The sequence below is a fragment of the Styela clava genome, chromosome 1 (genome assembly GCF_964204865.1).
Source record: "Styela clava chromosome 1, kaStyClav1.hap1.2, whole genome shotgun sequence".
NCBI classification, from domain to species: domain Eukaryota; kingdom Metazoa; phylum Chordata; class Ascidiacea; order Stolidobranchia; family Styelidae; genus Styela; species Styela clava.
In genome coordinates this window covers 25,787,567-25,859,058 of record NC_135250.1, presented here as the reverse complement: position 1 = coordinate 25,859,058, position 71,492 = coordinate 25,787,567, and the positions used below count along the sequence as shown (strand labels likewise).

At 36.2% G+C, this 71,492-nt stretch overlaps 8 protein-coding genes and 1 long non-coding RNA gene across 10 annotated transcripts in view; 4 read left to right on the top strand and 5 right to left on the bottom strand.

The window, feature by feature from the left end:
• LOC144422878 (uncharacterized) overlaps positions 1-2,667 on the bottom strand; it is a 21,316-nt gene extending 18,649 nt beyond the window's left edge. For both annotated transcript variants that reach the window (XM_078112811.1, XM_078112816.1), the window contains exons 1-5: positions 2,563-2,667; positions 1,926-2,186; positions 1,229-1,516; positions 629-712; positions 155-196 (exon numbers count right to left, since the gene is read on the bottom strand). In XM_078112811.1, the coding sequence (XP_077968937.1) occupies positions 155-196; positions 629-712; positions 1,229-1,516; positions 1,926-2,186; positions 2,563-2,569 (682 nt within the window). In that variant the 5' untranslated portion in view covers positions 2,570-2,667. The remainder of the gene's footprint in view (positions 1-154; positions 197-628; positions 713-1,228; positions 1,517-1,925; positions 2,187-2,562) is intronic.
• Positions 2,668-23,241: 20,574 nt separating this feature from the next.
• LOC120335147 (alpha-methylacyl-CoA racemase-like) lies at positions 23,242-32,022 on the top strand. The gene is made up of 10 exons (XM_078112804.1): positions 23,242-23,475; positions 23,574-23,758; positions 24,349-24,452; positions 25,023-25,166; positions 25,775-25,846; positions 27,042-27,130; positions 27,815-27,998; positions 29,759-29,884; positions 30,702-30,765; positions 31,320-32,022. The coding sequence occupies exons 1-10, from the start codon at positions 23,443-23,445 to the stop codon at positions 31,531-31,533; spliced, it is 1,215 nt and encodes a 404-aa protein (XP_077968930.1). The 5' UTR covers positions 23,242-23,442; the 3' UTR covers positions 31,534-32,022.
• Positions 32,023-33,387: 1,365 nt separating this feature from the next.
• LOC144425287 (ER membrane protein complex subunit 6-like) lies at positions 33,388-33,732 on the bottom strand. Its single transcript, XM_078114870.1, has one exon. The coding sequence runs from the start codon at positions 33,730-33,732 to the stop codon at positions 33,388-33,390; it is 345 nt and encodes a 114-aa protein (XP_077970996.1).
• Positions 33,733-33,780: 48 nt separating this feature from the next.
• Positions 33,781-36,949, bottom strand: LOC120335157 (carnosine N-methyltransferase-like). Its single transcript, XM_039402652.2, has one exon. It carries the CDS (start codon positions 36,874-36,876, stop codon positions 35,752-35,754), a length of 1,125 nt encoding a protein of 374 aa, XP_039258586.2. The 5' UTR covers positions 36,877-36,949; the 3' UTR covers positions 33,781-35,751.
• Positions 36,950-38,865: 1,916 nt separating this feature from the next.
• On the top strand, positions 38,866-52,622 carry LOC120335140 (uncharacterized). The gene is made up of 8 exons (XM_039402635.2): positions 38,866-39,028; positions 40,195-40,331; positions 41,176-41,300; positions 43,226-43,605; positions 44,649-45,259; positions 47,495-47,687; positions 48,460-49,261; positions 49,998-52,622. Exons 1-8 carry the CDS (start codon positions 38,875-38,877, stop codon positions 50,830-50,832), a joined length of 3,237 nt encoding a protein of 1,078 aa, XP_039258569.2. The 5' UTR covers positions 38,866-38,874; the 3' UTR covers positions 50,833-52,622.
• A 1,956-nt stretch (positions 52,623-54,578) lies between these two features.
• On the bottom strand, positions 54,579-57,404 carry LOC120335162 (uncharacterized). The gene is made up of 4 exons (XM_039402656.2): positions 57,289-57,404; positions 56,861-56,938; positions 56,065-56,102; positions 54,579-55,057 (listed from the first exon to the last, which is right to left on the bottom strand). Exons 1-4 carry the CDS (start codon positions 57,387-57,389, stop codon positions 54,843-54,845), a joined length of 432 nt encoding a protein of 143 aa, XP_039258590.2. The 5' UTR covers positions 57,390-57,404; the 3' UTR covers positions 54,579-54,842.
• Positions 57,405-58,428: 1,024 nt separating this feature from the next.
• Positions 58,429-60,004, top strand: LOC120335092 (uncharacterized). The gene is made up of 2 exons (XM_039402591.2): positions 58,429-59,232; positions 59,699-60,004. The coding sequence occupies exons 1-2, from the start codon at positions 58,490-58,492 to the stop codon at positions 59,991-59,993; spliced, it is 1,038 nt and encodes a 345-aa protein (XP_039258525.2). The 5' UTR covers positions 58,429-58,489; the 3' UTR covers positions 59,994-60,004.
• Positions 60,005-63,956: 3,952 nt separating this feature from the next.
• LOC144422152 (uncharacterized) lies at positions 63,957-65,659 on the top strand. The gene is made up of 3 exons (XR_013475162.1): positions 63,957-64,175; positions 64,995-65,162; positions 65,530-65,659. It is a non-coding gene; the product is annotated as an uncharacterized LOC144422152 (long non-coding RNA).
• A 2,849-nt stretch (positions 65,660-68,508) lies between these two features.
• Positions 68,509-71,224, bottom strand: LOC120335163 (uncharacterized). The gene is made up of 4 exons (XM_039402657.2): positions 71,009-71,224; positions 70,579-70,656; positions 69,993-70,033; positions 68,509-68,977 (listed from the first exon to the last, which is right to left on the bottom strand). Exons 2-4 carry the CDS (start codon positions 70,644-70,646, stop codon positions 68,763-68,765), a joined length of 324 nt encoding a protein of 107 aa, XP_039258591.2. The 5' UTR covers positions 70,647-70,656; positions 71,009-71,224; the 3' UTR covers positions 68,509-68,762.
• Positions 71,225-71,492: the final 268 nt, after the last annotated feature.

Here is a 71,492-nt window from a genome sequence, read left to right as displayed (position 1 = left end):
TCATTGGACGTTCGGTTCCCATATTTGACCTGGCGGAAAGCGAATCATATAGCATTAGCAGGAGTGCATACCAAATTAACTATTCTGGGGCCATATTTTGAACACGGGTCATGATTTACATTACGTTTGGTCACAGAAATATAGGTTATCTTACCGAAGTCCGATGAGCGATCTGATAAAGCGTCAATTACAGTTTCTGCAAAAAAAGAGAATATATGAAAAAATTAATGAAATAATTTTATATAAACTCGGAGTTCTGGCGTTTCAGTGAACAGCACATGCTTGTAATTTAGTAGAAATTAGGTATTGTAAAATAAAAGTTAGTATATATGTAGCATATAAAATACTACTTTCTAATCAGCCTACTTGTAACCGAACGCATTCCTTTGATTATGCGATCGAAAGCAGAATATAGGCATATTTCGCAAATATATAAGACAGACATATAAAAGTGCTTATTTATCACGGTTATTAATCACTACTTCAATTACGTTACTTAATTAATATGTTACTTCAATGAATCATATTTTAAAATTGAATGTATTTGTAACTGATTATAGAATCACTCAAGCTTCAGGACTGTACATTAACTTATATTTCAATTATATATATGGCGTAAATCACTCACGTTGAATAGTTGATTGACTTAGGTCAAGTGTTCCTTCAAGGCCACGGATATTAAATACAGGTGGCACTTGGCCATAGCCCGGTGCTGAAATAGAAACGTATCGTTCCGGTATCAAGTTCTTTTTTCGTCATGGGCCACACGGCACACTAGTTCACATATGGATCGGCCATATTTAAAGACTCAAATTATTGCTAGTTTTTTTAAAAATATTTTGAACGTATGAATATCTTAATAAGTATTTAAGAGATTTTATAGTATCTCTGTAGTAAACTTTTAAAGTATTTTTTCTCTTTGGGCAATCGATAGAACTTCTGTAGTTGTATTTAAAGGCGCTATGTATAAGTATTTGTAATGAACAACTGTGTCTACATCACACAATACCCTGTAGCAACCTGGATACGTCTCGTTGCGCGTCAAATGTCACCCCGTGACGTTAGTCGTGGCTGTTTACTTGCTCTTTGTAATTTTTGGTGATGCAACATTGAGCATATGTTTGTTGTTCATTCAATCTGATATTATATTAAGACCTTTGTTAAACCGTATCTGACGTGTTTCGTTTCGTTTACAGGGGCGTACTAACAGTATACAACAGTTTCTCACCTCGTCCTCCGGTATGAATAGAGTTGCTGGTGCTCGCGAGACACTGCTCGTAATCGTCATACACAGCTGTCACGGTTATCTGATACTTAGTTTCGGATTTGAGAAACTTCATAGTAGTTGACAACTTTTCGGCCTTTTGTTCTCTGTTCGGCCCGCCGTTGCATATGGCACGAACGCGGTAGTATAGCAGCCCAGTCGTTGATAAGGGCTGATCGAATGAGACATCGATCCATCGATTCGGAGTCTTGCCCAATTTCAATTTCACGTCCCTGGCAACACGTACGCCACCTGCACATACGAAAGGAATCAAATTAAACAAAAACTTCGTGAATTGCGCTCATGATGCCTAAAATGCAATTTATGTTTTATTTCGTTGTACTATTGCCATTGGGAACAGGTTCCCTAATAACAAGCAACTTGTGAAGGAAGAATAAGGCTATGGGTAAACAACAACAAGTTACATTTTGCTGCCTCACTGAACTATGAACAATTCCATTTCTATTTTTCTATCATGAATTTTATTTAGAAATAAGCATGTGCATTTTACGTTGCGAGGTTTTCTTGAATAAACGTAATAAGTTACTACATTCTCGAGTAAACAATTGAGTTGATGTGGAATACCCTGACCTAGTCTTCATTTTTAAACCGTTCTGGTTCGACGTGAGATCTGTAAACTTAGAAATAAGAAGATTCTTACCCAGGGTAAATTTCTTTTCGATTTCATCACAAATTTTGCCATCCTCGTGGGGAATAATTATTCTTACAAAGTAAGTTCTTCCAATAAATAGATTGTTCAAGTCTACAGCAATGTTCTGAGGATCGTCAAAATCGTTAAGTACTTCGACACCATCACCAGTCAGAGTTAACTGGTACGTGTGCCGATTCGTGCACGTATTCGGGATTCCGGTGAACACAACCTTTTTGTCCTTGTCAATGACAGTATGGGTGAAGTTATCACCTGAAGTGAAATATAAACAATCAATTAAAAAGCAAGCGGGCTTATTCAAACTTTGAACGCAAATAAATAAACTGAAAATTATGTGGCAGCAGGGTATTTTCACTGCATTTTTGATAGGGATCGACTGAATCCACATAGCGGAAAAGGCCAGTAGTCAGCGCTGGCACAATTTTTCACAAAACTAACGAAATTTTGAGTAACACAGCGTGTTCCGGGATCTCAAGGAAAATATAAAATCTAAAAAACTTTTATTTTAACTAATGAAAGATTTGAAATCAATCGGTACAATGAAAACAATTTTTCGTTATTAACAAAAAACAACACGAAGAAAGACGTTTAAACAAAAAGATCAACTTTGTATCATAAAGTTACGTACCATCCATTTTAAATCTTCCGATGAAAGAGGTCAATGAGTTGTTTTTGCAGCAAATACATAAAATGATTTTTTATTTAGCTTATCGATATATTTTCGTCTTCTGAAAAAACTTCATTTTTACTTCTCAAAATTTCTCACCATAATATTAAAGTACAACAAATGAAGAAAAGTTGACTTACATTTTGAGTTAAAATATTGGAATGGCAAAGACTTTGTTATGCATACGTTAACATTGGACCGAAATTCGAGTTTTAGGAAATTTTCCGAAGCAAAAGTTTTGGTTTCGACTTTAAAAACAGAACAAACAAGTAAAATGAAACAAAAATGAAAATCCAACAAATTAATTTACGATAAAAATGGCGGTAAATAAAAAATGAATAAAAGTAAATAGAGAATAGAATTGATAAAAACAGCGCTTATATTATATTATAGAGCGCGAAACGAAAAAAATCGTTGACTTGTGACGTCAGAGGCTCGATGCAGACCAATAAGACCACAAACAACTAAAATTACTTAATCTTAATCGAGCATTCGGGCGTCACAAATTTGTGGAAGTTATACTATGTCTCTGTCTTCCTTGTCGGCAACCAACTTGCTCAATTTTAAGCACGTTGCACTGGAACTCATGAGAAATTAGGCCGTATTTTTGTGCCGGATCGAATAAGCCAGCTGTTATAAGGGCTATAATGAAGCCGAGGGCAGATTTGATCTAAATGAATATCAGAATATATTGTGAAAAAACGATGTATTTGTACAAATTTCAACACAACTCGAACGTTGCACCGTTTTTGATAATTTTATCTTCGAAGTTGTACAATGACGCCGAAACAATGGTGCAATGTCATTTTGTCATGCAACACAGCTTGGAGCTGAGCAGTTTGGCATTTTAAAGCTTGGCAGACGAAATATGTCCACTTGAAAAAAGAAATGACCCTTGCAGCGAAGTTGAGTCGGCCGGTTATTTCGTCGAATTAGATTACTACCATCTGTGACATAATGAACGCCATTGTCGAATATAAACCATAATCATTAGAATAACCAAAACTTATTTCCAACGCAACTTAGCGTGAGTACACTTGGCTTCTGAGACAATTTATTGCACTATAAATTTGATATATGACTATGATATCAACGTGTTCTGCTATAAGATTCTCATAAACGCGATTGATAAAATTTCTCTACTGAAAATTTTAGTGGAAATCTAGCGGGTGTCTCAATGGGCGTGTGCAAAATTCCCATAAGGCCTTGATAGATGACCAAAAATCAATTGTTCCCAAATGGCGCCCATTGCCCAATAGTTGTTTTGGTAATATACTGTTAGAACTGAACTAGAAATATATACAGTTTATAGCTCTGTGGATGATGGTCACCAGAATACATATCTTTATTATCTCTGAAGTTTTACAAAGTTGAAATATTTTGTATTAGTTGTTTGTAACCCTATATGCCTTTATTTGTGGTCTTTTGTGCACGGCACATAAAATTTCGTATTATTGTTCATATTTTAAAATGAATCACGCAAAAACAAATATCAGTACCATGTGACATTTCTCCGTATACGTTTTAACCTCTTTGTCCTCACAAACTCTTTCACAAAGGTAATACTGGGAATCTGTTCTCGGTATCACAGAGTTGCGCACTCATATGCACAGGTTAATAAATATTTATATTTTATAATATCGTTGAATCAAACAGATATCAAAAACGGTCAATATTTTACACCCACTGGCCAGGATTTGGTTGGCGGCTTTGCAACAATAGGGTGAAAAATACACGGTTACGTAACATTTTGATATTTGCGTAAAATGTAACATTCCAGTTATAGACTATAATTCAGGCATGACGAACCTTTTTCAATGAATAGGCCAAAAACAAAAATTCGTGGAAAAGAAGACTACGGGTCATAAATTTTCAATCAACGAAAAATTTGATTTTGCCGCAAGTCATATCATTTTGAGTGGTATTATGTGATATTGAGCTCACACATGCATAGCTTACACTTATTTATACCAAGGCCGAGGCGATATTTGATACTCGATTTAATGAAATTCATACGCGGAAACATGGATTTATATGAATATTAACCATCGACAAACGTTTATAATGCTACTCAAATGCTCTGAGATTATAGTTTTCGATCGGCTTCAACATCGATAAAACTACCACCGTACTGTTCCAATCGTTATGCATGCAACAAAAGAATAAACTGTGAGGTTCTCGCTTAACTTCAAATATATTATACCGCCCTCTTTTATTCAAGCCCTTTTGAAAATTAGCCACTGTAAAAATAGAAGTCGCGAGAAATAACAGTTTATTTTCATTTCTGATCAATGAAAATACATTTTAGAGATGATTTGTGATTTGGCGGGCCAAAGGCGGGTCAGTGGTTCTCCATTGCTGTTAATGAGTAAAATACTTCGTTCAACATTTTAGCGATAACAGGAAACTCCACTAGTTTCTGAAACTTTGTATGATATAAATATTTGGCTGTTGTAGTTTTGTCAAGTTTTTACTTGGCGACTGGTACTATGGCAAATATTTAGCAAAAGATAATTACGCAAAAGATAATAATTGCTATGATAACAAACAGCATTCAACCATGTCTAAATCGGTGATGAGCCGCGAAAAAGTGTTGTATCTGCAGATGGTCAAAATATGAATGACGGCTCATCGTAAAAGCGACTCGAATAATGATTGAGTAATATTTTTAATATGACGTACTTTCACTTTTTTATATTGGGCAAGTGGTCCCAGCAGTAAAACCGTTAGACTTGTCTCTGCTGACATCATAGGTTGCACATCTCCGACGAGTCAAATGCCGGACCCATCAGCCATCATCCTACCCTGTGACCAATTGTCTAAGTAACAATTGGGTGGGCAATGCACAACCGCAAAAATTTCAGTCCTTTTACAAACAATGTTAGATATAAATAATTGCTTATAGAGGGTCTGGTTTGTAGTGATAAACAAAAGCAAGCATCTCATAAATAAACATAAATTAAATTGTGGGTAAGTAACAGAAAAAGTTTGAAATTGGAATTTTTAAAAGGTGTTCTGTCTCGAATTGTTGTTTCATTTTTTTTCTGATGTATTGGTAAAAATATTGCAAATTAAGGGTCCAACATTACGTTGTTGAATTTAAGCTGAGTCAGACTGTTGGGCGATAATTAGAAACAACTATGCGAACTCTGAAATCCGAAAATATTCTTATGAAGATTTATGAAAGGACATAAATTGAATTTACCATGAAAGTGCTAACGATAACACAACACGTACCACGCGTTTTTTCTTTACTGAGAAGAAACATCTTATTGCGCAAGAAACTAAGAACTGTAGTGGGAGACATATGTGTTTGTCTTTTGTAAACCTTTAACACACTAGAATGTGCGACTCGAAGCAAGCCCACATATCATAATAAAATGTCATAGCAATTCCTCCTATCTACTTACAGAAAAACATTCTGAGATAATTTTTAAGGTATTTCTACTTTTTTTAGTACTTGCGTTCAAATAACTCATCATAACTAACTAATTATTTTAGCCCTAGATTTGAATTTGATAGATCTTTCGGATCCTTTGTAGAAACCCCCGGCAAAATGCCAAGTTTTAAAATAATAAATGGTCAATTATCCAATTATGGATACGTTCCGGGTTAGGGAGGATTTGGATTTCCAGCGCAATCTGTATATTAATTTGTTGTTCAGCGAAAAAATTACAATATAAAAAGTGTTACACGGTTGAAATTACTGAGTCCTAACTAATTTACTGACATTACTTCCGCATTTCACCTATAACTGTATAACGTCTCTGAGTCCTTTAACTGATATAAGACCTAGTATTTTCGTACAAAAAATGAAAGATTTCAGCCCTTCAAAACATAGTAGTAGGCTAGTAGCAATGGTTCTAGTGAAGACCTATGCTTGATCTTGAACCATAAGCCAGCGCTAAACTCGTATATGTGCTTCCGTGATGAAACTATATATGTTCTAAAATCTAACTTGACGATTCCCTCCTTCTCCATCTGCAAATTTCACTTCTTTGATATTCTCGATTCAAAGCTCAGAGTCAGGATTAAAGTTCCTCTTTCTTAGAACAGAACTTGGAGTTCTGTCTCCGCCTGGTGGTTATTATATTTGCGAATTCGCCCAGGTTGCGGTCCGGGTTTGTTGAATCTGCGAGAAGGCAGATGTGGATCCATCTAGTCCAGGGTAACGAGGTATTTATTGTAACGACATGGACATATACATCGTTTTGCTATTATTTTGTTGTTAGAATTATTGTTGTTATGAAAAAATCGTCTTTCTCGTTAACTACCTGACCAATTGCTTTGGAATTTGCAGTTGTTAAATATCGTCTTTTTTGTTGGAAGGGTATCACTTTTATTGGACACGCAGTGGACCTATGGATCGCTTCGGTATTTTTTTTGTTGTTGTTGTTCTTTGACATAGTTTAGAAAAGACCGCTTTTCTCTTTGATTATTCGACCAATTACTTTGAACTTTTCATTGGTTAAAGATTGATTATTTTGCCAGAAGGCTATTACTTTTTTATTCCAAAATATTCTCCCATGAGATCTAATAGTTCATCCAAAATTACGCTGTATTACTTTTCAAGTATGGGAACACGGTCCTTAGTCTGCCAAGCGTGACGACTGATTCTGAAAATTCTTGCTACTGGAAACTCGGAAGTTTTTGAGATACCGGTAATGCTAAAGGTAAGGTAAACTACTGCAGTACTACTTCGTTTGGTGTCAGTATTTTTGTAAACTGTGGTATCTGCTGTTATAATACCTAGTAAATCGAATCAGTTGCTATTTCAATTCACGTTAAAACGGAATCGTCACGGGACCTGGAAAATCCGTGTACCGGTCTTTTTGTCCCACAAACGAGACAGGCACTGGCACTGGTGAGTTACGGTACCGTGCTGCATATGATTATCGAGGAATCGATATATATACCCTGGTAATGGAGAAGTGACTCGGATCACTTGGTATTTCAATTCATGTTGAAATTGAATGGAGAAGAATAGATCATTGCCACAGTACATGGAAGAGCTATGACAGTCCAAGTACCGTTATTCGTACCCCGATTCAGGTGCTGGTAAGTTAACGTATATGATTTTGAAACGTTTTTTATGGGAAATGTTTGACTTCGGTACCTGATCCTGTAATACAGAAGTGATTCAGATCACGCGATATTTCAATTGATGTTTAAACATAATCAAGAAGAATGAATCATTGTCACGGTACGTAAAAAAGCTATGACAGTCCCTGTACCGTCACGGTACCCCGATACAGGTACTGGTAAGTTACCGCATATGATTCTGGGTAATTGCTCTGCGTGTTCATATATTTGAGCATTGCTCTCTTGATGAAGACGTAATGGACCTATGGATCGCTTTGTTAATATTATTATTACCGGTATGCTGTTGTTATTATTCCTATTGTTCTTTGTCACATAAAATACCGCTTTTCTCTTTGATTACTGGACCAATCGCTTTAAAATGTTCAGTGCTGGAAAATTGAATTTTTCGCTAGAAGGCTATTACTTTTATTTATGTGGAATATTCCGGTGAGCTCTATGAGATTCGTTTTTTGTGTGCTATGACGTCATCAAAATTTACCACCGTGTAGCGGTTCCTCGAACGCATATCAGCGGATCACGTGCTCACCGAACGTCGGTGATTCTCGTGTTTGACAATAGTCTGAATTGAAATTTTTTTTACGGGGACGGTAAACTGTGGACCAGGAAAAGCTATGATTTTTGAACGTCGGTGATTTCCGTGTTTAGCTAAAGTCGGAATTCACCTTGAAACGGAATCGTCACAGAATCATGAAAATCCGGTACCGGCCTATCTGTATCACAAACGTATGGCCTTACAGGTACTGGTAAGTTAGGTACCGTACTGTAGGCGTACCACATATGAATATCGGGGACTCGATATTTTTTATTTTTCCCTGGTAATCGAGAAGTGACTCGGATCATTTGGTATTTCAATTCATGTTCAAATTGAATGAAAAGTATAGATCATTGCAACAAGACATGGAAAAGCTATGGCAGTCCAGATGATGGTAAACAATAAATACAAACATTCGATATATGAAATGAGTAAATATATATATATATATATGCTGTATGTTAGTGAATGGTGGACTCGAAAAATGTAGTAGAAATGTATCACCAGCATGACAAAAGATTACAGTAGAAGTAGTAGAATTACATATTAAAGCCAGTGATCAAATATACTATATGTAAACAGAACACAAGAGAAATTTCTAGTTGATCTCTAGGGCAACATTAATACTAAAAAGAAAATAATACTAACATGATGAGCAACAACGAAATAGCAAATGATTGAGTTGAGAAACTTATCCTTTAAATGCCATGTCAAGCTAAGTGTATGCCAATGTGAAAATGAGCTAAGTAGGAAATTCAGTCCTTAAGCCTATTTTTTTATTTATTCAAAAAGATGCAGCATTATTTAGTCATGCTAGTTTCAAATCAGAAAATAGATAAATCACAAATTTTGCTTCGACTGAATGCAGAACTTAATACAAGATAGGATAGATAGGCCAATATGCTTTTGTATTCAGTAACAATAATAATCATAATTCTTTTAATGGCAAACAATTGCATTGCATAGGTGAGATTTGACAAGCTAGTGATTTTATTGTCATAAGACATGAATAGAAGGAGTGATATTGGCAAATGAATTGTGGTATGTACAAGAGAATTACAGATCAGATTTATCAGGGAACGTTAAGATATGATGACTTGAAATGGTCATTATTTATGTTACATGCCATAAGACAATATAACAATGCAAAAAAAATTTTTGTCCCAATATCAATAGTTGATATTATATGCGAGCATAGATGATAAAGTATCATAGTACAACACTATATTGGAAAATATATACACTTGAGTAGATAATAAACAAAAAATATAATTTATAGGGAAATGACATTTAACAATGTAGTACGGTCAATATCTTATAAATATGAAAGATGGGGTATTGGAACACCAAATTGGTGAAGATATATAGGCTGTTTGTACACACTTTATTACTGAAATGATTGAATAAACAGTATGACAATAAGAATATAATAATTCCTTAATACATCATGAGAAAAAATAGAATTAGCACTGTACTAAACTAACATTTGATGTAAGTGAAGTATTAATGACATAAGCTAGTTCTGATAGATTGAGCTACACTGATATACAACTAGATGTTGAAAATATAATGCACCACAGATGAAAAAATACATGTTTCAATTATTATTCTGAAACTAATTAGCAAAAGTTGGATTTTTTTTATGTCTGATGAAACATCGCCCCAGACCTGAACATCATAATATTTTAAGGAATTCTTCCCAACATCAGTGGAAACTTGTGGCGTGAAATATGATCTAATTTTCTTGGATCTGGTACCATACTTATGCACATCTTTTAGATGTGTAAAATAGTCCTTAAAGGCAGGGGGAAGAAGACCATTTTTATGTCGATGCATAAATTTTGCAATTTTCAGGGTTATGCATGTCTGGAATCTGCAAAATTTTATTCTGGCAGAAAAGTTGGAGGTTGGTTGTAGTTATACGACGCTTTTCTGATAATGATATGCACCTAAGTATTTTATTCTGTAAAACTTGAATTGGCTGTGATGAAGACTTGGCCGCTGATCCCCAACTAAGAATTCCACATTACAATCGGGAGTGGAATGAACTAAAATAAACTACTTTGGGCGTTTTAAAATTCAATATGCGCCTTAGTCTATAAAAAATACCAACGGTTTGCGATAACTTCTTAGCAAGTTGACTAATATTCGGTTTCCAGCTTAGATTATCATCGATCGTGACCCCCAAATATTTTATACTCAGGGATTCCATCGATCTGGAACCCAAAATATAGACGACTGGAAAAATTTCTGCATTTTGAGCAGAAATAGCTGGCTTTCCTATGACCTCCAAGTTAATGTCACGATTACAGACGTCACAGTGTGCGAAGCATTCACCCTTGAAGCTTCGTTTAACTTTATATTCTTTCTCGTACTCATCACGAAAAACGTTCTTACATTTGCTCATATTTAAATTTAGGCTAAAATAACCACCACCACGACAAAACCTAAGAATCGCCACACTAACAATGCTTCATGCCTATCTGTGCCTTGCTTCTTTGTGTTCCAAATAAGATTGTGTCGCTTTTATGATGCCACAATAAAGCTTTGGCGATAAAACAAACAACACAAAGCTTCCTTTATGAAGTCCAAATAAGACAAAATAAGGACGCAAGCTAAAAATAAGAACAAATCTTAGAAATAAGGACGGTATGGAATTCCTGTTTATACTATTGGTTCGATCAATCATTTCACTGCCTAATGAGTGTTTGAAGTGGGTAATATCTTTTCTCCTATTGCAGAAGAGCATAAATTTTGTTTTAGAGTCATTTAAAGAAAATTTGTTTGCCTTTAGCCAAATATCAACATTTTGTAGTCAAGAATTCACTGCAGTTTCAAGTTCTGACAAAGGTGAGGCTGAACTTAAACAGAGACGTATCATCTGCAAATAGTGTTGAATAAAAGGAAGACGCAGCTGGTAAATCATTAATATGACATAAAAATACCAGAGGACCGATTGTAGAACCCTGTGAAACTCCGCATTTGATAAAGTCCCTTTCAGACTCTGAACAAATTGCTGTGGCCGCTTAGATATGGCACCCATGAGCAGTTTGGTTTGTTAGAAATTTAGACACTCTTCATCTTGTAATGTATGCCTTTGCCTTATCAGTAATTTACCAACCATGGCTGTAATGAAAGATCAATGCTGTTCTACTTCTTATTCAATCAGCCAGTCATGTTTGACTGCTGTATATGACTGGTCACTTGGAGATGAATATATTGATCCTAATAATGTTGTCAAAAAACTGATGTCAAATTGCATGGCTAGTTTCAATATTCCCCATTTTAATGTTAGAAGTTTACAAAAAAAATAGTCCACAAATTGAATATCTTCAAGGTCCAAGCAAAATATTACCTGATGTAATAGGTGTTTCTGAGACCTAACTGGGACAGGCCTCACCTGATGTATCCATTGCTGGTTATAATTTTATTCGTAAAGACTCTTGCACTAAAGCGGGAGGTGTTGGTATATATATATTAGAATGCATCACATTTCTTATACGAGATGATCTTAGTTTAAATTCAAGTGGATGCGAAGATCTATGGATTGAAATTAATAAAGCTGGTTCAACCCAAAATGCAAAAAATATTATTGTAGCAGTTGTATTTAGGCACCCATCGAATAAATTTGATGATTTTCTTGATAAACTTGGTAAATCCCTGAATTCAATAAGCGCTAGTTGTGTCTGTGCCTTTATAGTTGGTGACTTTAATATTGATTTGCTGAAATATCAAATAGATAATAATGTAAACTAGTATGTTGATAGTATACATTCTTGTGGTTTTTTATGTGACATTAATAAACCCACAAGAGTTAATAATTCATCAGCTACATCATTAAATCATTTTTATTTTAATAAGTTAGAATACAAAACGAATACCAGTATTATAAAATATGACATCTTAGATTATTTCCCTCTCCTGGCTCATATACACCTCATATACATGCAAGAAGTCACAAATCAAAACACTAAGACGTGAATATAGTAATTTTAATGCTGATAATTTTAGAGTCCACTTAAGTCTTGTAGTTGATAAAGACGTTTCAATATTCAATGATATGAACAAAAAATTCAACTCAGTTATAAATACGATCAAATATGTGGTTGACCAGCATACCAGCCTATTTCGTAAAAAATAGTATACTGAAGCTGAAACCATGGATTTCCAAGGGTCTTCACAGGTCGTATATAAAAAAAAAGTACAGTAATGTTGCAGAAATAGATCTCAGTTAAAAGTAGGAGAATACAAGAAGTTTCGGCACAACTTATCTAGGGCTCTTACTAAGGCTAAACAGGATTATTGCAAAACAGTCCTTTCTCGCTACCAAAAAGATTTTGCAAAAGCGTGGATTCAAATTCGTGAAATAATTGGCACTTCATCAAAGAAAAACAAATTACCATCTTATCTTATAGTGAATGGCAATAAAATTGATGATGGGAATGCAAATTTGTAGCGCTTTCAACCAACACTTCATAGAAATTGGTCCTAAAACTTGCTTCACAAATAAGTCCAGTTGCAACAGAGATAGGCTTGCACGTAATTTACAGATTTACGGAATTATTTCGAGTTACGGAAGGGAAGTTACGAATTACGTAAAGTCGAAATTATTGGTCGAGCGCTTTCGCGATTGAAACGAGCTCTCTTCAAAGCAGTCAATTCCGTCGATTGTAAAAAGTAAAAGTTCAAAAAGTAGAAGAAGTTAGAGCTTCGGTATTTGCAGCCGTTTTTTCACTTTTCTCTCTCTTGCCAATACGTCACCGTGATAATTAATTTCCGACGGGATGACGGGATTTCCCGCGATCCGGTAAAAATCAGCAATATGACGACGGAAGAGAAATTGCGTAATCAACCAACGCAACTTCGTCTTTTCGGCATCGGTAAAGCGATTGAGACGGCAGAGAAACAACAATATGACGGGATTACCCGCGATCCGGTAAAAATCCTTTGGGGACCGTTGACGGTCCGCGGACCGGCGGTTGGGAACCACTGTTTTAGAATACTTGAATCGAATCCAGAATCCTATTCTATTTTTATAGTTACCCGTATTTAAATAGTGGGATTTCTCCACCACAATGCATGATTGAAATTTAAAAAAAAAAGCTAAATTGTAGCCTAAATGTTTAATGTATAACTATCTTTGTGCAGTATTTAATTGAAAATGTCCTGATCATTGGATTTATTTAACCAAGGCAACGAGATTTAAGAATTTCGACGATCGTTTTTTTGTTTTTACCAGTTCAATATTCTCAATTTAACTACTATCAGATATCAAGTATGAGCCAGTGTGTTTATTCTGTGCGAGAACCATTTTCAATGGACCTTATTCATTAAAAACCCATCCTACGCGCAAAAAATAAAAGTAATGTGAAATTTTTTTTTTAACATTAGCTCTTATGGGAAATGTGATCACCATAGCAGAAATTTGCATTTTTTGTAATTTTCTAGATATCTTTCATTGTATACGTGAGAAGTTTTGAAGATAGAATATTTTTTACATCTTTTTTGATATTTTTATCATGATAAACATGGTCAAGATTTTTGATAATCGTTCATTAAAATTTTAATGAGCGCGGTGTTTCCGATGACGTCATTCTCACTAGACCATGAGATTCTGCCAACGCGCCGTGCTCTGTGGGATATGCGCTGCAAATGCGGCCCTAATGTCGCTGTGGGTCCGTGTCCGTCCGGTACTGGAAGCGTTTAACTTCGACAATCTATGACCCGTACCATTTCTATCACGTTTGTTTACTGGTTTTACGCATTTATACCTGTACAGCTAGCAAGCATTTACTGGAGGCATGCTGACGTGTTATTTAAACTACCGGTACCGTATCAAGGCTGCAAGAGGTGAGAACTAAATTATTTAGGAAATACTGGAATAGGCCTACGAACAAAAATGTTGGCCATCTTGCCAATAGGCAGGACAAGTTGTACGGCACCGGTATACAAAAAAGATGAATATCTCCAACCTATAATGGTACAATACCGGTCTCGTAACGAGGTTAAAAAACATGACTGAATACGGGAGGGAGATTTATTTTGTCAACCAGAATACACGCATTGAATCAATAAAAATCATTTACAAAACACACAGTTATTCGGTATAGACTGGGGAGCGATACGACCATCACAGTCAGCTCCCCCTGCCCCCCATGTTTGCTATCAAGATTAACAGTTAATTAAGATGTTTTAACAAAAACTCCTCGGAGGAAGGGTTGACTAAGTTACGGAATATTTTTGGATTCGGTTAAAAATGTAGTCCATTATTAAACACTGCTTTTTTTTGTAGATTTTCATTTAGTGGACACTTAGCAAGTACGATAGTTTATTTATAAAAAAAATTGTAAACTAATAGCAAATCAGTAGAAGTCAGCTCGGGTATTAAAACATGTGATGATTGAAGTGAGAAAAAAATTTGAAGTCACGTTTAGGATATTACATTAAACAACAATGGAAAAGGTACATTGGAATCGGTCAACCTTCAAATGCTAGTGGCATTATTGAAAAGAATATGCGAAATGAAGACTGAAGTTTCCATCTGAGACATTGGAAGACGCTAAAACCTTATAGACTTGGTTGATAGTGTGGAAAGCCTTCTCACGATGCAGTAATAATGGGACATATATTTATAATATCATTATACAGGCTTCAAGTTGAACTATATGTTTAATTAAAATATCTATCTTTGCTAATAAATGCTGAAAACCATTTATTTCAATCTGCTGAGTGATTAGGGCCAGAAATTTGCTGTAGGGACCATCACCAGGGCTGGATTTACCAATAGGCTAGGCAGGTTGAAACCTAGAGCCTCGAAATTCGGTTTCAAAGTTTGTAATTCTTTTGAAAACTTGACAAGTTTAAACCCTACAAAAAGTATATATATATATCAAGCTTTTCAGAGTAGAAAATTCTGTATACAACAAGTTTCAACCACTTTGTAAACAGCCATTATTGCGTCGTTTGCATCATAATAAGGGAAACTATTATTATGCGCATTCTGCTGGAAGTTTCTATGTTAAAGTATGGCTGTAGCGGTTGTTTGATCAAAGAAATTGAAATCAAAACTGCCTCAAATAAATTATCATTCTTTTAATTAAAAATTCACACCCATGAATGGGGAGAATAAAAAGTTTAATGCTTTTATTTTTTTAAATTTTAAGCAATTAAATGTGGTGTTGTTTAGAGAGGAATTCTGAGCTCAAAAATATGAAGGGGCCTCTCTTGGTCTGAATCCAGCCATGAACATCACCAATTTTGGGATAGGTACCGTACATGGTAGGTACCGTCAACATATGAACTGAGTTAGGCCTTTGGATTTTGAAAGGTGTACCAGAAATGTACATGGAATTCATGAAATATATAACATCCAATTAAAACCAAAACAGGTCTTTCGTTGAACGCCAGTTGTGGTCCCGGTACCGGTATTCCAGTATTCTGTTATCACAAGCAGTTGGAGCACATATCCGACAGAGCACGGCGCGATGGCAGAATCTCATGTTCTAGTGAGAATGACGTCATCGGAAACACAGCGCTCATTAAAATTTCAATGAACGATTATTAAAAATCTTGACCATGTTTATCATAATAAAAATATCAAAAAAGATGTAAAAAATATTCTATCCTCAAAACTGCTCACGTATACAATGAAAGATATCTAGAAAATTACATAAAATGCAAATTTCTGCTCTGGTGATCACATTCCCCATAAGAGCTAATGTTAAAAAATATTTTTTTACATCACTTTTTTTTGCGCGTAGGATGGGTTTTTTAATGAATAAGGTTTACCGGTTTTATCGTTTTATATCAGTCCGGACTTGTCCTTGCTCAATATATTTTCCACAATGCCAATCGGGTATCAAAACATGTGATGATTGAAGTGAGAAAAAAATTTGAAGTCACGTTTAGGATATTACATTAAACAACAATGGAAAAGGTACATTGGAATCGGTCAAGCTTCAAATGCTAGTGGCATTATTGAAAAGAATATGCGAAATGAAGACTGAAGTTTCCATCTGAGACATTGGAAGACGCTAAAACCTTATAGACTTGGTTGATAGTGTGGAAAGCCTTCTCACGATGCAGTAATAATGGGACATATATTTATAATATCATTATACAGGCTTCAAGTTGAACTATATGTTTAATTAAAATATCTATCTTTGCTAATAAATGCTGAAAACCATTTATTTCAATCTGCTGAGTGATTAGGGCCAGAAATTTGCTGTAGGGACCATCACCAGGGCTGGATTTACCAATAGGCTAGGCAGGTTGAAACCTAGAGCCTCGAAATTCGGTTTCAAAGTTTGTAATTCTTTTGAAAACTTGACAAGTTTAAACCCTACAAAAAGTATATATATATATCAAGCTTTTCAGAGTAGAAAATTCTGTATACAACAAGTTTCAACCACTTTGTAAACAGCCATTATTGCGTCGTTTGCATCATAATAAGGGAAATTATTATTATGCGCATTCTGCTGGAAGTTTCTATGTTAAAGTATGGCTGTAGCGGTTGTTTGATCAAAGAAATTGAAATCAAAACTGCCTCAAATAAATTATCATTCTTTTAATTAAAAATTCACACCCATGAATGGGGAGAATAAAAAGTTTAATGCTTTTATTTTTTTAAATTTTAAGCAATTAAATGTGGTGTTGTTTAGAGAGGAATTCTGAGCTCAAAAATATGAAGGGGCCTCTCTTGGTCTGAATCCAGCCCTGAACATCACCAATTTTGGGATAGGTACCGTACATGGTAGGTACCGTCAACATATGAACTGAGTTAGGCCTTTGGATTTTGAAAGGTGTACCAGAAATGTACATGGAATTCATGAAATATATAACATCCAATTAAAACCAAAACAGGTCTTTCGTTGAACGCCAGTTGTGGTCCCGGTACCGGTATTCCAGTATTCTGTTATCACAAGCAGTTGGAGCACATATCCAACAGAGCACGGCGCGATGGCAGAATCTCATGGTCTAGTGAGAATGACGTCATCGGAAACACAGCGCTCATTAAAATTTCAATGAACGATTATTAAAAATCTTGACCATGTTTATCATAATAAAAATATCAAAAAAGATGTAAAAAATATTCTATCCTCAAAACTGCTCACGTATACAATGAAAGATATCTAGAAAATTACATAAAATGCAAATTTCTGCTCTGGTGATCACATTCCCCATAAGAGCTAATGTTAAAAAATATTTTTTTACATCACTTTTTTTTGCGCGTAGGATGGGTTTTTAATGAATAAGGTTTACCGGTTTTATCGTTTTATATCAGTCCGGACTTGTCCTTGCTCAATATATTTTCCACAATGCCTCGCACTATTTCGGCCAAATATGATTAACTGTCTTTACCAAATGCCGCAACTTATTTTGATTCTTGAATACCCTTTTAATACCTTTTTAAAAAAGTCAACCATCGTTTCATAAATATCCGTATACCAGTGTCGGTAATGATAAAATTGATCGCGTAAAATTGGGACGGTTAATTTGCGAAGGTGATAAAGGAAATCAACGCTAGCACAAAAGATAATAATCAGAATAAAATTAATTTGAATCAGCTTTTGTCTTAACATCTGTCGCCGGCGTGTAGTACTGCCAGGAATATAAAAACCCAAACTCGATGTCCCAATCGAAAATGAAGTGGATTCAATTGGTTGTTATGATAGGTTTAAATGTGTGAAAAAATATCGCAATTACGGGGTCATTACGTAATCGATTTGGCCGTAATTACGGAATTGATTTTTGTCAATTACGAGCAAGCCTACTAGGCTTGCACGTAATTTACGGATTTACGGAATTACGGAATTATTTCGAGTTACGGAAGGGAAGTTACGAATTACGTAAAGTCGTAAATATTTGTCGAGCTCTTTCACGATTGAAACGAGCTCTCTTCAAAGCAGTCAATTCCGTCGTTGTAAAAAATGAAAGTTTAATAAGTAGAGTTGCGTCAATCTCAGCCGTTTTTCTCTCTTTCGTTACGGAGGTGGGGTAAGGCATGACGCGTTGCCACCCCCGTTTGAAAGAAAATTTTAATGTGCAATTTCATCTACAAAAAAGCAGCAGCGTCGTTTTACGATTGCGCATCTTGGTTTCCCGGTCAAAACGATATTATTCTCTGCATTATCACGCAATTAACACCGCCAGACTTTTTTGTCTTCACGATATGGTATCTTTTCGGCGATGATAATGAATGATAAATAAGAATGTGTGATTGTTGATTGCAATTCCGGAAGTCGTATTTTTCTTTCTCTTCATGAAACAGACATGAAACGAATTTTACCGCCGTTATGGGCGCACAAAAGGAGAGAATGTGATCAACTGTCTTTACCAAATGCGGCAACTTATTTTATTTATCGCGGACTCGAATGCCACCGCCACTCGACCAAACTTGTGTCAATTTTGGGCGATAGCATCGTCGATTTGAGTTAGAAAAACGAGTTAATTTTTTCGTTAGTGCAAAATAAATGTCACAAAATGCATTGTTTTGCGATATAACTTTGTATTTTCGGTAAAGGCATGTCATATAAGTACGGCATTTAAATTATGCGCAAATAATTAATATTTGATACAAATTTATCGCAAATAATGTTATAACATTTAGGACGCGGAAAGATTTTATGTAAAATGAGGCATGGTAATCGGAATATCGTCAATAAGTCGGCATCAATAATTATTATAAAATGCTAACTAGGTGGTGAAGTGGGATAATGTAAAAAACGGTGCAATGAGAAGTCTTTGTCGCGAGGCAAGCGCAAGTATAATCAAACGAGAGAATACGCTCGTCGTAGATTTAATAAATTGGAATCCCGAAATTTTTATTTAATACGAAACTCGATTTAAAAAAAAAGTCAACCATCGTTTCATAAATATCCGTATACCAGTGTCGGTAATGACAAAATTGATCGCATAAAATTGGGACGGTTAATTTGCGAAGGTGATAAAGGAAAATCAAAGCTAACACAAAAGTTAAAAATCAAAATAAAATTAATTTGAATATACTCTTTGATATTTGTCTTTAACATATTTCGCCGACGAGTAGTACTGCCAGGAATATGAAAATCGAGCTTCGATGTCCCATTCGGAAAAGAAGTGGATTCAAGTGGTTGTTATGATAGGTTTTTAAATGAGTGAAAAAATATCGCAATTACGGGGTCATTACGTAATCGATTTTGACGTAATTACGGAATTGATTTTTGTCAATTACGTGCAAGCCTATGTGGAATTATATCTACTTAAACCCTAACCCTAACCCCAAATCAATCAAAACTGTATCCATAAGAAAAACGTTCCAACTTACCCAATATTTGTCACCATAATAGACAGCCCTGTCTTTACGGCCCACCTGCCGCGGTTACGGCAGCAAAATTTTACCTGCCATTGGTTTTCAATTTGCAGCCGCGGTAACGGCAGCTCGACATTGGTTTGTGGCAGATAAAAAGTCAGTTGCCATGAGTTTGGCCGTAGCGGCCATGGTATGGAAATACCACCATGGTTTTGCGGCAGCTGCAGATGCCACAGAATACTTAAAACTGCACTTATCCTGCGACGAAAGAACCACGGCGCCTCTCGCCATGGTTTTATGGCGCTATTTCCGGTATATTTACAAGGTTATGAACCGGATTATAGGTCATCAAGCGAAATTTTATCTACCTTTTTGGGGGACGGACTAAAAGTAGGCACTTGCAAATTACGCACTTTTTTAGGCACTTAGTAAAAAGGGCGTAATACCTTTTAAAACCATCATTAATTAGTTGAAAATGGTCAAATTAAATGTTGAAAACGCAAATTGCAACGGGCAAACTCAATAACAATATTTAAAACGTAGTATTAAAGGCAGTCGCACGCGCTTGGTCACCACATATGCTAAGCACATATTTAGGCACTTCGAAAAATGAAGAAAATGGCAATTATCACTAATAAAAGACAGAGACATAAACATATTACCCACACTGATTAGCCTGGGTAAATATCCAATAGATGCACTTGAGTCTAGTACTGGAATTTAGAAATAATAAATTGTTACCGGTAGGCACTTCGGAAAAAAAGGTGAAATGAACGTAGTAACTCCTAAAAAGGTGATGAATTAGTTCAAAATATTTAAATTAAATGTTGAACGCAAAAATTGCAACAGTTAAATCCAATAACGATTTTTAAAACGTAGTATTAAAGGGAGACGCACACGCTCTGTCACCACGTATGCTAGGCACATATTTGGGCACTTCGAAAAATAAAGAAAATGGCAATTATCACTAATAAAAGACGGAGAAACAAAAATATTATCCACACTGATTAGCCTGGGTAAATATCCAATAGATGCACTTGAGTCTAGTACTGGAATTTAGAAATAATAAATTGTTACCAGTAGGCACTTTTTTAGGCACTTATTTAGGCACATCGAAAAAAAGGTGAAATGGGCGTAATAACTTTTAAAATGATAATTAATTAGTTGAAAATTGTCAAATTAAATATTGAACACGCAAATTGCAATGGGTGAACCGAATACCAATATTTAAAACGTAGTAGTAAAAGGAGTCACACGCGCTCGGTCACCACATATGCTAGGCACATATTTAGGCACTTCGAAAAATAAAGAAAATCGGAATTATCACCAATAGAAGACAGAGAAATAAAAATAATACCCACACTGATTAGCCTGAGTAAATATCCAATAGATGCACTTGAGTCTAGTACTGGAATTTAGAAATAATAAATTGGTACTGGTAGGCACTTTTTTAGGCACTTCGAAAAAAAGGTGAAATGGACGTAGTAACTCCTAGAAAGATAATGAATTAGTTCAAAATATTTAAATTAAATGTTGAACGCGAAAATTGCAACAGTTAAACCCAATACTGTAATGATTTTTAAAACATAGTACTAAAGGGAGACGCACGCGCTCTGTCACCACATATGCTAGGCACATATTTAGGCACTTCGAAAAATAAAGAAAATGGCAATTATCACTAATAAAAGACAGGGAAATAAAAATATTACCCACACTGATTAGCCTGGGTAAATATCCAATAGATGCACTTGAGTCTAGTAGTGGTATTTGAGAATAATAAATTGTTACCGGTAGACACCTTTTCCGTGTTTCCCCGAAATTAAGACAGTGTCTTATTTCAAATTTCTTCCTAAAATTACCACTAGGGCTTATTTTCGGGGGATGTCTTATATTTTAATTTATCAAAAACAAAATTACAAAGTAAAGAAATAAGATATTTTCAAATATGCAAAATATAAAATCCGATATCATTGGGTTTACTTGTTGCAATTTGCATATTAATTTTTTAATTTAAATATTTTAAACTAATTCATTATCCTTTCAAAAGTTATTACGCCCATTTCACGCATTTTTAGAAGTGTCTAAATAAGTGACTAAAAAGTGCCTACCGGTAACAATTTATTATTCTCAAATATCACTACCAGACTCAGATGCATTCATCGGATATTCAAATAGGCTAAATATTTTGACTAATATTTTTATTTTCTGTATTTTTATTCATGATAATTACCATTTTCTTTATATTTCGAAGTGCCTAAATATGTGCCTAGCATATGTGGTGACAGAGCGCGTGCATCTCCCTTCAATACTACGTTTCAAAAATCGTTATTGGGTTTAACTGTTGCAATTTTCGCGTTCAACATTTAATTTAAATATTTTGAACTAATTCATTATCTTTCTAGGAGTTACTACGTTCATTTCACCTTTTTTTCGAAGTGCCTAAACAAGTACCTACCGGTAACAATTTATTATTTCTAAATTCCAGTACTAGACTCAAGTGCATCTATTGGATATTTGCCCAGGCTAATCAGTGTGGGTAAAATTTTTAATATTCTGTCTTTTATTGGTGATAATTCCGATTTTCTTCTTTTTTCAAAGTGCCTAAATATGTGCCTAGCATATGTGGTGACCGAGCGCGTGTGACTCTTTTTAATACTACCTTTTTAAATATTGTTATTCGTTTCACTCATTGCAATTTGCGTGCTCAATATTTAATTTGACAATTTTCAACTAATTAATTATCATTTTAAAAGTTATTACGCCCATTTCACCTTTTTTTTCGATGTGCCTAAATAGGTACCTAAAAAGTGCCTACCGGTAACAATTTATTATTTCTAAATACCACTACTAGACTCAAGTGCATCTATTGGATATTTACCCAGGCTAATCAGTGTGGGTAATATTTTTATTTCCTTGTCTTTTATTAGTGATAATCGCCATTTTCTTTATTTTCCGAAGTGCCTAAATATGTGCCTAGCATATGTGGTGACAGAGCGCGTGCGTCTCCCTTTAGTACTATGTTTTAAAAATCATTACAGTATTGGGTTTAACTGTTGCAATTTTCGCGTTCAACATTTAATTTAAATATTTTGAACTAATTCATTATCTTTCTAGGAGTTACTACGTCCATTTCACCTTTTTTTCGATGTGCCTAAACAAGTGCCTAAAAAAGTGCCTATCGCTAACAATTTTTATTTCTAAATTCCAGTACTAGACTCAAGTGCATCTCTTAGATATTTACTCAGGCTAATCAGTGTGGGTAATATGTTTATTTCTCTGTCTTTTATTGGTGAATATGCCATTTTATTTATTTTTCGAAGTGCCTAAATATGTGCCTAGCATATGTGGTGACCAAGCGCGTGCGACTGCCTTTAAAACTGCGTTTTAAATATTGCTATTGAGTTTGCCCGTTGCAATTTGCGTTTTCAACATTTAATTTGACCATTTTTAACTAATTAATTATGTTTTTAAAAGGTATTACGCCCTTTTTACTTTTTTTCCAAAGTGCCTAAATAAGTGCCTAAAAAGGTGCCTAATTTGCAAGTGCCTACTTTTAGTCCGTCCCCCTTTTTGGTGCTCCAGAAGTATGTGCAGCAATATGTCGCACAACCTGAATCTGCTACACACACACACACACATACTATTTTCAGGTTGTGCGCCATCTTGGTGCACATACTTCTGGAGGTCCCTTTTTACCTAACCCTAAATTTTTTCTGCTTCACACTGTTTCCCTCTGTTTTGCGCTCTTTGCGGTGTTTCGCGCTGTATTCAGTAAGTAGTAAGACCGGTCATTTTTGCATGGAATTCTTAATGGTGAATAAAATCGAACGTGAGTGCTGTCTGGCTGTGTTGTAGGTGCAACATCTGATTGTAGTTCCATTCAAATGCCTGATCATTTCTTCTTCCTTATGTCATTATGTCCTCGGAAATTAGGATGACAGCTAGCAAGGTAGTCCACATTATTCAAATCCTATACTTTCGTTGCCAATCATTTCAAGTGTAAACTACTAAACTGTTCTTGAATTTTATATTTTTGCAAAATTTCAGAGATTGCTGCTTTCTGCAAATAGCAAAGCGATACAGTTTATCGAAATGGCGTTAAAGGGGATATCTGTACTGGAGTTGTCTGGTCTTGCACCAGTTCCATTTGCTGGGATGGTTTTAGCAGATTTTGGTGCAAAAGTTACCCGAGTCGACCGTACGAAAGGTCACCGAGATGATAGAATGGGAAGGTAAGATTTCCACTAGTTCAGAAGTTATCTGCATCAAACCTGCAAACTGTCAAACATTATGTATCTTCATTTGCACCATTGCAGCAATACATTTAAAATATTGCACCATATTATTATAAATGGGTGAGCGAACATATACCACTTATTTTGACAACGCCTCTTTATCTAAAATCTGTAGCCTAATTAAAGTTTTGTTTGGTTTCCTGATTCTGTAATCACTTTTATTCATTTCGTTTTTTTCAAATATTTTATCGTCTTTTATGCTGATTAGGGAGTCAAAACAACCTTATACTTGCAGTAACCACGCATTCAAAGCATTATTTTATTGAATTCTAGTTTGTAAATAGTGTTGCTCTGCTTTTATTTTGTACAGTGCTTCCACATCTCAAATTGATTTAAAAGTTAATGATCAATATTATATATATTCAGATCTGTAATGCAATGTATCATCGATTTCCTTTAATTGTGTATTGTGCTAAATTAACCTGTTTTCTGAGTTTATTTTCCTGATATTGACAACATTATGTTTGTAAATATTTTTCATAACAAAACAAATTCAAATGTTTTTTTATTACACTCTTTTATTTCAGAGGCAAAAGATCAATTGCTGTTGATTTGAAAAAACCTGAAGGAATCGAAGTTGTCAAAAGATTGTCAACTAAATCTGATGTCATAATTGAGCCCTTCAGACCAGGTCTACCAATTAAACCAAATTTTAGTTTAAAACTCGATGCCTGCTTATTTGAATACATGAATAAGCTAATTTTCGATAGATGAGTTTATTAATTCTACACATACACAAACATTCAAACTTATATGAAAATGAGTAACAAAATCCTCCGTTGAATTTAAAATTTTTTCACCAACTTTATGTGGCTTCCGTTTCCTATGTAAACAACAAGCTTTGTGTTGAACTTGGCCCAAATATGGTTTGAACATAAAAATTCTAGCCCAGTGTCTTTTTTTATGGCTGGCCGCATGGTTTTTCTTTGTAAAGAGTATGGCCGTCCGTAGGATTCAGGTCTTTTATGAATTGTGTTGAATTAAAGAATTTTCTTTAGGTATCTTATATACTGCCTAAAAAACTTTTAATGTAATGTTATGGTGCCAATAAATAAATATATGCCTGATTGAGAATTTGTGTCAGTTGCAGATTTAAACTTCGATTGCCACATGCGGCCATGGGTTATGTACCCTTTCCTAGTACATCTTTGCGCTATACACTAAAACTTCGACCCTTCCCAGAACCATTGTATTGTTCCAGGTGTGATGGAAAAACTTGGTTTGGGACCAAACATTTTGATGAAATCAAATCCAAGATTAATTTATGCAAGAATAAGTGGTTTTGGACAATCTGGTCCGTGGAAAATGATGGCTGGTCACGATATCAACTACATTGCCACATCAGGTAAAATAGTTTTACAAAACTTTTGTGTGAAATAGAAATGCAGTCATTTAACCTAGCAGTATTCAAAACAAATATAATATTAGAATGCATTCGAAAAGGGTGAATTTTTTTATATACAACCTATCTATTCACAACGAGGCTTCTAATTAGCAGCCACTGCAAGATGAAGAGCTGCTATAGTTTGTGATTACTGCAATCTTTCCTGTTTAGCATTGCTTAAACCCAGCATAGGCGAACTACGGTCCGCTGGCCAAATCCGGCCCGTTGGGTAAATCAATCTGGCCTGCCTGATGCTGTGACAACCAAACTAAAACCAAATTTTAATGTTTTAGCGGAAAATACCTCAAGGAATTTGTTGAAATTATGATTACATTTACCGTAGTTTCGTCACGAGGCTTATTGTTTTCCACTTGAAAGTTCATGAAATGTAACTTTTTACGTTATACTTACATGGCCCGCCAGTCTAAGTGGGCACTGGGCAGCATGGCTTAGACAATTTATTACACTCTGGGCAAGATGGTGGCTAGTGGAATGGGTTCCAACTTGTTACTCACAAGTTCCATAATTGATTAGCTGGTCGTTCAACTAATTCTTTTATTACTGTCCAGGTATATTGTCATATCTATGCAGAGATGGAGAGAGACCACACCCACCCATAAATTTAGTTGCCGATTTCGCTGGTAAGATATTTTTCGGTAAATTCATTTATTCCTATTTTTTCACAGCGAATGGTTGTTTAGTGTTCACGCCCTATTGTTTGTTGGCATTTTTATTGAACATAAAAGTGTTCATATATATTGTTACTTATCGATTTTAATCTGTAAGTATGTTGATAGGTATTTGTCTGTCTGTCTGTTAGATGCACGCGATATCTCACGAAAGCGAGGTTGAATCTGCTTCAAATTTTGCATGTGCATTCATCATAGCTCGGATCAGAAGCCTATTGATTTTCGATGAATTATGTCGTGTAATTAGCGAGTTATTAATTAATTAGTGATAGAACACACGGTGTCACTATGGAGTAAGAATGCTGTTTTGGGAGATCCCCTAACCTTTGATCGATAAGTCCTCGGTCTCCGACCTGTCTCCATATTGGTTGTTCACTGATCCTTTCAGCTCACTCTGTGCTCTAAAAACCTTGTCATACTGATGCACGATCCTTGTGTCTATATTTTTAAGCAATGCTTTGTTGTTTTCTATAATTCTGGAGTTCTGACTTTAATGAATTACAATATTATAGCAGCCTAATTTGAAATTATTTATTTTTTGCCATAAAATTATATTAGATAATATTCATTGTAATTTAACGAGAAATTTCATTTTGGAAATTGCAAATTTCCATATACCGTATTTGCTCGTTTTGTAGCCCGGGCCCTTATTCAAACCGGCCCTTATCCAAGCACGGGCGTTTGATGATTTAAACGAAAATTTTGACTTTTTCTACGCAACGCAGGTACAAATCCACAAAAGAAGAAAAGTTTTCGACACCCTATTAATATTGGAACGGCGCACTTGGGCGTCACGACGCCCAGTTCGAGTACCACGGTGTTACGTAATTAGCTATCTGTTATGTAATTGGATGCCTAAGGCGTGAGTGTTATCTACCCGCGCTTAAAATTCAACAGCGTTGTGACAAAAGCGCTTCTTATTTCCTATTGTTCTCTACCGCTGAAAAATCAGCTTCTACATCGGGCGGGTATTCAAGCACCGGCCCTTATTTTTATGTTCTGTTCACACGGGCGGCTATTCAAACGGGCCCTTAAGCAAGATCGGGCGGTAAAACGGGCATATACGGTAATAAAAAATAGTAATTTCCTAAAATCGAAACTACATCTCAGATGAAAATTCTCATTTGTGTACTACCTTCAATTCCAGGTGGTGGATTGACCTGTGCATTTGGTATTGTTGCTGCTCTGTTAGAACGTGAAAAATCAGGACTGGGACAGGTTGTTGATGTTAGCATGGTTAGTATTGGTCTCTATTTTTGATCGATGCCTTTCCACGTCTTCCACTCTGACCAATGCCCTGAACAAGAATTCACATTTATGTTCGAAGTTACTACCTGAGGAGTTCTGCAATCTTTAGGATTCAGACTTGCAAACCCTTGTGCAATAATCAACAGTGCGGTAGCAAAGTCAGTTCTTAATGTCTGTTATGAATTAGCACATCATATTACATCTCTTATTACTCTGTGTGGGTTTGTATGTTTGTAATTTATGTAACTGTTGGTCAGTTATTTCTCCACTATCGAGTCCACACATCTGAAATGAATTTATGAATTAACTATTTTCATGTCCATTATGGACTGATAATCAAATTAGTTTGTCATTTGACTAAGCTTTTCTATCGAGTTACTTCTCCCCTGTGATAAATAAGAAAATATTATACTCTACATTTTTAAGTTATTTTACTACTTATATACACAATGTTTAATCTTGCCTTTTGCTTCGAGCAAGGCACTGATATTTGACATATGTATGGAGTTACTAATTTTGTATGGACCAGAATCTTTCAGCATTGCCTGCCCAACTTATTACACCCTGTTTGGGTGCATGGGGAGTGAACCAAGATGTATATATAACCTGTGATACCAACACATTTAAGCCTAATGCGTCAATTAACAACTTGACCATCATTCATTTTTACAGACTGAAGGGTCAGCTTATGTCAGTACTTTTGCATATGTCATGAAGTCGATGATGTTTTTCAATAAACCTGGCAACAATCTTCTAGACACAGGAGCACCATTTTATGATTGTTACACAACAAAAGATGGAAGACATGTTGCTATCGGAGCTCTCGAACCGCAGTTTTATGAAAAGTTAATTGAAGGTTTGATGTGGCTTCATTGTTATTAGAGAAGTATTAGCTATATAATTAGTAGTAGTTTGTGGCACAGGCAGGCTTTCTCCATCATCTAGTCCAGTGATTCCCAACCGCCGGTCCGCGAAGCTTTTTTGCCGGTCTGCGAAAAATTTCGTTGTTTTGGTGTTTTTATGCCGTCTCAACCGCTTTACCGTAGACAAAGTTGCGTTGGCTCATTACGCTATTCTCTTCCTCCCTCATATTGCGACGTCTTTCGCGACATCTTGGCGCCGTCTTACGCGACATCTTGGCGCCGATCATTTATACTTTTTCGGCTCCGATTCATCGCGAATGCGCTCCATCAAATCTCGCAAAACTAAGAAGCCTAAAAATCGGCTCGCGTGCTTTTTCTGTTCTGCGTGCCTTTCCTGATCAATATGACCATCCATATAAAACGTAATGCATATCTCCTTGTTTAAACCAGAAAACTGTCAAGAACAGTATAATATTCCAGTAAGATATGAACTTGTTGCGATCCCACAGGTGGTCGAACCGCGCAAAAAGCATGGGCCGCAGAGATTTTTTCCAGACACAGTAAGATTTTGAGCCTGTTGCCAAGTTATCGACGACTTTGTCATTGTAATGTAAATTCATTTCGTTTGAGGCGTCGATCAACTGCAGAGGGATTAATATGATGGACCCAATGAAAAAGAAATGGCTTGATTAAAATGGCGATTCTACTTTACAGTCCAGATTAAAAAAGTATTACTTGTCACAATTTTAGATGATAACGAATACCCATCGCCTAGTAATCGAACAATCAAACTGTTGTCCGTCTTTCCAGCCAGTTACTGCGTTACGCGAAAAAACATTTTCGCTAGAATTATCACTAGATTCAATTAAAACGAAGAAAAGAAATTGGATGCACGCGGCTGCAGAGCTGCGTGTTGCAAAAACTTCTTTGAGGCCTCGTTTGCAATTTTACATTGGAAACGAAACAGCAGCAAAATTCTCACAGGAGTTAATTGTGAGTGTATTGAATGTGAGATTTTTTTATGCGTGCCTTTCTAACGCATAATGGGTGCCAAGCACTGCATTTCATTACGCAAATATAGGGTATTATTTTATGCTCCACCCATTTTTAATTTTTGGTCGGCACATTATTTGATAGTTTTTCTCCGTGTGGAATGTTTTTCAGTGTGTTTTTTTGTCTAGAAGCATATTGAGTGCCCGACATTGCATTATATCACGCAAATATATATATATGTTATTCTTTTTTGTTTCGGCCATTTCGATTTTTTGCAGGTCCGCGAGTATATTTAATCTGATTTTACCGGTCCGCCAGGGTAGAAAGGTTGGGAACCGCTGATCTAGTCCATGCTTCCGAAAACAAATACCTAGCTAACTAATCCTATACCTGACATGGACTGGTAACTGGATGAGAAGCTGTGTGTCGCCATATGTTTACGCCATCACATCGACTTTCCTCTCTTCCGGGATAAATATATTATAAATCCTATCCTAGATGCCTCAAACATATGGCCTGATGCTATGGATCTTTGCATTATATTGGATATCATCAATCATATAACATGCTGAGCCCCTGTATGCATCTAGATTATAATGTACTATTTTAGATATCTATATGATGAACAGGAGAATTTCATAAAAAAACTAATTGTGCATTATGCATATTTTCCTCTTGCTTATTGGATATCATCTCCTTATAAAAATCAAAATCTTTTTACATGCTGGTTTTAATAATAATTTTTGTGATATTTTCTCAGGTTTAGGTTTGGATTCAGATGATTTGCCTAGTCAACTAGACATTGAAAAATGGCCAGAACTGAGGAAATCTATTTCTGAAAAAGTATCAAGTTATACAATGGAAGAACTGAATAAGATTTTTGAAGGTTGGTAATTGGTCGTACCACCCCGAATTTTCTGTTTTGTTTGATTCCGATTATCTTTTGCTAAGGCAAAAGTATATACATGAATGGAACTCAAATATCCGAAATAAAGAAATGTAAATATCCAAAATTTCTAATCACCTTCACGTCCCCTCTAAAATTGACTATGCCCCTCTTGTGGGGTGCGCCCTACCGTTTGAGAGCACTGTCTTAGGTCAATTTCCCAAATAAACAATAATTGGGTGGGATTCAACAGCTGTTTTGCATGTTCCCCAATAAATCCCCATACGTTGTGTTGAAATTTCGCCCAAAACAGAAAAGATCGGATAAGCTGTCCCTGTCCTAATTCCTGAATCCTACCACTTATACCTTATGCTCACATAACCTATGATCAACAACTAAACCAAATAGATCATATAATTATGGGGTCTGCCTCAAATTTCATTCCGACTGCACTGAACAATATTGTAAAATTTTATTCTACATACTTATCCTGCCTTATAATGATTGCCTAAATGCCCCACGCCCACCTCCAGACCCAGGGCCAGGAAATGGCAGCCAGAACATGTATAGTTTTCTTTGTGTATTATTAGATGCTTTTACAGGGCTTTAGTCAAAGTGAAGGCACGATAAGAGTTATAAAAATCATGAGTGAGTTCTCGAACTTTGATTGTTAATTATCCCGCATAACCCTTTTTCATTTGATTTTAATCTGTTTTTGTTTTTCCTAATTTTCTAGCTCTCCGAAAAACTTTATTCAAAATATATCAGGCTTTTTTTCGATATGTTTTATATGTGAGATTTTCTCTCCATTGTTTAGGATCTGATGCCTGCCTCACTCCTGTGTTGACACCCGAAGAAGCTGCTCAGCATCCTCATAATAGGTTCGGAAATTACAGTGAATTTTTCTGACCAAGGCTATGTAGACTGGGAATAATATACCAATAATTCAGACTCTCTTCTGAAAAAAGTTAAGAACAATTTTGGGTACTCTTGTAGTATGTGTACCAGGTTAGGGTTAGGCCATAATTTTATTTTGATTTCCTTATTTTAGTTCTTTTACGAGTTCCCGGACTGTCTATGTTAGCCAAGTGAATCTACCCTCTGTCCATAGGTTTCAATCCCTTTACACAATGTAAAGTAGGCGAAGAAAAATTGGTTAGTGCACATTATTTTGGAGTGCCAAATTTTGACCTAAACTCAAATTTTGATTACAAAAAGTTTGGCATTGCAACCCGTCTTTTATTGACTGTTAAGAAATCTTAGCAAACTCGATACTTTTAGGATTTCTGCAAATCATTTTGAATTCATTTATGATCTTGGAAGCCTGAAATTCTAACTCCAGAGTTTCGAATTATGACTCCAGCTCCAGTGAAAATCAATAAGCTCATACCTTTCCCAATTTACTTGAGATGAATTTTAAGATTGTTATTTTCAGGGCAAATGGTTCATTTTTCAAAACTGACGACGGACAAGATCTTCCTACACCTGCTCCTAGGTTATCCAGAACTCCAGCTCAAGCTGACACCAATCCTGGCTCGGACGCAGGTCAACACACGAGGGAGGTATTGAGTGAATACGGATTTACGAAAGAAGAAATCGAGACATTAGAAAGGAAAAATGTTGTCAATGAGAGGAGCAATAAATTATAATTTTGTTTGTGAAATTAACTTGTCATGGTAATGACAAAAATGAGACGTGGGCTGGGTCTTGCAGTCGGAGGAAATTCGGGTTGTAAAAAAATTCTAGTTCCGATCTCCAAGAATTTGATGAAGAATATTTTGCTGTATGCGAGCCTTCTTTTATAGGCTACAAAGAACGCCTTGTTATTATTAATGCTTTTTGGGTTTGACTTTTTTTTCACCATTGTTAGTCTGCAATTTTGGCTCTCGACTCCGAGGATGAAAAGAGTCAAACTAAGGTTATATTAATCAGAAAGTCCAGCTACGTCTCATTTTTTGCCATTTCCAAGACTCTTAACCTTAATAATTCTTTGTTGAATATTTTAATAGTGCATTATTTTGTTTATAATACTTCAATGAATCCTATGCATTGTTATAGATAATTATTTTTAAAATTGATTCAGTGTTTCTGTTGGTACCTACAATGGCAGATTTAATAATTATTTTTGCTGAATAATATTGACAGTGTCATTAGAGTTTATTAGACTTGTGTGTGATAAATTGGGTAGGAAATGAAGACCCGGAAAGGTTCCGCTTCTTTCAAACAAAAGTAGTTTATTTCACATTGTGCAAAATGCAAGAATAATATGGCATCATATACGAGAGAGAACTTAGCAAAGCAAAAGTGCCTAAAGGTTATTATTTTCTTTTGGTAAGAATGAGTATGTGACTAACTTTAAAGTTATGTATGTCTTCAAAATAATATTCTTTGTATTTAATTATAACTATATAGTGCTGTGGTCATCGGTCGTCACTAACTGAAAATAGGGTGCAAATATCTGAAGAATGCTCGGTACAAAACTTGTCTAACCTCTCACAACCTAAGAAAAGATCTGAACGAAGCCGCAGATGTGCGGTAACTGGCTTCAACAAGCAAGCCATTGTTCAGGTGACCAATTAGAACCGTGCCTGTTATTTTGGCGCTAGTAAGGTGGATAAAGTTTTAGATTTCTGCAAACGACACCCACCTCAGACCCGCATATAAATAGTTGCAGAAATAGGAAATACTTTCTCATGGGTAAGAATGCACAAGATGAGATATGAATTTTGAGATAAACGTCTCATGCTGTTGAAAGTCCTGGTCGATCATTTGTTCTTCCACATTCATGTGGGGTATAGAGCATGTCCTGCAATATGCAATTGCCACAGTCCAATAATTAAATTAGGCTTCAATGTGTGTAGCGTAGTAGAGCTGTTTTACCCTTGGCAACATATACCATATAACTGTTGGACAAAAGCACCAACGCTATGACAAAACTGACAGGTCATGGGTGGTGATTATCATCCGTGTTGAACTCAGTGGCAACAAGTTTTTCATATACTATCTGGTTTGCTGAATATACCCAGCCTTTCAGTACAAATTAACAGTGCTTCAAACATTGATTCTATTAAGATTCTCTATTTTACTGCACAGAACTGGTTCGAGATGGGAAAAAACACAACATTGATAGGAAACAAAAAGAAATATTATATTCGTATGATCGTATCTTCTCTTCACATTATAAATTAGACAAATACTTTGCAAAGATAGCCAATGTGGTAGTCATCCCATGAAATGGATTTTTCTTACGGAACTCCAGAATTGTACAAACACTGTGTTTCAGAATCAATTATATTTAATCTATAGCTAAGTCTTCATCAAAAAGAAGAGCAATACATTCGCGATGTCCATAATATTGCTGACCGATTAGAAAGAAATGATTTTAAAATAATTTGAAAAAAGTCAGTGGCTTTCTTCCATTATCAATGAAGTTCCCAACAACAACAATAATTTAGCAACCACTGAGCCACTTAGTGTCCAATAAATCATGAATCTTGTATTCATCAATACACATGAACCATTCCATATAAAAATGTCCAGAATAAAATATAAGTAAACAGAGCACCAAATTGTCCCGTTAACAGAACAGATTTTCTTGACAAGAAATATTTGTGCGACGAACCGAATCCAGCTTTGATGAGTATTCCTATGAATAGCGATGAAGCACAAATAACATAAAACGCGAATCCATAAAGTCCGGTCAATCCTAGAATTCCTGCAGTCACTCCGCCAAGGGCAGATACTCCAGTTCTGCAATATTCCGCTATTCCAAAGTTCTGCCGCATTGCCATAAGGTTGTATTGCACCATACTTGACCCAGGGTTACCATGTTTCGGTTCTTTCACCATCTTGTTCCGCTAACAAATATGATTGATAAGTTAGAACTATAAGAAGAATCTAAAACAAGGATTTAAAATTTATTCATAAATAAAGTCTTGAAAACAGAGTTGACATATAGAAAACAATACTACTATCGCGGTTGTGGTGTTAAGAGTTAGCCATGTATCTAATGATATTTGAGCCAGAGTCGTATTATTAAACTCCCCAGGGATGGGAGTCCAAGTCAAAATATAGAATTGTTTGGAGACAATTTAAGAAGGCTTGACCTCGTTTTGTTATCAAAATTCAATTTCTCAAAGAATCTCATGACCAAAAAAAGATGATTACCGTACATTGAATGTTTAGGAATATATGATTTTGGGGATGGAACAAAAGGTCTGAAACAAGTCCAAATAAAAATTGAAAAAAAGTGACAAAATTAATTGTAAGGCTGTGGCATTATTAGAGCGAAAAACTGTTTTACAAAAATAATTCAATTATCCGAGTAAAGAAATAAAGTTACAGTTGGCTACCCTTTTATTAATCATCACTGTCTAATGAAATATGTATTACAATAGTTTTTTTATCTTCAGTAATATCTGAGTTAAATTCCTTTGCTTCAGTTTGTGAATCTGATTCACTTATGGTAGCAATATTATCAGACGACAATGTCTTTGCTTGACTATCAGATTCTGGTAATGGAAAAGTGAATTGTTCCGTGCTAGTTAAATCTAAATGACTTGTAGTAAGGTTTTCATCTTCGAATAGACTTGTAGGTGTCGTAGGCACTATACACCATACTCTATGCTGAGTGAATTTTTGATAAGTTGAGTAATATTTATCACATATTTGACAATGGTATTGAAGATGTTTTCCAATATGTCTTGTATATTGATCCTTGCGGGCAAAAGATTTGTCACATGCTTTACATGAATATGGCTGATATCCAGAATGCCTTCTCGTATGTCGATGTAAACTTGATTTCGTAGCAAAGCTGACCGATGGCTCACAAACTTCGCATACAAAAGGTCGTTCGCCAGTATGTGTTCTCATATGGCATTCTAAATCATATTTTGTACCATTTGCTTTACCACATTCCATGCATTCGTATTTACTAGTATTGCCGTCATGTAATCGCATATGGATTTGTAATGTTGTTTTACGAGAGAATAACTTTTGGCAAACATTGCATTTATGGCTCTCCTTTCCTGTATGTGTTAACATATGATGTTGTAAAAGAACCATATCGATAAATATTTCCCCACACACAACACATGGGTAAGCCCGGGGTACAACATGAAGTCTTGTGTGTGCTTTCAATTTTTTATTAGAGCTGAATTCTTTAGAGCAGATCTCACATTCGAACCCAGATGATTCTTCCATTTTAAAGATCTTATCAAAGATTAAATCTACCTATTAAAACAAGAAAAAAATTTAACATAAAGTATTAAGGCAACCGAACCAAATACATCTTAAATTGTTTTTGTTCGATACAGTAAAATCTTGATTTTATATTGATTCAGATTACTTTAATTCAAAATTTATCACCTTGAGAATTTGACATTGAATGGTCAGGCGGAAAATGTTACACCAATGGAATGGAAAATCTGTTACACCAATGGTTCCCAAAGTTGATTGACCGCAATGACCGGGGCCAAATTCAAAGCGGAAAGATATTCGCGGGCCGGGGGAGGGGAGCGCTCGCAAGGGTTGGTTGAATCTGATCTGTATAATTAAGATGCCGATATAATAGAATTGTTACGTATATACACGAGCTTAAACTGCGATAATGACATAAAAATTGGCAGTATCTAGAATGCTAAACAGTAAAAACAAAGTTTTAAACTATCTCACTTAAGTTGCTGGGCTATATTAAATTGTACGCAGCCAAAACTGGCCCGCGGTTTGGCCCAACAGTATAGGGAAAGCCTATTTTGAATAATGACTGAAGCAAGCTAGTGAATTTCAGTTTTTTTTTTTATAATACAGCATTATAATACGAAGTAAATTGTATCCCATATGTCCCCCGACACTGGCTCAACTTATAGTTAACTATTTGACAATGGTTTTATAGCAACCAGGAGACAACATTTATAACTATATTGAAGCATACTAGATGGGTTATTGACATAGGTACTGTCTAAATTTCTTTGGTCTTTAACAATTTCAAACCCAACATTTTTTACTATTTGAATAATTTGCTCGTATGAAAATTCCACGGAGGGTTCATGTGGCATATCTGCATAGTGATATAATAAAGGACCCAAATTAACCCATACACCACCGGGAACTAAAATATGAAAAATGCGCTCAATATATGAAATAATGTTATGTGCAGTATCAATAAAATAACAGGTGGCAACACAATTCCAAGTATTTTGTTTTTTGTAACAATCTAAAAAATCGCCAGCGGCCATAGAGAATCGTGAAGATGGTGGAAGTAACGCTGGGTTAACATCTGGAAACCTCACAGAAGCTAACACAGAATCCCAAGTGGATACATTACATTTTTGAGTCACCCATGGGTGAATTGTAAACTGGTGAAAATTATCGGCACTCGAATGAGGGGTTCGGTTTAAAATAAAATTTGATGTAAATAACATAAAAAAGCTAAATTCATTTCCCTCGCAAATATAACCCATGCGAGCAAGTTCCCAAGCCAAACGGCCGAGGCCACAACCAGGGACAAGTACTGTAGGATTCAAGCCAGAGTCTTTATTCAAAGGAAGCCTTTGATTAATCTCATCTATGATTGGTTTATAACATTGGTCACGCTCCACTTGCCCTTGTTCTGACCAGTCACGCATGATCTGTTTCAAAGTTGTGCGAACTTTGTCTAAATCCATTGGACGAGGGTTCGTTGTTGTTTTATCATTTTCAGTCTCCTCATAAGACTTGTTCTGAAACGCATTTCCACAACTTTTTACAATTTCCATACAAATCGCACTGTTTTGTTCGACACAAGTTTTGATTCCTGATAAAATATTCAAGTGATTTGGCAATAGCTTCCTATGAGCTTCTGGCAACTGAAGAAAATTCTTTTCCATGGTGAGTACATGAGCCAAAGCATCCTTCTTGTAACTTCGGAAAGAGTTCAAAACTCTGGTAAAATGGATTGCTTCTTCTATATCTTCCTCCATTATAGATCCATTTTGTTCAACACTATCTGTCATTCTCACTCAAACGATTATAGATCATCCGAAGACATCCACAGGGACCAATTGAAATTGAAACCACACTGAAAACATTTGCAGATTTGTACGAGTCGAATCAGGCACTAGCACCATTCTGACCACTTGGTGGCAAGAGACGGTTTTAACCATAACCAATGAGCATGTATATATGCTCATTGCCATAACTTTTCATTCAGCGTTGGTCACAGCATGGTGTCTCACCAAGTGTTTACCAAAGTGACTATTTTTTATAGTCACTTTTGTGTTTACCACACAATTAGTGTTCAATAGTAATACTCGTGAATAATTCAGGATCTTTGCCTAACAAGGAATGTTACCGGAACCCCACATGCCGACATGTGAGTCCACTGGTGGCAAACCAGCGTGCATTGGCCTAAATGACGCGGGTCAAACTTTGCTGTTACTCCGCAGCCATCAATCAAACATACAAATGACCATGGATACAAATCATATTTTGTTCACAAACGCAATACGCAAATGATGTTAGGATCAAAGAGGTGTTAACTTAAGGGTCGGGAAAAAGGGTCAGGCTAGCCATCGCATTTCTGGTTGCCCTGCGCGGGTTTGGATGCAACATAGGATAAAAATGTGCGAGCAGATTGCGGGATTGATCGACACCGCCATCACGTTCAACTGTTTACGTATATATATACAATATATCCCACATGCAATTGTTGGATTTAGCCGGTTCGCATCGGTTCTATAGAACCGTCTCACGGAATTTTATGAGATCAGCGAACCGGTTAACATTACTGGTTACTCTCAATGCTCTTATTGTAACATCCACTTTATGCTTGTAACAGGACCGGCTGAAAAATACGACTTTTGTGAAGAAACCGGCTGACAAAAAATTTGAATCTCACCACTGGCCACATGTAGGTACTGATAACCGGCCGGCAGTCGTTATGTAGGCTCTTTATATTATTAAACCGCACTATCGGCTTTATACTCTCTCAATATAAATAAGTAAATCCTAAGTATGTTCAATTGAAAATATTTATTGCAATTTTGCAAAATAGTATAGGGCCTACTGATACTTGAATTCGCATAACAAGTCATACAAACTCTTTTTACTCGTTTTTCCTCGCACTTGTTTAAGAATTTATTGTTTCCGATTACTTCAAAATTTTGCTTTGTGCCAAATCGACAAGAAAAAATATACGTGGGTGTTCTTGTGACGACTTTGGGTCATTAGTTCAGTCATATTTCAGTAGGAAGGTCCGTTTCAGCAAACGAGCCTAAATATTTGCTGAGAGTTGGCACGATACAGAACAGAAAGTAAAGGAAAATGTACAGCTCAAAAATCAGTTAATTGATGATGTGTAGAAGTGGTGATTAAGAATCATAATATAAAATAAACTTGTGACTCACGAGAAGCGATGACATGGAAATGGTGGTTTTGCAAAAACTCCATACCAATATTACTTGAGTAAACTGGCTCATATTTGAAAATAAATGGTTCACTCTCTCACTTTTACAAGAAATTTTCATTAGCAGCTTGCTTAAATATCTACGTCATGAAATTGCAGACCGATAGACCCTCAACCAATGGCTATTTTCACCTAAAATTCTCATGTAGGCTACTGAGATCTCTGGTACATATAGACCAGTGATGGTGAACCATTAACCCGCGTATCAGGGACGATTTAATACATACGTTTCATTATTTTCATTACTACTTAAAGGCCTGGTTACGATTAATTTGCAACAGACCTCGTACTTGCAAACATAGGTTTAAGATGATAAGATAAGTATAGATGAAAAGTAAACGAAATTGTTTGTTGTTTTTGTTTATAATTATTTGAAAAGCAAGTTTTCCATAACCAGAAGGTGTGTTTGCATCTGATGTGAAAGTGCGATATTTAGACAGAATATAGAAATTTCAATGAAGGTGCATAAAATTTAAAAACACCTAATCCTAATGAAGATAGCGATTGATTAAAAAATATTTTCTGGCTTTGTAGGGTATTGATATAGATGGCATTCGTAATTAGATTACTTACACTGCATTATTTTTGCATATCTTGGATATCTGCAGATACTGGATTTATCAATATTGATAACGTAAACCGGCCAGTTTGGTACTCAAAACCAGTAGATCACGAATGTTTGAATGAATGTTCTGGAATTGGTGAGTAACATCATATTTATATACTTTTATGAACTGTAAACAATAGCTTCAATGTCCAAGAATATCCAGAAAATAAATTAAAATTTTTGTTTAAACTTTTTTTTTCGGTAAAAAAATCTGGATTCATATTTTTAGCTAAATCTCATTGTTTTAGAAATTTTCAAAAATACAATTTACATATTTATACGACGAGTAGAGTCGATAAAACTATTTGAACATTTGTCAAATCACTACCTTTAGTTGTATTTCTAGTCTAAGTCAGGCATTGAAAACGAACTAATTGATCACACGAGATACGTGGACATGGATACCCTATCTAATGCGGAGCTCTAAGGAAGAGACGTATTTATCGAGCTCCAACTCGGTAAAAATAAGGATAATATCTAAAAAATAACATTTCGTAATATGAAATGAATCCTTCTTCGCATTTTATTACATTCTAATTGAGTACAAAATCGCAATTTATTTAAGTTTACTTACGATTCCTGTGTGTACAGAATGCACACTTGCCTAATAATTTACCCCCGAACCTATCGCATGAACTACGTAAGTGTGGAAGGTTGCAGTGACCAAAGACCGGCCTGTGGACGATGGAAAACGATCAGTAGTCTCTGCCGATTGTCTCCTTATATATATATTCATAAACAATACACTTGATTGCACACCTAATTGTAAATGGTTCTAGTCAACCTCTTCTGTATTTCATTAGCTCTATATATATGTAGCTGTATATATCATTGCTGTCACGGTCGTCATAATGTTCCAGTAAGCAAGAATAAGCTTGCTAACATGAACAATTTTGAATACCTGATTTCAGAATCAAATCGATTATTTTTTACTGTAAGAAATAGAATTTATCAAGAACGTAATTGTATGTGGCGTTGTTTTTGTAACTGCCCTCCAGACACATAAATTACCGGAATTACATAGAATACATCACTCAGTCTGTTCACATAATAGGATATAATTTAGAAAAGAAAAAAATCATATGCCATTATTGCAATCTAAAAACATGGCTTCGCAAAAATAGAAGGATTTGCCCCGCGGCGGCGATTCGATATTTTTTTTTAACCGATCCGAACAATTCGAGTCGATTGAAGATGCCCAGCTAGACTGCATGCTACTTTAAGTTGAATTGTTAATTGTAGATTCGATTTTTCACCCAGACCGTTCGACTATCGGTGAAGTGACAATATTAAATCGCAATTGCTCCGTAGAATGCAAAGCGGGAGCGACTGAACATCATAGATATGCAAGCGAACGAGATTATAAAAAAGTTCAAGTCTGGAATCCACTAACAAGGGTTGGTAAATTTAATACTTTTAATTCAATTTAATCACTGCACAAATAATTTAGGCTAATGCACCCGACCAATGGTTCCTAACCTTTTTGTTAAATTCTACCCTTTGCCTATTTTGGAGCTCGTCCACCCAATGCACGAAACTTCGTTATTTCTTCAATCTTTAATATATCCTTAGCTGGCGGATTCCCGTTTTTGTACAGTTTATTTAATTCCCAATATGTACAAAAATAGGTACATATAATATTAATAAAACTAAATATTTAGTAATATATACATCTAATAAAACAGAATTCCGCCCCTCCCCCCACTCAAAAAATGCAAAAATTCATCTCTAGGGAGTCTTCCTTCTCGGTAAGTAGGCGATTCTTTATCATTTATTCTGCGTTCTTCCCCGTTGAAGCCTCGTTTTTTCAACGGAATATACAGAAAAGAATTGTTGATAACGGCTTTGTAGGCGTTTCTGAAACAGTATTGGCTTGAAATGCTTTGAATATCGAGTAAACTTGTATCCACTGACTTTTGAGTAGCGTCAATGAATTGACATGCAACTTCGAGCATATCAGTAGCGCATACACATAGGAACATAATAGCAAAGTAAGCTAAGAATATACAGTAACCTCAGACAAATAATAATAAAAAGTAAAAGATTTCTAAGCTGTCCACAGTTATCAAATAGGCCTAAGCTAGAATAACAAAACGCGCCTAATCGCCAATTAACGAGAAGTCGCTTAAAGCAAGGTCACGTCCACTCTTTCAAATGTATAGCAAACTGATATTTATGCCATTTGTGGGCTAATATTATAATCAATGTTTGAAAACTATTTTTTACAAATTTGCATTTCAGGTCAGATCAGAATGTCTTATTGGTGTTTTGAAAGAAGACATATTTTGCGCTACTGTTTCTGTCAGATCTGGAGTCAGGCAATGGGCGATCGCATCTGGGAACCAATGCCAGAAAAGAAACCTCAGGTAAGAATATCCGAGATAATCGGAGATTATTAAGAGATTAATTTGATAATTCGAGGGCTCCAAGACAAAGGGGGTGATTATTAGAATTTTGTGAAAAAAAAAATAAAAAAAAATAATGCTTTTGAACTGGTTTTTTAATCAAAAGTTTGGATATTCACCAAAGTATTTCAATGAAAAGCCTAAGAAGTTTAAAATCAATCCTTAGTTATTAAGGAAGTTCACTCCTGACATGGTACTCTCGTAGTATGTGTACCGTGTCAAGGTTAGGCCATAATTTTATTCCGATTTTCCTTATTTTAGTTCTATTACGCGTTCGGGGACTGTTTGTGTTAGCCATGTGAATATATCCCCCGCCTATAGGCTTCCGTGCTTTCAAACAACTCGATGTAGGCGAGTTAAATTAGTTACCTCCATATTGAAACACATATTTCTGGAGCGCCCCTGAAAGTCTATGCCAGAGTGCGTTTGATAACTTTAACGTGATAATCTGGCAGAATACGCCAGAAGAATATAAAACACTTAGTGAATTTGATAGTAATTTCTAATATTCTCAGCAGGTATTTCAGTAATCGCTCGTCACTTCGCTCAGATTGCCAGTGAGTGTGCGTTATCTTTCTTTGAGCAACTTGTTTAATTAAAAAAAAATAGTTGTCGCGCAATTATAATCGTATAATGTATAATATATCGTTCATCTTGTTCAACCATTTCTCGGATAATCCGTGTTAGCACTGCTAACCGGATGTACTTTCATGTTTTGTGGTGCTGTGATTTATGACATGTAGTGTCTATGTAGGGATTCATGTATCTGTCTCTATTATTGTGAGCTGCTACTGCAAGGATTTTAATATATTGTGAACGAAGAAAATACGAAATAACGAGGTGTGCAGCAAGAGTGTTGTATGGAGAATGGATTACATTCGAATGACTTTTTTGGTACTCCCGTAGTATGTGTACCAGGTTAGGGTTAGGCCATAATTTTGTTCCGATTTTTCTTATTTCAGTTCTATTATGAGTTCGGGGACTGTTTGTGTTAGCCAAACGAATATACCTCCTGCCCATAGGCTTTCGTGCCTTTACACAACTTGATGTAATGTAGGCGAACAAAATTAGTTACATTCATATTGGTAAACAAACTTCTGGGGCACCGACTTTTTAATATAAATTTGTAACGCATGGCTAAAATCACCCATTAAAAAATAAATCAAAAGATACCACTAACTCAACAAGCGCTGTAAGGAAGTCATATGAGTTGGTGGCATAGACGCAATAAAATAGTTATTTCAGCACTATGCAAAAGCGTGTTTGAAATTATTAGCCGCCTATTTTACAAAAACAGGCCTCATTTTAAAGACGTATTACAAAGCTTCCATTGGTTTAGAACAGATATCAATATTTATGCAAAAGATAGTTGTAATATGTGACGGGAGTCAAAGTTTTAAGAACACAAACTCACTAAACGCAGTTTTCTCATTTCAGAAAAAAAGAATTCGGAACTTATCGTTCATAAAACAAGATCGGATTCGCTGATTATCACGACGAACCCGTGTGACCCCCTGAATCCCACCACCGGCTGTTAGGCATCTAAAATTTTTCCGTCTGTGAAATCAGTGTATTTTGTCTGACCGGGCCCTAAGCCGTCTAGAAATCCGACCCTTTATGTTCATTGAATATCGCCCCTGACTATGATATAACGAAATGTACGATTATAATTTTGATTGAACCGTTACATTTTGTTTAACAACCCGGGCCACGTTGAAAACCCCCAAAACGTTTTTTTTTTGGTTTATCAAAGGGGGTTGGTTGTAAATCCGATGACGGAGCAATACGTCCTTCACAACTTCTGTCGTTTCAATATTAATACAGAGACTTTGTGTTAATTTTTTTTACTCAAGTGGCAATCAAAATACCTCTGACTTCAATTTCAGATACTATCTTCCTAGTCAGCAATGTGATGACGTTCCTCGCGCTGAAATAGGCGAGCAAACGTGCAAAGACGCGTGCGTGCGTGACGCTTACGCACTGGGTCAAAGATACATAAGAATAGACGTAATGCGTCAACGTGCTCAATTTCGAGTTTGTTACGATGGAATGGTATCCGAGTCGTATCGATTTGGAAAACGGACTAGCGATGCCAGATTTCACAAACTTAGAGGACGTTTTTGGCCTTTCTGTCGTGCAGAACTTTCTCCGTGCTCAGACTGCTTTCGTTGGGGAAACTGGACTGCTATAACGCAATGTACGTCAACGTGTGGGTCGTCAGGTTTCATTACATACACACGGTCGTGCCACATAAAAGATAGGACAGGTATTCATTTATTTGCCTACTTCTATTTTAATGCTATTTTTTTATAACAGCATGACCCCAAAAATAGAACCCATAAATTTCTCAATTATTACTACGAAAATTTTGGTACTCTCGTAGCATGTGTACCAGGTTAAGGTTAGGCCATAATTTTATTCCGATTTTCCTTATTTTAGTTCTATTACAAGTCCGGGACTGTCTGTGTTAGCCAAGTGAATATACCCCCAGCCCATAGGTTTCAGTCCCTTTACACAACTTAATGTAAAATAGGCGAACAAAATAAGTTACCTCCATATTGGTACACATACTTCTGAAGCGCCAAAATGTTTGTTTAAAAAGTTTTGTATGTGTTTGATTGTACACAAAAGTTTTAGCAATGTTTCGCACCATAGTTATGTTCCCCTAGAATTCGTTCCAAATGGTTTAACCCAAATGTTTCGTTTTAAACGACATGCAAGGTATTGGCTATATATGTATTTGCGTTGGATTTAAATGTATATATTTGGCTGTATTTGCATATCACGCAACCAATTCTATCGTAGCAAACTGAAAGTCGTTTCAGCGATTGTAATTGAACGAATATTTGTATTCATAGCAGTTGTTCTCAAACGGTGGGCGCGCCCCACACTATTGGACTATTTTTGAGGGGACGTGAAGCTAAAATAAAAATAGTTCTTAGATTCGAACTTGCTCACCTTAGTTTGAATATTCATATTTCTTTATTGTTCAGAGATTACAATTCCATCCACGTAGTTTCAACGTGTTTTTCGAATAAAATTTTGCGTTACTATCTGTTATTTGTAGCCTTTTGTTAGCTAGTTATTTTTGAGGTGGGGTGCGAGCAAATTCTGAAAAAGGTGCGCGGCTCAAAAAGATTGAGATCCACTAAATTAATCAAATGAATATTTGTATTTATAGTAGTGTGGATAAAACGAAACGATGTGTCGTTGCGGAATACTTTTCCAAGTTTAAATTCGTCGCTCGGTTGAACCACAGTTTATTTTGATACAAAATATTTTCTCAATTTAGCCTTTAATATGTTTCAGGACTCTACGGCGAACGCGTAACGTGGAACCGAATTTCTGTGTCGTATTGCAAAGCATATTTTGGCGGGACAAATACCAAATCTGAACCATGTAACCGTGATGTACAATGTCCAGAATGGTCGCGATGGGGACCGTGGAAGGGTTGCTCAAATGGTGAAACAATCAGAACATCTACTTCATACAATAACGGGACAAAATGTAGATTACTAAGACAAAGAAGAGAAATCAACTTGCCAGCTAGCACCACTGAAGCACCAATCTTTAATTCAACATTATTACAAGCATTTTTCTCTACTTTTTCCCCTTTGAACGATTCCATTGGTATTAAGAAATCGTTAAAAATTGCGCCACAAACTTTGAAGGCTCTCCAAGAAGGGAATAGTGAATATCGCACGCGACGATGTGAGTCGAATTTACAATCAAATCCACCAAAATGCGAAGGCAATTCTACGGAGTACAGGAAATGTGACGTCACATATCGAACCGCAGATCAAGGTCAGTCTACGTTACCGCCGGAAACAAGTACGCAATTTAACATTGAGTGTGTGGAGGACAATTCGGATGACAAAATTCAAGATAATGATTCAATAAGCAATTCAAGCCATGGGGAGGTGAGTTTAAGTCAGTTGTTGCTTATTGGTAATATAGATAATAATTATTTAAAATCAAATTTATAGGCTTTCGCATGTTTGCTCAAGACGATGTCCAGACCACCAACTAAAAGTTTAAATGCTCAATATAAGAGTTGGGATACAAGCCATTGATTTGCTCTTCTCATCTTTGCTTCTCTTTATAATAGATGCAATAGCCATTTTCCTTATACCCTTCTTGACCCTACACTTCATCATGGGAAATTTTTTGATGTTTATTTTGTTAGCCTTTTCACCGAATAGTGCTTATACTGATTTGCATGCTTAAAACCATAATTGTGATTCGGGATATTCAAGTAACTGTCATTAAAATATACAGATTACTAATTTTAGGCTAATCTTTCGCAGCTATTTCGAGACTAATTTTTGACTAGTGCAACTGAACTTTCATAAGTTGGTAAAATTGTAATTATTCAATTCAATTATGCTAATGAACCAACACAAGCAGATTTTCTAAATCTTGTGTTTGATGTGAAATAATTTATGATTGTATATTCGGTAAGAAATTGCCATAAAGTTATCATCAATTGTTTCTTTGTAGACACTTGTGTTCAAGTGTCCAAGGGCCTTATTAATATTATCTACTCAATTGTATTTGTCATTATACCAGCAGTTCCAAAATCATTTGTTCGTACGGTACCAATTTATCAGTAAAAAATATCAACAAAAAAAAATTCTTTTAAATAAAACTCAATTTTGTGACGGGTAATGTGTACTTCATGTGTTTATAGTAATTCATGTGCTGGAAAGACCCATTATAATAAAAAAAAGTCGCATACAATCACATCTCTTCCAAGTATTCGAGATTGGATTCGAAGAAACCTTATGTGATTTGATTCTGAAATCATCAGACATTCGAAAATGTTTACACCCATTGATAGCTCACAACAGTCGGGTTCCAATGACTCAAGTCTGCTAGCAAATAGGCGTCGTTTTTAACAAGTTTTGTTCACGTCGCAATTTCATTGAGGTTACCAAGACAAATCGTGCGTCATACGGAGTATTTTAGTGTCCCGCTCCATGAATTGTTTCCTTAATTGCTCTTAATACATTAAGAATTACATCGCGTTTCAATCAGCAGAGCAAAGAACCTTTTGCTAAACATGATGTTGGCGTTTGCGAGTACAACAAAATAAATCTGTAATGCGCCGTGGACACATTTTCACTCGTCTCTAAGTGTCTCAAAGAAGCCTTGCACTACTTGTTCTGGAAAGAATTAGAAAGAAAATGTCCTAATTCAGAACATAGCATGAATACCACTCCATACAATTACTCTGACCATCTGAAAAATGAACTACACCATCCTATCTAAAAACATAGCTTGAATTCCGCTTCATATGATAACTCTAACCTGCCAATGTAATATACCCATCCTAACTAGGAACATACAGTGAATTCGACTCCTAATTTTTACTGTAAAATTTGCCACAAGTTTCTTATCTACCCTAACTCAAAACATAACAGAAATCCCACTTCACATGCATACTCAAGTCTTTTACAACACAATACAGCTAAATGTTTATACCCTAACTGAGGACAGGGAGACAAGTGTGGGATATGACATTTTTAAAACACTCAAAAATCGAGCTCCAGGTTGCGAAAAGTTGCGACTCCGACTACAGCCTAAAACTGCGGAATTCCGAAAAAATCTTTCTGCTTCGGTTGAAATTCTATTTCAAAATCCAAATACATGTACGATTCCAGTTCAGACTTCAAAACAGTAAAAACACAAGACTTCCCACAATCCCACTCCACTGCTAGCGGTTGGAGTATCGTGCTAAGCGTTAAGAATACTCTCTTCACCGAATCTCTGATTACCTTGACTGAGTTCACAGGTACGAATTCTGTTGAGGATAATTATGTGAAAGAGGATTGCTGGACTCTTCACCGCCGTAGGGTGGTTTGCTGGTCATCCATGCCTTCTTCCTCCATTAGGTACTTGCATTCAAAACATATAAGGGATCGCTAATCCCATACCCGGATTGAACTGGTAACCAGACCAGAGACCTGGGTCCTGTTATATGATTAGGCCATATTGTCGACTTTCTCTCCCCCGACAAATATACAAATAGATATACATATACATAGATCGTCAACTGATGTATTATATAATCTTCTGTAATAACTGAATGCGTTGAACTGAAACTTGCGTTACAAGCGTCAACTTACTTTTATATCTTTTAAATTAAATTTCAGCAATTTTCTACCGAAAAAATATCGCCTATGGAAACAACTACGACGGAAGCTTTTGACACGGTCTCTTCAGGATTGGAGGTAACGTTGACAAGACACTCCGATCCAAAAACACGAAGAAATAGAAATCACACAAGAATCGCTGATGATGGGTTCACTTCAGTATTGAAGGATTATGCTCCAGCTCTTATCGCAGGTAAAAATCCTAAATAGAATATGTGTAATCTAACGATGTCTCCATAATGCCATGCCCCATCCACTTCACATAGAACGTAGATCTTAGAACAGCGGTTCTCAAATATTTTAAGCAGTGCCCTCGTTTTAGAATTTGTCAAGTCTCGCGCCCACCTTAAAAATAACTAGCTAACAATAAGCTACAAATAACAGATAGTAAGGCGAAAGTATGTTTTATTCAAAAAAAAAAAATGACCACTTTGAAAATGCGTGGAACTCGTAAATAAAAAATTAAATGAAAAGTTTTGAAATGTAAATATCCAGATTATGACAGGCAACATTAAATCTAACAAAAATTTCACTTTTGATTAGCTTCACGCCCGCTCAAAAAATTGTCTAGCCCCCCCCCCCCTGTGGGGCGCGCCCCACCCTTTGAGAACCACTGCTATTGAAGAAAGTAAAGAGTATTCTTATGAAGTGAGATCCATACAATGAATACACGTGTGGTACACATTGGGTGAGACACGAAATTTTGGGGATACCACTTCACTTTTCTATGGTAGAAATTACAATATGTGGTACCAAGGTCTATCGCAAACAAATGAGGGCGGAGCATGTTGTACTAGTTTTTCTATTGCTAATAAGGTTATTAAAATATAGGAAAGTTGAATTTTGTGGGTAAATTAACTGTGATTGAATTATATCGAGGAATTAATTGGCCATGTTTATCGATGTGTATGTATATTTCTAAAATTCGCGAATTGAGTAATAATATATCAACGAATATATTCCAGGACTTCTCGTCTTCATTGTGCTACTGCTAATCGTTCTCATTGGCATTTGCGGAATACGAATGATGCAAAAAAACAGACGGACTCGCTATGACGTCACATCGCCATCGTTCTCCGCTGGTACAATGGGATCCATACCAAGCGGTTTAGTTCAAGGATTTTCACATGTACTTGGACTAAGACATGGTTCAGGAACGTTTGGTAGAAGCGAGACTACACTCAACGGCGTTAAACTTACCGGTGATGCGTTAAGTAGCAGGGGTAGCTGTAAAAGCATGACCAGTCCTGTAGGTCACAGTGCAAAAGGGAAAAACAAGCAGCATCCGCATATTATGGCCACCAATCTTAATGGAGTAGGACATACTTCAAATCACACTCACCAGAACTCTCCGCGGACAAGAATACAAATGCGAGAACTTGGAAGTAGATCAGTGGTTGCTACCAGTATGGGATCAAGGGAACCGTCGGCTTCTTCACTTCTGTCGACGTCTTCGACCCCACCTACTAGCGTGCCCCCAAATTCATGTTCCCTCCAGCCGTTACCCCCCATTCCTTTGAACCAATCGCCTCACCCAATGGGTAATGATGGCTCCGTGTTCAAACGTGGAACGGGCCGGAGCGCAAGTCTTAATCCGATGGAAAGCGACCACAGCAACTTCAATACAAAATCTCAACCACGAGCTGAAAGCGTCAGTGGAAGGGTCACATGTCGCCCTCGCGGAACAGGAAGTGAAAGCGGAACAAACTGGCAGATGAGACAAAAGCGCGGTTGCGGTCCAGGAACAAATAAAGTTTCAACTTCAAGGTATGTGAAGACATCAACAGTAAAATACATATATCCGAATAAATCCTTTAACACGCAACAATACGCCACATACAAAGTACTTAATCGATTTTTCTTCCAGCTACAAATTTTCCTTTAATTTTGTTTATACCAAGACTTTACGTGAAAATACACTCATGCGTACATAATTTCAAACATCTTTAGCTATACACGGGCTAAATGATAGTTTAAGATCAGAAATGTTTGGTATACCGCATTTCACGGACCATAGGTAGCGCTTCAAGTTCTTTTTTCTATCTTAAAATCGATCATGCATCTATAAGCCGGTGCGCCTAATGTATGAAACAGGTTGTGTTTTATTGCCTACACTCCAAATCACTTTCCACTTATAACCTGGTGCGCATATTTGAAAAAGCAAAATTCCGGACAGTGCATGACTATTTACATGACCTCGTAGTAAAACATATTCGCACGTTACAAAATAACAATGTTCTGTATTAGCAGTGTGCACAGTACGATTGCAGATGCAGTAAAATTCCGGGTTCCGGACATTTGAGCATTTTTTAAATTCTTCCCGGACGCAAAATTTAACTCTAAATTCCGGACATGTCCGGAATTTTCCGGACGGTATGGCAACCTTATGTTAGACTAACTTGCTATTGGGGTGAAATTAGTCCGCAACACCGAATTGTATGACAGTATATAATAGTGGAAATCCTCTACGTACCTAACTTGATAATTTTTAATCTATTTTCAGGAACGACCCAGCTAGTGAGGCCTATTGCGTACATGACTGCGATGCAAACTCGTGCTGCGAAAATTTCAACGGAGATTCAGCAGCAGAAAATGAATATTGGAGCGTTACACGGTGCTTTGATTCTGGAGTTGACTCATCTGACCAAAACGCTCCTCGTGGTCATCTCGGCGAAAAGAAAACATTCAAACGCATTCAAGCGGAAAAAGAGCGGGAAGGAATTCGAATGACGCGATTACGAAGTAAACCTTCACTTAGTGAGGATGAGGAAAATATCGAAGTAAAAATGGTCGATAATGTGTTGTACGCGGTCACAACAAATGCTTGCGTCCATCGTTCGGCTGATGAAGATGAACAAAGCGGACCAAAATCAGCTACATCGATAGAAAGTAGCCTACGTTCCCATCTTGGCTCATGTGGAGAAAACATAAGAAGTAATGAAGGACGTACGTCGCTGGCGAGCGCAAATCAACCTTTTTACAACACTATAGGTATGGAGGAGTCACATCGAGCAAGCGAACCAGAGACTTCGGTTTCAAACGAGGACGATTACGACCATTTGTGCGATCAGTTTGGGGGGCCATATTCTACCAAGAATAGAGCAAAATATCCAGGAACGATGACGTCACTACATCAATTACGTCATCAACATCTAGTGGAACATGACGTAACAAAGAAGTTGCATGATTACGAATGTATTGAATTTGATGAAGAAGAAGAAACTGACGTCATGGGAACTGAGAGACCAAATGACGTCAAAGACAAGACGTCACAAAAACGGGCTAGAAAAAATGACTACGTTATTGGTCCACGTGATGGAAGCGTTAATGAGATGTAAAATTAAATAGTTTTAAGATTGATTCAATTTTATATATATAATATACTAATATTTAAAACAAAAATGAAATACAACTGGGAGTATTACAAATTATAAATCGTTTCGATTGCTCTCGCATTGGTATTTCTTTCTCGCGACTTTACTCTCGGCTATGTTTCTTTCAAAATAAGTAAGCAATCCTTTGCCCTAGTTAATTTTAAAGCAAACTTGAGTTGAGTTCAATCAATAAAAGTATTCTATATCTAAATAACTTCCAGTTGGTAATTTTTCAGATTATGATATTGTGAAAATGTACAAAGGTAAAATTGGTCCTCGTCTATCTTTGTTTAGAAATGATTGAGCAAAAGTTTACTTTGGAAAAGTTTGAGAAAAAAATTGAAATCTAGATGTTAGTCTATTTCATGACGAATTTTGATTTGATATTATTGTCAATTTACAGTATTGTGAAAATGTAAATTTGCTCTCAACTATGTTTCATTTACTCTGAGTGAGCATGACTTTGCTTTAGGCAAATATTAAAAAAAAATCGATTTAAAGCTATCTTTCCATTCGAATGAGTGACAATGACGTTGCCTTGAACAAATTACTCGATACTCCCGTAGTATGTGTACCAGGTTAGGGTTAGGTCATAATTTCAGGTACAAATACTACGGTAGTCACTTGGCTACTCCCCGAACTTGTAATAGAACCAAAATTAGAATAAAATTATTGCATAACCCTAACCTGGTACGCATATCTACGTTCCGATGTCAGCCATCTTGGTTTACATACTTCGTTAGTACCAAAAATTCGATGTAAAATCAATTGATAGTAGTCATGGGGTAGTATTCTCATATTAAAGGATTGCAAAAATGTAATATTTGCTCTAATCTAGGTTTCCATTAGAATTAGTGAGCATGACTGAGCTTAGCGTAACTTTTGAAAAATAAAAAATTTCAATTACGAGTAAATCAATAATAGTCGATTCTAAATGACTTCCCGGTGGGTATTATCCACATTATTTACAATATTGCGAAAATGTGAAAACAGCCAGGTGCTACAATGCAATATTGTAGAAATAAAATAAAGTTGAATCGTTCACAATAAACTGGAAAGGCTCATATTGTTGTTTTTATCATTGAATTTATCATCATTGAATATTTATAGAATAAATCTACTTCCACCTGTATACACGAACTGTACAGCGGTGTTATATTTGTAAATTGAGTTCAAGGAAATATGTTGGAAATTATTCTGCGTCATCAATTTTACTAACCTGTAGTCCGGTGGTTCTCAACCTTTTTCAATAAATACCTCCCTTTTCCTACTTCGGATTTTTATTCCTCCATCACTACACACAATAACTATGATTCCATCGTTTGTTCAATCTATAAAGGATTCTTATCTATGACTAGTGTTGCGCGGGCACTGTGCTCTCTGGCTTTTGTGCATATTTCGAATATTTTATAATGTGTCCACAATTATTTATTGCAAAAACACTAAATACCAAAACAGTATCATTAAAACTACGCCGAATCCACAGTGAAATGTTTGTATTTCCAACCCTACCCCAAAACATCCTCCCACTTTTTAAGTAGTGTTCGCACCGGATTCGGATTTCTCTTTGAAGTGAGCAAACGCTCAATAGTGCATGTTTTTCATAGTTTATTTCTGTGAAAATGACCAATCAGCAATACGTGATACAATGACGTGATAATTTCAATTTGTGCAGCCTCTCAGACACTTCTTTCGTTCAAACAAATATTCAAGCATTGATGTAAACATTTCCTTGTTTTCATGGTTCTGTCGGCTAATTTCAGTTATGTTCTCAAAATATAGTTGTGAATCAAATAACTAAATTGCCAATATGTCTTCCGAGGAGCTTTAGTTTAGTTGTAATATATATATATTCGAAAATTTCTCCCGCATTCTCCGGATGCTGCGATAGACTAGCATAAACTTAGCTATCAATACTTGTAGGCGGCACGTCAAAATGATAGTTTTAACATGTAAGCCAGTTTATGAGCGCCAACTCGAAAACGCGCTCTCAAAATAAGTCTAACACTTTTTGCAATAGTAAAGTATCCGGAGAATTGTCTTGGGGTCAAAGTTCGGGGAAGCATCCACTGTAAAACACAAATCCAGGGTAGTAGTTACCAATTCATTAGATCCACATTTTTGCAAGTAATCGAATAATTTCACAATGATTTAACTCAATAAATAAATCTCACTCAATAAAAGACCTATGCCATGCCAAAAGAACGGATTGAAGTTCCCAAACATTTATCGAACCCAGATCGGAAAGTAACGAACCATTTTAAAGCGATAAGGGAGATGGTGTCCAGTTACCGGTCACTCCAGGTTTTGCCTATACTCACCATTCTAACAAATGAAAAAGAAACGAGAGCAACGCTCATAAATATGGACACGAAAGACAAAATGAAGTAATATCATCCTTCCTTGTCAAAAAACTCCCGACCTAGTCCCACTCCCGATCCTAATGATTGATTACCCAGTGTTGGTGGAACATCGTGTCCGAGTAAAATCTAGTCGCATGTTATCCGAGACCCGAGACAAATCCACGCGGCAGCAAATTTTATAGTTAGAGTCCCAGGTCAAGTCGAGTCATCGCATCCCGCGTCACTAGTCACGAGTTGCTGATGTACTGAGCCACAAGTCCAGTTCGACAAATAATAAATTTCATAAACATACAACAGTGAAATGAATAAATATAAGTCACATTGACACTGAGGCGTGATACTTCCCAACATTTTGAAAATAAAACCAGGATATAGCCATATATATTCGACATCACCGACATCAATAAAACTTATATAGAGTAGATTTTGCAACAGGCTACTAAATTTCCTATTTTTCTAATAACATATTTACTTGCGTGATGATTCGTACTTCACTGTTTTTTTCCTTATTTCAAAGATTTCGCAAAATTTCCCCCGAGTATCTATGGTGGTTAGTCGAGTCCGAGTTTGACGAATCACGTGATTTGAGATCAACCGAAGGCAAAACTGGTGGTTATTGCCTTATTTCTGATATTTTCGGTATTTTGGGTTAAAAATCTCGATTTCTTTGATTTCCCATCTGATGATCATGGTATTATAAATCACTAGCGCAGGCGATAGATAGACAAAGATTATATATTAATAAGACACAGTACGTAACTTCTAAACAAGTGTGGTTGCTCTTATAGAGTCTCGTTTGGAGCGGGAGGTCACAAAAATTAATAACGGTGGAATTTTTATAATTTGGAAGTTTTCTGCCTCAATTCCAAGACATGCAGCAGTTGGATCATTTAAATAATTTAGAAATATCTTTCGTACCTAATATATGATTGAGCATTTGTCTAATACAGTGATTTTCTACCTTTGCTTGTCCGCGGAATACTTTTTATATCATAAATTTCTTGCAGATTATCACACAAAAATTTTCTTATTCTGCTCTTTAGAGGACACGTCAGACTATTCTTGCTGCGACGAATTTACAATGGTGTTTCGATGCTTTGACGAGAACAAATCTTCTATTCGAAAGGAAATTAAGGAAGAACACACAGACCGTTGGTTCTGGCGCTTTTCACCTTTTTAACTCAAATACCAATTTGCAATGACAAGGCTGATCAACTAATATGATCATAGCATTTAGATTTTCGCAAAGATGAGTAACAATTACATAAATACCGCGAAATGTAACAATTCGGACAGCCTGAATGAGACTACTTGAGCGTAAAATACGACTGCAAGACATACTGCACATTAGTAGCAAATATTGGAATTTATTTCATAAAAAAAGAAACTCAGAACATGGAAAAGTCACTACATAGAACACAAAAATACAAAACGAAATAATAGTAAAGTTTAGTTCAATAAAATCAACATAAATCAGATGAAAATTTACCCCAATAAACTAAACATGTAAATCATTAAAACCAGAAAGTCTACACATTCCGTTCATCAACTATTTCGCGAGATTCCAAAATGATTTTTCCTGCAATAACTATCAATAAATATTTTCAAAATTTAATTAAAGTTATAATCAAAATCTTCTATTCCAAATTCAGGAATTGCCAGTATAACGCGGTCGTCAAGATTATTCTTAAGTTTTGGTTTCAATATGAATTTTTGCCTGGGATGTTGTATAAAAGCGTCATCATCCAGAGGAAATTGTGGGATAGATTGAACGTTTTCTTCAAATTTCGGGACTTCGATAACGTTTGCATCTTCTTCACGAGGCTCTGAAATTATTGGAATACTATTTTAAAATACTAGAAAATACTAATTTAAAATACTAGAAATGATGTTTTTTTATAACATGAGTCAAAACCGCTTGCATTGTTTTTATTAAAACTGGCATCGCCTTTGATAAATAAATGAAGCGTGAAGTTCTGTTGAGTATTCGGTTTGTAAAAGCGCAGTTTTAAGTATTTTGTGACGTCTGAAGCTGCCGCAAAACCGTGGCGGGATTTCCAAACCACGGCCGCTTTGGTCAAACCATGCGGGCTGACTTCTTAGCTGCCACAAACCAATGGCGCGAGACGGGGATCACAGCAGCAAATTGAAAACCAATGGCAGAATGGTAGAATTTTGCTGCCACAAACCAAGGCATGTTGGCTGTAATGCCAGGGCTGCCTGATGATGACAAATGTTGGGTAAATTGGAACATTTTCCTTGTGGATACAGTTTTGATAGATTTGGGGTTAAGTTTCAGGTTAAGTAGATATAATTCCGCATGATAAACTAAAATCTGGTACATGACTTTGTGAATATACCGATAATAGCGCCATGAAACCATGGAAAGAGACGCGCGGTTCGTTCGTGGCGGGAGCTGCCATGAAATGGTAATAACTGCGACCTGTTTGCTGGACGGTACGGTATAATTTTGGTGTCCCATTTTGAAAACATCATATCATCATATCATATTGAGAATATGAAGGTTAGTCTCACTCATAACCAGTAGGTAATGTTATGATAGTCATTTTAAACAAGCCACAAATTGAAAAATAATTAGCCACAAGATCATTTGAAGCCCTGTTCGACAAGGCATCTTAACGATATCATATGTAAGTCCAGTTTGGATAGGAAAATAATATTATCTAATGAAAAGAAATAGTGTCATGTAGAGTGCCATGAAAGTTCTATTTATATCGATAAGTCTTTATATTGTCGTATTCCGCCAGGCTTGAAACCACTGAACGTAACAGCCGCGAAATATATATAATCGTGTGTCTAATTATTGTCTTACCAATTATTTCAACGGACTTTTCCTTGCAGTCATAACTCCTAAAAAAAGAATTAGAAGAAACGTTACAATTTCAAAAGTTTGTCAAAACAATATAAAAAAGCTGCAACTGTAAAACCCTATAAAATTTTAAAAACCATCCAGTTACTGTATAATTTTTTTTAATATTCAGTTTTGTTAAGATTTACAGTTAATATATAAATTCACTCACAGCTAGAAATCTTAACCAAAAATGTAAAAGAGCACTGATAAAAGTTTATTTAACGTATTTTAATCAGATCGGTGTGGCGCATCGTGCCAGGGGTTAGTAATACGTTGTTCCAACCATTATCATTCGTGGGTTCGCAGGTTCGAATCCCGCGAAGAATAATCATGTGCAAGTAGACTGCTGCACTTCTCACCCCACCGTAAGGTGGTTTATCCGGTTCCATTACATTTGAACCCACGTACATTTGAACCCATGACAATTGCACCTGTATGCTATTGCACCTATGGATTTTTTTTTGTTTCACGGATAGTTAAACCCATACTAACCCTAACCCATGGGTTTTAGCACCCGCATATAGATTGAACCCGTTGATATACGCATAGGTTCAAATGTACATGGGTTCAAATGTACGGTCACCGTTCATCCACCAGCAAGTCTATGCATCTAAAACAAAATAACTGGCTAACTAATCCCATAACCGGCATGGACTGGTAACCGGACGAAATGCCGTGGTTCGTCATAATGAGCAAGGCGTCATATTGGATCTCCCCCGGAATAAATATACAGTTTGAATCCTATTTATGTACTCACGAGCATCTAGCAGTAGCAGATCGGAAAGTTGCCAGGAACAGAAAGAAAATAAATAGAAGCGTCTTCATCTTCGAGTTCCTGTTGTGAAAATAATTTCGTTGATGGAGTAATGGGCTCTCAGTTAAAATTATTTTTGTTGGGCGATAATTTAGGAATGTTATTTCGGAGGTTGAGCAAAATTAGATCATGTAAAATTTTGAAGTTTTGAGAAGATGTATTTTGTAATTTTCAGATCTAAAGACCAAACCTAAAAGTAGACACAAGGCATCCCCTAAAATCAAAACTTAAACAGACACAGCATTGAAACACAAAGCTAAAGGTGTCCCCTGATCCAACATTAATAACGAAAGATCAAAGAAGTTCTTCTCTAAAAAGCTATTTTGCTTTTACTGTGCCGATTTGTAAGCATTTACAATAACTAGACTTACCTTATTATTGACATCGTTGGCGAATTTTGACGACAAGAGGTATTGGAGGTCGGCAGCAACAGTTTCTGTTGTAGCGAGGAAGATTTCCAAGACAATGGCATAATAAAGTTGAAACATCGCTTTCAAATAATATTTTGGTAGTTTACAATCGGAAAAGGAAAGATTTCGTTTCGAATGTTTTTCCAATGTTTGAACGCCAAACGCGTCGATTATGAGACCCTTTTAAAAATAATCAGTAATTTAACATGCATAACTTGGTAATTGATGTTCATTTTCAACATGGGCCAATCATTCGTATGAAATGCATCGCGCAAAGCATTTCATAAATGCTCTCATTAATGAAAATGAATTATGAGTTACACTAATATATCACTTATTTTGTGGAATATTTTAGTAGTGTTATTCGCTGTTGTAAAAACTAATAAATAATTATCTATTATGTTACTTTCCTGACTCTGTATATATATCCTACAGGAAGGAATCTTTCGCGTTTGAAACTCGATGTATATTTTGGCGCGGAATTCGATGCATATTTTCGCGCGGAATTCGATGCCCTAACGAACAATTTCAAATTTGAATTAATATCAAGTTACTATACCAACAATGTAGTCGTTGAAAATTTTATATTGAGGCTTCTCAAACTTTTAGCATTTTGGGGCCCGTGAAGGTGTACCTAATCTCAAATTCCGCGTATTTTCGTATGCACAATTCCCGAAAAGACGCGGGTTATGTTTCTTTTCGGGCGTTCTCCCATCGTTTGACAAGTATCGAAGTATGCGGCAGTCCGCCAGCAATGGGGTTATAATACTGGTAATGGGGCAATTGCGGCTGCATTAATACAATTGGTCGGGCCTCATTTTATAGTATTTATTGGGGGTATTTTGGGGATACTACTTCACCTTCCTTTGGTAGAAATTACAAGATGCGGTACCAGGGTCTATCACAAACAAATGAGGGCGGAGCATGTTGTACTAGTTTTCTATTGCTAATAAGGTTATTAAAATATAGGAAAGTTGAATTTTGTGGGTAAATTAACTGTAATTGAATTATATCGAGGAATTAACTGACTATGTATATCGATGTGTATGTATATTTCTAAAATTCGCGAATTGAGTAATAATATATCAAAGAATTTATTCCAGGACTTCTCGTCTTCATTGTGCTACTGCTAATCGTTCTCATTGGCATTTGCGGAATACGAATGATGCAAAAAAACAGACGGACTCGCTATGACGTCACATCGCCATCGTTCTCCGCTGGTACAATGGGATCCATACCAAGCGGTTTAGTTCAAGGATTTTCACATGTACTTGGACTAAGACATGGTTCAGGAACGTTCGGTAGAAGCGAGACTACACTCAACGGCGTTGAACTTACCTGTGACGCGTTAAGTAGCAGGGGTAGCTGTAAAAGCATGACCAGTCCTGTAGGTCACGGTGCAAAAGGGAAAAACAAGCAGCATCCGCATATTCTGGCCACCAATCTTAATGGAGTAGGACATACTTCAAATCACATTCACCAGAACTCTCCGCGGACAAGAATACAAATGCGAGAACTTGGAAGTAGATCAGTGGTTGCTACTAGTATGGGATCAAGGGAACCGTCGGCTTCTTCACTTCTGTCGACGTCATCGACCCCACCTACCAGCGTGCCCCCAAATTCATGTTCCCTCCAGCCGTTACCCCCCATTCCTTTGAACCAATCGCCTCACCCAATGGGTAATGATGGCTCCGTGTTCAAACGTGGAACGGGCCAGAGCGCAAGTCTTAATCCGATGGAAAGCGACCACAGCAACTTCAATACGAAATCTCAACCACGCGCTGTAAGCGTCAGTGGAAGGGTCACATGTCGCCCTCGCGGAACAGGAAGTGAAAGCGGAACAAACTGGCAGATGAGACAAAAGCGCGTTTGCGGTCCAGGAACAAATAAAGTTTTAACTTCAAGGTATGTGAAGACATCAACATTAAAATTTATATATCCGAATAAATCCTTGAACACGCAACAAAACGCCACATACAAAGTACTCAATCGATCTTTCTTCCAGATACAAATTTTTCTTTAATTTTGTTTACCCAGGTGTACATAATTCCAAACAGCTTTAGCTATACACGGGCTAAATGATAGTCTAAGATCAGAAATTTTTGGTATACCGCATTTCACGGACCATAAGCAGCGCTTCAAGTTCTTTTTTCTATCTTGAAATCGATCATATATATACCACCTTATAACCCGGTGCGCCTAATAGCCTGGTGCGCCTTATGGCCATGGTCTGTGAAATACGATACTTTGCCGTTAAAACAAATAACTTGCTATTGGGATAAAATTAGTCCGCAACACCGAATTGTATGACAGTATATAATAGTGAAAATCCTCTACGTACCTAACTTGATAATTTTTACACTACTTTCAGGAACGACCCAGCAAGTGATGCCTATTGCGTACATGACTGCGATGCAAGCACGTGCTGCGAAAATTTCAACGGAGATTCTGCAGCAGAAAATGAATATTGGAGAGTTACACGGTGCTTTGATTCTGGAGTTGACTCATCTGACCAAAACGCTCCTCGTGGTCACCTCGGCGAAAAGAAAACATTCAAACGCATTCAAGCGGAAAAAGAGCGGGAAGGAATTCGAATGACGCGATTACGAAGTAAACCTTCGCTTAGTGAGGATGAGAAAAAATATCGAAGTAAAAATGGTCGATAATGTGTTGTACGCGGTCACAACAAATGCTTGCGTCCATCGTTCAGCTGATGAAGATGAACAAATTGGACCAAAATCAGCTACATCGATAGAAAGTAGCCTACGTTCCCATCTTGGCTCATGTGGAAAAAACATAAGAAGTAATGAATGACGTACAGCGCTGGCGAGCGCAAATCAACCTTTTTACAACACCATAGGTATGGAGGAGTCACATCAAGCAAGCGAACCAGAGACTTCGGTTTCAAACGAGGACGATTACGACCATTTGTGCGATCAGTTTGTGGGGCCATATTCTACCAAGAATAGAGCAAAATACCCAGGAACGATGACGTCACTACATCAATTACGTCATCAACATTTAGTGGAACATGACGTAACAAAGAAGTTGCATGATTACGAATGTATTGAATTTGATGAGGAAGAAGAAACTGACGCCATGGGAACTGAGAGACCAAAAGACGTCAAAGACAATACGTCACAAAAACGGGCTAGAAAAAATGACTACGTTATTAGTCCACGTGATGGAAGCGTTAATGGGATGTAAAATTAAATAATTTTAAGATTGATTCGATTTTATATAAACAATATACTAATATTTAAAACAAAAATAAAATACAACTGGGAGTATTCCGAATTATATATCGTTTCGATTGCTCTCGCATTGGTATTTTATTCTCGCGACTTTACTCTCGCCTATGTTTCTTTTAAAATAAGTAAGCAATCCTTTTCCCTAGTTAATTTTAAAGCAAATTTGAGTTGAGTTCAATCAATAAAAGTATTCTATATCTAAATGACTTTCAGTTGGTATTATTTTCAGATTATGATATTGTGAAAATGTACATACGTAAAAGTTGTCCTCGTCTATCTTTGTTTATAAATGATTGAGCATAAGTTTACTTTGGAAAAGTTTAAAAAAAAATTGAAATCTGGATGTTAGTCTATTTCATGACGAACTTTGATTTGATATTTTTGTCAATTTACAGTATTGTGAAAATGTAAATTTGCTCTCAACTATGTTTCATTTACTCTGAGTGAGCATGACTTTGCTTTAGGCAAATATTAAAAAAAATCAATTTAAAACTACCTTTCCATTCGAATGAGTGACAATGACGTTGCCTTGAACAAATTACTCGGTACTCCCGTAGTATGTGAACCAAGGTGGCGGACATCGAAACGTAGTATGTGTACCAGGTTAGGATTAGGTCATAATTTCAGGTACAAATACTACGGGAGTCACTTGGCTAGTCCCCGAACTTGTAATAGAACTAAAATTAGAATAAAATTATTGCCTAATCCTAACCTGGTACGCAATACGCATATACTACGTTCCGGTGTCAGCCATCTTGGTTTACATACTTCGGGAGTACCAAAAATTCGATGTAAAATCAATTGATAGTAGTCATGGGGTAGTATTCTCAGATTAAAGGATTGCAAAAATGTAATATTTGCTCTAATCTAGAAATTTGTGTTGGAATCAATCGATAGTAGTTTATCCTAAATGACTTTTCAATGGGTATTATCCACATGTGAATGTGAAAACAGCCAGATGCTACAATACAATATTGTACATTTTAAATGTTCCCGCGTATAAATAGACCACGAAGTAAAGCCTCACTAAGGAAATGCAATGGGGAGTAGCAGAATACTTTTGGAAGGCTAGTTCCACTACATTGTATTGACTGACGTAAACGGCTCATACATTGGTAGAATTAAAATAAAGTTGAATCGTTCACAATAAACTGGAAAGGCCCATATTGGTGTTTTTTATCATTATTGAATATTTATAGAATAAATCTACTTCCACCTGTATACACGAACTGTACAGCGGTGTTATATTTGTAAATTGAGTTCAAGGAAATATGTTGGAAATTATTCCGCGCCATCAATTTTACTAAACTATAGTCCGGTGGTTCCCAACATTTTTCAATAAATACCTCCCTTTTCCTACTTCGGATTTTTATTCCTCCATCACTACACACAATAATTATGATTCCACCGTTTGTTCAATCTATAAAGGATTCTTATCTATAACTAGTGTTACGCGGGCACTGTGCTCTCTGGCTTTTGTGCATATTTCGAATATTTTATAATGTGTCCACAATTATGTATTGCAATAACACTAAATACCAAAACAGTATCATTAAAACTACGCCGAATCCACAGTAATATGTTTGTATTTCCAACCCCACCCCAAAACATCCTCCCTGGTTTGGCTGCTGTTGCATCTCCCTTTTCAAGTAGTGTTCGTACCGGATTCAGATTCCTCTTCAAAATGAGCAAACGCTCAATAGTGGATGTTTTTCATAGTTTATTTCTGTGAAAATGACCAATCAGCAATACGTGATACAATGACGTGATAATTTCAATTTGTGCAGCCTCTCAGACACTTCTTTCGTTCAAACAGATATTTAAGCATTGCCTTGTTTTCATGGTTCTGTCGGCTAATTTCAGTTTTGTTCTCAAAATATAGTTGTGAATCAAATAACTAAATTGCCATTATGTCTTCCGAGGAGCTTTAGTATAGTTGTAATATATATATATTCAAAAATTTCTCCCGCATTATCCGGATGCTGCGATAGACTAGCATAAACTTAGCTATCAATACTTGTAGGCGGCACGTCAAAATGATAGTTTTAACATGTAAGCCAGTTTATGAGCGCCAACTCGCAAACGCGCTCTCAAAATAAGTCTAACATTTTTTGCAATAGTAAAGTATCCGGAGAATTGTCTTGGGGTCAAAGTTCGGGGAAGCATCCACTGTAAAGCACAAATCCAGGGTAGTAGTTACCAATTCATTAGATTCACATTTTTGCAAGTAATCGAATAATTTCACAATGATTTAACTCAATAAATAAATCTCACTCAATAAAAGACCTATGCCATGCCAAAAGAACGGATTGAAGCTCCCAAACATTTAACGAACCCAGATCGGATAAGTAACGAACCATTTTAAAGCGATAAGGGAGATGGTGTCCAGTTACCGGTCACTCCAGGTTTGGCCTATACTCACCATTCTAACAAATGAAAAAGAAACGAGAGCAACGCTCATAAATATGGACGCGAAAGGCAAAATGAAGTAATATCATCCTTCCTTGTCAAAAAACTCCCGATCCTAATGATTGATTACCCAGTGTTGGTAGAACATCGTGTGCGAGTAAAATCTAGTCGCATGTTATCCGAGACCCGAGACAAATCCACGCGGCAGCAAATTTTATAGTTAGAGTCCCAGGTCAAGTCGAGTCATCGCATCCCGCGTCACTAGTCACGAGTTGCTGATGTACTGAGCCACAAGTCCAGTTCGACAAATAATAAATTTCATGAACATACAACAGTGAAATGAATAAATATAAGTCACATTGACACTAAGGCATGAAACTTCCTTATACTTTGTAAATCAGACCAGGATATAGCCATGTATTCGACAACATAGACATTCAGATTCAGATTTTATTTTCGTCATGCAAAACCAATATACGATATGAAAAATAAAAAAAGGCATATAACAAATTACGAAGACGGATATCGGCTTGTTGCAATAGACGAGGGATCGCGAAAGACTCAAAGAGTCATCCAGTCAGCGACACCTTGTAGCTGCATTGAAGCAGCAAATATAGCAACCGAACAACTCAATATTTATAAAAGGGACAACAAAAAGAATGCCATAATGACCACGAAAATTCACCTAAACATTCACTTAATTAGACTCAATCACAAAAAGGAACAACAAAGTTTGAAAAATAAAATACAGAATGTCATAATAACTATGGAGTATTAGATATTTACCTAATTAAACTCAATCATACAAAGTAAGAACAAAATAAAATCGAAATTAACACCGAGATACTACAATGATTACATCGTATTATATGACTCAACAGCGACATCTGTAAGAAGGATATGCCTCAATGACAACAAAGAATTGAGAATTAATGCTGACTAAGCATACACAGTAAACCAATATGGCGTGCCCAGCAACGGGCTTTTGGCTGCGAGAATCGATACCGTATTTAACGGATTTTCATGTTGAAAGCGATTGTTAGTGGCTATTAGAGTAGTGCAGAATAATTATGGGTTCTGCAGTATTCGTGGCATATAGGTTGGGCGAAAAATATTAAAACAAGAACAGTACACAGCGAGCACACAACTTGACGAACATGGATGGGAAAAGCAGCACCACAAGGATAGGTACGGTACATATACAAATATAATATTTCCAGACTAAATGCAACTAGTCTTATAAGCATCTTGGTATAGGCTCTTCAGTGCATGTTTATACAAGTTATAAGTACTGGTCCGAATGCTATTGGGGAGATTATTCCACAATTTAACACCAACAAACTTGATTGAGTTTTGGGAGAGTTTGGTGCTAAAACGATTTACATAATAAGAACTGCTAATAGAGGACCGTGTTCCATATGAGTGAACATTGCTTTGTTTTCAAAAATAGTTTGTGAACGCAGGAGGGAGTTTTTTGTAGTGGTGTTGGTGCATCATTTTCAGAACTTCTATGTTATAAATGTCTGCCAATTGAATAATTTGAAGGTTATAATAAATAGGACTGAGTTGTGAAAAATAACTAGCGGCAGATATCGCACGGATTGCTCGGTTCTGCATAATTTCAATGCGATGTAATAGTGTTTTGACAGCTGAGCCCCAAGCAATTATGCCGTATTGGATATGGCTCTGGAATAAGGAGTAGTACACCATCCGTAGTGTTGTTGGTGATGTAAATCGTCTAAGCTTGTAAAGTATTCCAATTTCCAACCGATTTAGATAATTTAACGGATAATTTGGATAAGTGAACATCCCATTTCATTTTACTATCTAAACATATGCCAACATATTTATAAGAATGGACATTTTCAAGTTCTTTGTCATCAATTTGTATTACTGTTTCATTTTTAGATTTGCACTGGTGTGGAGATATTAACATAGTTTTTGATTTGTCAATGTTCAGTGTTAGTTTATTGGACCGCATCCAATTTGATACCTTCGCAATTTCAGAATTTACTCTCAACTGAAGAACTGCACAAGATTTGTCGCTGTCGAGAAGATTGGTATCATCAGCAAACAATTTGGTAAAGAAAGAGGAACAACAAGTTATGTCATTTACATAGACTAGAAATAGAAGAGGACCCAAGCAACTGCCTTGAGGAACTCCGTGAGTCACTGGTAAGGGAGAGGAACAACACGCCACTTGAACATATTGTGATCTATTACTTAAATAACTAGATACCGAAATGTCTCAACTTGTAAATCAGGATGTTATGATTTACGGTATCGAAGGCCTTCCTTAGATCTAGGAATGTTGCACTGATAAACTCCTTCCTCTCTAGTTTATCGTAGATATATGATATTGTGTCTAAGATAGCATGTGATGTAGATAGATTATTTTGGAAGCCAAACTGTGATTTATTTATTACATCATGTTTCGTAAACAAAGCATTGAGTCGCTTATGAATCAAACGCTCAAATATTTTACTTATTGATGAAAGAATTGAAATTGGTCTGTAATTTGACATACGTTTTTTATTGCCAGATTTGAAAAGAGGGATCACTCGGGCAATTTTGAGACATGCAGGGAAGATTCCAAACAAAAGTGAACAATTGAAAAATTCAGCCAAACATGGTGCAATGAGATCAGCAACTAATTTAAGGAAACGTGCTGGTATGTTGTCTGGACCAACTGCCTTCCTGTCTTTCAAATTATGTATTTCTATTATCAATTCATTTGTAATCGGCGTCGCTGGGCTCATGAAGATGGACTGGTTTAAACAATTGTGAGGAAATTGTTTAAAGCTATCCTGTTCAGTGGAAAACTTGCCTGAAAGGCTAGACCCAATTGTAGAAAAATACTTATTAAATTCTGTAGCAATCAAAAGTTCATCTCTAGTTATAGAGCCATTTTCAATATCGATCTCGTCAACTTTTTGATTAGATTTATTTTTTACATGAGTGATTTCGTTAACTGTTTGCCATGTTGACCTAGGATTACCTCTGTGGACCTTTGGTTAGCCATGGTTTTAATCGTAGCCTTTTTTGACGACGTGAGAGTGGTCGAAGCGGGGCGTGGCTATCAATCAGGTGAACAAAAGATTTTACAAAATCGCTGAAAACACTATCAAAGTTTTGGGAACTCAAATTGTTTCTAGCAATATAATTATGAAAAATTACTTGTGTATCTGTGCGGAAGCAAACGATCGAGAATTTTGACATGTCCCTTGCTATTTTGACATAATTTGTATGGGCTGGTTTTATGCCACTGAGGCAACACATGACAGGAAAATGGTCTGTTATGTCTGAGAGAACTACATGAGATTTGATTCTAAAATTTGAAATATTAGAATAAATGTGATCTATAAGTGTTGATGATGTACGGCTTACTCTAGTAGGCTTAGTGATTAATAACTTGGCATTGTGAGAAATTAACATATTGGCATAATTTGCAATTTGGGCATTAGTTGACGTTGTAAGTAAGTTAATGTTAAAATCTCCTAGTATTAAAAACTGTTTCTTTGCCAATTTAGCAAGAGATGCTTCAAATGCATTAGTAAAGCTTGGAATATTATTACGAGGATGCCTATATATAATACCAACAATTATCTTATTGACTGCGTTGGCCGAACTTATTTCAAACCATATATTTTCACAGTTGGAGTGATTGAAATTGTAATCTGAAATTTCATTATAGATGAGATCGTTTCGAATATAAGCACCAACACCACCTGCTTTTGTGATGGATGGCATGTGTATAAAACTATACCCATCAGTATTAGTGTTGGAAACAGGGTTACACGATAACTTAAGATCTCTTGCTTTAAAAAATAAGTCCTTGTTATTGTCATTAAGGTTATCGATGATGAACTTTTTGTTGTTTTCTTTTGACATCCGGTGACAGTTTGATATGTCAAATGATTGCAGCGGTACATTTATTCGTGCTGCTATCTTCATAATTAATTTTTCACAATCTTCATCACGCGAGTAGGGTATATTGTGAAATTATAAATTATCCAGCCTCGACCTACGCTCCTGGTCGTATTGGCGTTCAGTAAGGATATCTATTTCTTATTCTAGTTCTTCCACAATACTTTCAAGTTGACGAATCCTTCAGGTGTTTTTAACTGTGATGGTGCTCAGTTTGTCATAATTGGCATTAAGTTCGTCAAACTTTCTGGCAATGAATTCTTGGCTTGTCTTTATTTCTCCAACCTCATCTTTAATGACATTGATCGAGGATAACTGAGTTTTCATTTGTTTCATAGATTCATCCAGAGATGATAGAGACTCCTGGATTCCAATGCTGGTCGGGGTGGTTGAAGAGAGATCCAGAGCTAATTTTTCAATGTGCTGTTCAATTATAGCCGGTATTTCCAGGCGCAGTGTCTTTAGAATTGTGCTCTCAAGTATGGAGACTAAATTGGATATGTTGTGTTCTGTTAAGTTGGATGCTGAAGAAGTACATGCTGCTTGACGTTCAGTTGGACTTTTACGTTTCGGGGGTTCAGGAGGGTCATCGCTTGATCTTGAATATGGCATATTGTCCTTCCTTGAATCCACAGACAGACAGATTGATGTTGTGAACAGATGTTATAGTTCATTTGACGAATTCAACACCAGATGATTCAACATTCCATTTTTCCAGTGTCCATTATAGGCTTATTATTTAACACTAGTCAACTATATCTGCAAACTAGACATCAATGAAGCTTATATCGAATAGTTTCTGCAACTTAATTTCCTATTTTTCTAATAACATATTTACTTGCGTGGTGATTCGTTTTTCACTGTACGAATGGCGACTGTCCTTAATGGCGATTTAGTTCATCATAGCGACGTAATCAAGTGAGCGACTGTCAAAACAGCGACTGTCATGATGGCGACCGCATTAAATCAGCGACTGTTATGATAGCGACTTAAGTGCGTGTGGGCGTAAGCCTGGGATTTAATAAAGAAAGTGATGTCGCTGTTGTGGCATTCGCTGTTTTGAATGAATTGCTGTCGTGTAGTCGCTCTATTCAGAACATCGACAGTCGCTCGCTCACTTGATTACGTCGCTATTATGAAGTCGCCATTATGACAGTCGCTGTTTTGACAGTAGTTATTTGGAACCCGAGCCAGTGATTTTCTACCTTTGTTGGTCCGCGGAATACTTTTTATATCAGGAATTTCTTGCCGAATATCAAACGAAAATTTTCTTATTCTGCTTTTCAGAGACTATTTCCGCCAAACTATACTTGCTGCGACACATTTGCAATGGTGTTTCAATGCTTCGACGATCTTCTATTCTGAAGGGAATTAATGAAGGACACACAGACTGTTGGTTCAGGCGTTTTCGCCTTTTAACTCAAATACCTATTTGCAATGATAAGGGTGATCAACTCATAGCATAGCATTTAGATTTTCGCAGAGATGAGTAACAATTACATAAAAAACCGCAAAATGTAACAATTCGGACAGCGTGAATGAGGCTACATGAGCGTAAAAAACGACTGCAAGACATACTGCACATTAGTAGCAAATATTGAAATTTATTTCATAAAAAATGAAACTCAGAACATGGAAAAGTCACTACATAGAACACAAAAATACAAAACGAAGTAATAGCGAAGCTTAGTTCAAGAAAATCAACATAAATCAGATGAAAATTTACCCCAATAAACTAAACATGTAAATCATTAAAACCAGAAAGTCCATACATTCCGTTCATCAACTATTTCGCGAGATTCCAAAATGATTCTTCCTGCAATAACTATCAATAAATATTTTCAAAATTTAATTAAAGTTATAATCAAAATCTTCTATTTCAAATTCAGGAATTGCCAGTATAACGCGGTCGTCAAGATTATTCTTAAGTCTTGGTTTCAATATGAACTTTTGCCTGGGATGTTGTATAAAAGCGTCATCATCCAGAGGAAATTGTGGGATAGATTGAACGTTTTCTTCGAATTTCGGGACCTCGTTCACGTTTGCATCTCCTTCACGAGGCTCTGAAATTATTTAAAAAACTTTAAAATACTAAAAATGATGTTTTTTTACAACATGAGTCAAATCCGCTTGCATTGTTTTTATTAAAACTGGCATCGCCTTTGATAAATAAATGAAGCTTGACCATGACGTAAGGTTCTGTTGAGTATTTGGTTTGTAAAAGCGCAGTTTTTTTAGTATTTTGTGGCGTCCGAAGCTGCCGCAAAACCATGGCGGGATTTCCAAACCACGGCCGCTTTGGTCGAACCATGCGGGCTGACTTCTTAGCTGCCACGAACCAATAGCGCGAGGCGGGCATCACAGCAGCAAATTGAAAACCAATGGTAGAATTTTGCTGCCACAAACCAAGGCATGTTGGCTGTAATGACAGGGCTGTCTGATGGTGACAAACTTTGGGTAAGTTGGAACATTTTCCTTATGGATACAGTTTTGATAGATTTGGGGTTAAGTTTCAGGTTAAGTAGATATAATTCCGCATGATAAACTAAAATCTGGTACACGACTTTGTGAATATACCGATAATAGCGCCATAAAACCATGGAAAGAGACGCGCGTTTCGTTCGTGGCAGGAGCTACCATGAAATGGTAATAACTGCACCCCGTTTGCTGTAAGGCACGGTATAATTTTGGTGTCACATTTGAAAAACATCACATCATCATAGCTTCATTGAAAATATGAAGGTAAGTCTTACTCATAACTAGTTGCCGAGTTGGTAATGTTATGATAGTCATTTTAAACAAGACACAAATTGAAAAATAATTAGCCACAAGGTCATTTGAAGCCCTGTTCGACAAGGCATCTTAACGATATCATATGTTGGGCAGTTTGGATAGGAAAATATTATTATCTAATGAAAAGAAATGGTGTCATGTAGAGTGCCATGAAAGTTCAGAGATTCACAAACCGCCCTTCGTTAGCGATAAGTCTATTTATATTGTCGTATTCCACCGGGCTTGAAACCACTGAACGTAACAGCTGCGAAATATATATAATCGTGTGTCTAATTATTGTCTTACCAATTACTTCAACGGACTTTCCCCTCTTGCACTTATAACTCCTACAAAAAGAATTAGAAGAAACGTTACAATTTCAAAAGTTTGTCAATACATTATAAAAAAAAGCTGCAACTGTAAGACCCCATAAAATTTTAAAAATGATTGAGTTCCTGTATAATTTAATTTTAATATTCAGTTTTGTTAAGATATACAGTTAATATATAAATTCACTCACAGCTAGAAATCTTAACCAAAAATGTAAAAGAGCACTGATAAAAGTTTATTTAACGTATTTTTTTCAGATCGGTGTGGCGCATCGTGCCAGGGGTTAGTAATACGCCCGGCAACCATTATCATTCGTGGGTTCGCAGGTTCGAATCCCGCGAAGAATAATCATGTGCAAGTAGACTGCTGCACTTCTCACCCCACCGTAGGGTGGTTTATCCACCAGCAAGTCCATGCATCTAAAACAAAATAACTGGCTAACTAATCTCATACCCGGCATGGACTGGTAACCGGACGAAATGCCGTCATATGAATGAGCAAGGCGTCATATTGGCTCTCCCCCGGAATAAATATACAGTTCGAGTCCTATTTATGTACTCACGAGCATCTAGCAGTAGCAGATCGGAAAGCTGCCAGGAACAGAAAGAAAAGAAATAGAAGCGTCTTCATCTTCGCGTTCCTGTTGTGAAAATAATTTCGTTGATGGAGCAATAAGCTCTCAGTTGAAAATTATTTTTGTTGGTTGATAATTTAGGAATGTTATTTTGGAGGTAGAGCAAAATTAGATTATGTAAAATTTCGAGGTTTTGAGAAGATGGTATTTTGTAATTTTCAGATCTAAAGATCAAATGTAAATGTAAGCATAAGGCATCTCCTAAAATCAAAACTGAAACAGACACAGCATTGAAACACAAAGCTAAAGATGTCCCCTGAACCAACATTAATAACGAAAGATCAGAGAAGTTCTTCTCTAAAAAGCTATTTTGGTTTTACTGTGCCGATTTGTAAGCATTTACAATAACTAGACTTACCTTATTATATAAAGAGGTCGGCAGCAACAGTTTCTGTGGTAGCGAGGAAGATTTCCAAGACAATGGCATAATATAGTTGAAACATCGCTTTCAAATAATGTTTTGGTAGTTTACAATCGGAATAGGAAAGATTTCGTTCCGAATGTTTTTCCAATGTTTGAACGCCAAACGCGTCGATTATGAGACCCTTTTGAAAATAATCAGTAATTTAACATGCATAACTTGGTAATTGATGTTCATTTTCCACATGGGCCAATCATTCGTATGAATTGCATCGCGCAAAGCATTTCATAAATGCCCTCAATAATGAAAATGAATTATGAGTTACACTAATATATCACCTATTTTGTGGAATATTTTAGTAGTGTTATTCGCTGTTGTAAAAACGAATAAATAATTATCTATTATGTTACTATCCGGACTCTGTATATTTATTCTACAGGAAAGAATCTTTCGCGTTTGAAACTTGATGTATATTTTGGCG

Coding starts and splice junctions, on each gene's coding strand:
- LOC120335147 (XM_078112804.1), top strand. CDS start 23,443: ATGTCCTCGGAAATTAGGATGACAGCTAGCAAG. Junction 25,847..27,041: donor TTTAGTTGCCGATTTCGCTG/GTAAGATATTTT, acceptor CTTCAATTCCAG/GTGGTGGATTGACCTGTGCA. Junction 29,885..30,701: donor ACTGAATAAGATTTTTGAAG/GTTGGTAATTGG, acceptor TCCATTGTTTAG/GATCTGATGCCTGCCTCACT.
- LOC144425287 (XM_078114870.1), bottom strand. CDS start 33,732: ATGGTGAAAGAACCGAAACATGGTAACCCTGGGTCAAGTATGGTGCAA.
- LOC120335157 (XM_039402652.2), bottom strand. CDS start 36,876: ATGACAGATAGTGTTGAACAAAATGGATCTATAATGGAGGAAGATATA.
- LOC120335140 (XM_039402635.2), top strand. CDS start 38,875: ATGGCATTCGTAATTAGATTACTTACACTGCATTATTTTTGCATATCT. Junction 41,301..43,225: donor TGCCAGAAAAGAAACCTCAG/GTAAGAATATCC, acceptor CTTCAATTTCAG/ATACTATCTTCCTAGTCAGC. Junction 49,262..49,997: donor AATAAAGTTTCAACTTCAAG/GTATGTGAAGAC, acceptor ATCTATTTTCAG/GAACGACCCAGCTAGTGAGG.
- LOC120335162 (XM_039402656.2), bottom strand. CDS start 57,389: ATGCCATTGTCTTGGAAATCTTCCTCGCTACAACAGAAACTGTTGCTG. Junction 56,103..56,860: donor TCTGCTACTGCTAGATGCTC/GTGAGTACATAA, acceptor TTCTTTTTTTAG/GAGTTATGACTGCAAGGAAA. Junction 55,058..56,064: donor AAAGTCCGTTGAAATAATTG/GTAAGACAATAA, acceptor CAATAATTTCAG/AGCCTCGTGAAGAAGATGCA.
- LOC120335092 (XM_039402591.2), top strand. CDS start 58,490: ATGATGCAAAAAAACAGACGGACTCGCTATGACGTCACATCGCCATCG. Junction 59,233..59,698: donor AATAAAGTTTTAACTTCAAG/GTATGTGAAGAC, acceptor CACTACTTTCAG/GAACGACCCAGCAAGTGATG.
- LOC120335163 (XM_039402657.2), bottom strand. CDS start 70,646: ATGAAGACGCTTCTATTTCTTTTCTTTCTGTTCCTGGCAGCTTTCCGA. Junction 70,034..70,578: donor TCTGCTACTGCTAGATGCTC/GTGAGTACATAA, acceptor TTCTTTTTGTAG/GAGTTATAAGTGCAAGAGGG. Junction 68,978..69,992: donor AAAGTCCGTTGAAGTAATTG/GTAAGACAATAA, acceptor AAATAATTTCAG/AGCCTCGTGAAGGAGATGCA.